Source organism: Argiope bruennichi, chromosome 4, assembly GCF_947563725.1.
Source record: "Argiope bruennichi chromosome 4, qqArgBrue1.1, whole genome shotgun sequence".
Taxonomy (NCBI): Eukaryota; Metazoa; Arthropoda; class Arachnida; order Araneae; family Araneidae; genus Argiope; species Argiope bruennichi.
Window position 1 is genome coordinate 67,837,981 of NC_079154.1, and position 72,089 is coordinate 67,910,069.

At 29.7% G+C, this 72,089-nt stretch overlaps 1 protein-coding gene across 1 annotated transcript; it reads right to left on the minus strand.

Moving 5' to 3' along the window:
* Positions 1-21,905: 21,905 nt before the first annotated feature.
* LOC129966827 (vitamin K-dependent protein C-like) lies at positions 21,906-51,137 on the minus strand. Its single transcript, XM_056081407.1, has 6 exons — positions 51,073-51,137; positions 44,612-44,694; positions 32,708-32,808; positions 25,411-25,685; positions 23,706-23,860; positions 21,906-22,289 (listed from the first exon to the last, which is right to left on the minus strand). The coding sequence occupies exons 1-6, from the start codon at positions 51,128-51,130 to the stop codon at positions 22,131-22,133; spliced, it is 831 nt and encodes a 276-aa protein (XP_055937382.1). The 5' UTR covers positions 51,131-51,137; the 3' UTR covers positions 21,906-22,130.
* Between the last annotated feature and the right edge of the window lie 20,952 nt (positions 51,138-72,089).

Sequence of the window (72,089 nt, forward strand, 5' to 3'; positions counted from 1 at the left end):
CTCACCTTTCTCTTCGTTATGCAACTTATGTTGAAATAAATAAAATACAGATATTTAATTATAATACTATATTTTATAATTTATATTAAAATAATAGCCAACAATTTCTGAAATGCTTTCTCAATATATTTTTCCATATGTTTATTCATCTATAACAACCAAAAACAAACTATTCGACTTATTTGTGATGAACTAAAGTTAAATTTTGCAATATCATTTTTTAAAGGACATTAGTTTTGGTACGCGAAATTTCTATACACTGAATTATTACATGGTGGTATCCATTTCACAATATCTTTATCGGTAAAATAAAGGTTCATTGGTAATTTCAGGGCATCGTTCTTTAAGAATTTAATGGATTAAGCACTTGTTCCAAGGCTAAGGCCTTGCAGCCAATGTCCTTTAATAAATCAATTAGATCCCGCATTCCCATATGAAGTGTGGACATATTATTTAAAGGGCATTCAAGATTGATGTCTTGGAGTTCGAACTGATTACACATGAAGGTCATTCACTCTCCTACACATTGCACCGGAATTCTTCATCAATCATTGCTTTACATTAATTAGGAAATTTTCCAAGCAGATTTTATGGAACAAATTTTTCCAGAATATTTTTACTAATAAAGTTTCAAATAATTCAAGTTCGAAGAAAAAATGTTAAAGGATATTCTTTTTCCTAGCCCAAATATCGTAGTTTGATGATGTTTTAAGCTCAATTCATCAGTTTTAGCTTTATTTTTTAAGGCCATCCATTATTGTTAATTATATAGCAACAATAACGTGCGTACACTAAAAAGAGTAGTTTTAATATCATAGCAACATGTATATGCATAAATACAATAACTAAAACAATGATATATATCGTTGTAAAATATACTTATATTTTTTTAATTTATTGGAACTAGAGCAAATATTTTAAGAAAATAAAATTGGTGCCATTAAAAAGATTAGTTTTTGAATGTCATCTAGTAGGTGATGTTTCAATGTAAAAATTACTCTTTCACTTGCAATCTCTTCCTATTTTCCGCGTATTTATCAATTTTACTTTATAAAAAAATTTCTTGGACTTTCAAGAATTCAAAATTGTTAATATAAATGTTTAGGCGTTTAATAAAAATTAGGATAACCAGAAACTTCAAAGCACTTTTTTTTCAATTCAATACATGAAAATTGGATGGAGATTGCAATATTTTCAATGTGATGGATTGAAAAATTATGAAATAGATATATCATATAAGAGGAGCAATCCATTTTCAACAGATAAAGACCAAATCCTCCTCGTTGATCCGATTTAAAATCCATTGTTCATCTTATAATTTAGGAGAATTAAAATTACATGTAGTTCGTTTTACAACAACAACTGCGCATTTACAATAATACATTGCCAGATGTTAAATGGCATACGCAGTTATATTTGTTGATATATTAGTTATATTTGTTGATAATGAGGCTACAAGAACTAAATTTTAGTTTGAACTAAATACTTTCTAAAGTTTTAATCTTAGTATAAAACTGAATTGCAAAAATTATATATTATACTGATGCAGTCTGAACTATTATGTTTAGAAAAAGTTCATTTTCTGTTCCATCATATTTAATTGATTAGAATATAAAAAATATTTAACATATTTTAAGTACAATCTGAATTGAAAAATATTAATGCTACTATGCAGGCAACCTTTTCTGATAGGGAACAATAGCTATTTTCTCAAGTTTTAAGGGTAAGCATATGTTGCCAATTAAAAAAATTGCTCTAAATAAAAATAAATAAATAATTGCTGTAATAAAATAAAAAAATGGATATAATGTAGTTTGAAACTACAAATTCATTTCTGAACCAAATTAAAGCAAAATATTCTTGACGCCTTGATATTTTAAATAGCCCTATTAGTAAAACTTTCTTGACACACTAACGTTTAACAGAATAATTTATTTGCATAAAAAAAACAGTTATATGATTAAAACTGAGTGAGTTATGAAGCTTTGAATATCACTAGTTCTGAGATTTTAGATATTTCAATGGAAATATCCTGAAAAGTCCGTTAATCAATGAACAGTGCTTTCTCGAACTGGGCATTGATGATTGAAATAATTAAATTGAAGTTTTCAATATTTCAAAAAAAAAAAAAAAACTTCGTTTGAAATGTTACAGTGTCAAGAATATTTTATTAAATATAACTTACACATAAAATATTTAGCTTCGATATTTATATTAGTAATATATTAATTGGTTCAAATAATGTTAAATAAGATTTATTAATTCATTGAAGGCATTTTACCTATATTTTAATATACCTATATCTTAAAATTTAAAAATTGCGTATTAAATTACGATTAGAGGGCATGAGTGTGCCCTCTAATCGTAATTTAATACACAATTTTATATAAATATTTTATTCATAATATATTATGAATAAAAAATATACAATGTTATATTTATTATTTCATGAGTTTTCATGAAATTTTAAGTTATTTTTTTAATAACTTCTCTTTGCTTCTATTTATTGTTATACTTTTTGCAACTTCCCGTTTACTTTCCGAGATTGTTGGGGAAAAATATGATATATATATTCAAATTTCATTTAATATTTCTTAATATTTCGGTAGGATCGCAGACTCATAACTATATCAAATAGGAATAAAAAAGCATTTTTTTCTAACTCTTTTTTTTTAATAATTTTTTTACTCTTATAAGCAGTACAGAAGTTGAGATAACTTTTTATGCTTCAAGAGTGGGTTAGAAGATTTTCAAGACCTACTTTATATTTCAGTCTAGCGCCTTAACTTGAGTTTAACGTCATCAACCTTTTAATATATGTCTTATATACAGTTATTCTTCGGCGAAACCTCTTTTGCCAAGAAATAAAATTTTATTTTCCTAGACAGTATGAATGCGGTTCCAAAATAGTGTCTGTAATCTGATTTAGTGGCTTTAAACAGTTGGAGATAAACCTAATTTATTAAACATATGAAATATTTTTAAAAATCTTTTTGCATTTTTTAAGTCGTAAACTAGAAGATAATCGAATCTAATTATTTAAAATATATCAATTAGTAAACTGTATCATCAGTGTTTTTTAGCTTTTAATTTTTTAGTATCATAGAAGCTGTCGATCATTTCAAAAAGTATTATCCAATAATTCTTAGTTTATGTCTTTCTCTCCTATATGCTCATGTGTGTAGAGCAGAAGTAAAAAAAATCAATATTTGATTTCATTCTGTATCCATCTTAATAATGTTATAAATTCCTTCATAATACTATTTAAAGCTTCCGAAAAAAAAGCATAAGTCGTTTGCAAAAAACACCAATTTACTTATATGACAATAATGAATCATTTTCAAAAGTTTGTGTATTATAAAAATTTATATTCCCTCGAAATGATTTATTGGTTTCCATAAAACGAATCAATAGATTGGGAGATATATAACGAAGTGAAATGAGATCAAATAAATGGCTATGAAGAATAAAGAAATTAAAATTAAACTGGCAAGAGGACTTACTCATAAGTTAATATATTTGACAAGTTTATAATGTGTTCAAATTTTTGCCAAAAGTCAAAGAAGAATCCAATTAATTTCTTAAAAGTTCTTCTAAGTGTGCATTTTTATATGTTAAAAAATGTTTTTTGCAAATTATTCAAATCGTTACATTTTATAAAAAGGCCATTTTTAAGAACTCGGATGCAACCGAGAAATAGACTTCTAATGAAAAAATAATAACCTTACATTAATACCGACACAAAATATATTAAATGTTTTAACTTCGCTTGCAAATAATATGTTTTTGGACTTCTTTAAATCTGAACTTCAGACTCTAGTGAAATTTCAGTCACAAAATATTAGAACCTTGTGAAGCAGTATACAAATTAATAATCAATCTAGTAAAACGGCAATGGGATTTTAGAGCGAAAATTCGTGGATATTTTAAAAAATTAGAAGCCATTTATTCAATAAATTACGAATGATTCCATTGGCCCTAAAAATATAGGGGCCAAAAAATGTATTGTTTCCATTATAAATAAGTCTATTTAAAATGAACGATATAAAGTAGAATGTGAAAATTATAAAATAGAGCGCCAAAACTATGGAATATGCGTAATATAATAATTCAGTTTATTATATCAGGATAATTAATCCGCTTCTAAATCTCCACCATAAACAAATTCCAGTCAATTAAATGGAAAAATATTTAAAAATAAGAGTGAAATTAAAAAATTATAAGTTAATTTATTCACAAGTTAAAAAGGAGAAAAGACAATGCTGATATGCGTGAAGTAATTCTGCAAAAGCAAAAACTCGTAAAAATGAGAATCGATAAATATATGCATTAATGTACAGTAAAATTAAGTGTATTATCCAGTAAATGTAAGCTATTCTACGATCATAAGTCAGAATGGATAAATATATGCATTTATTATTATAAAATTAAATATTTTACCAAGTAAACAAAAAACTCTTCTGCGATCACATTTTGTCTATTAATATAATAATGACTCCATAACAAGCTACTCGGATTTTCCATTATATCTTACTATAAATAGGATCACAATAAATGTCGTTACCACTAAAGTCAAATGAGTAGAGTGGTAGTGGTGTTAAATCTGCCGTCAATTTTGTAACTTAATTTTTAAAACAATTTTGTGGCTTTGTTTTTAAACTTTATTAATTTTTTTCTCAATTTTTTTTTATTTTACATTTTACAAAATCTCAATCTTTAATGCAGATATTTATGAATATATTTTTCACTCTATGAAAAAAAACAAAAAAAACTACATTCGTTTATACTTTTAAATTGCTTCATTTTTATCTTAATCATATCCTGTTCCATTTTCGTAAGAATATTCAAAAGCAACTTTTGCAATTACAAACTTCTATCCAATGTTCTTCACTGTTGCTGACGAACTTGGCATCATTTCACTATTTTTCAAGAAATTCTTAGACAGAAATAATGGAGTAGAAAATCCTCGAAACTGATTCTATCCAACTTCTTTAAATGTTTCCTGAAAATTCTTCGCTGACTGTGCTGTTTAAAAGATAAATAGTAGAGTCTGAAAATCAGTTGCGATTTCAAGTGGTACAAAGTAACGATCAACTGTTAATATTTACATTTAAACTGAAGTTAACTTTCTGGAATAAAATTGATGAAATATTTTAATATAGTTAATTTCTAATTTTAACTCAACAAATTAATAATTTATTCATATTTCATTCATTTGCTTATGAATTCATCGCATTTAACCATATTATTAAATGTAATATTATGACGCAATATACATATGTGTGTTAATCGCATTTAATCCTATATTTAAATTTCATGCAAACGATTTGAATATATAGAGTAAGTATTAAAAAATATAATTGGTCTATAAATATGGTTCTTTTAAAACTAGAAAAGGATTTAAATCAACCGTGACTATTTTACAACTGACTTGATCAAATTTATTTATTACTAGCCGCCTTTGGCGACCAGCCGGTTCGCGAATCTTAATGTTCATTAAAATTTTAATAATTAAATATTTTATGCAATTCCTACTTTAATAGATCCTTCATCAAAATATTTTAAAACTTCAAATTTTGATTGTCATATAATTCACTCATAATATTATAAAGGCCTTCAGTCATAACGTAATATGTATCTCTCTAATTTTCTGTTAGTTCCCGTAGAATTTATGTCTTAAATTAAAGTGTAAATGATTAATCTGCAATTAATATAATAATATTTTTTACTGAAACAAAGCATTTTTTTTTATAATCTGATTACTGAAAATAGAGTCACTCAGCGTTTAAACTTTATGGGCACTAAAGAATATCTTTTTTTAATTTATGTAATATCTCTAGAATTTGTCAACAAAATTTTCTTAGATTCATCATGAGCAGATCGATTAATACACAATGTTTAATTTTAAATGCATCAAACACTAAGAAAATAAAACGAATCTTTTAAAATAATCGGTTGAAAACAGGTTTAAAAAGAACTACTTAAAAAACGATGTACTTAAAACTATAAGCATATACAAAAAATATATAACTAACATAAATGCATTTTAATTACAAAATCATACAACTAACCTAAAAATAATTTAAATCGTCCGCATCCGTTGATTTAAATTAAATTCAATCAGAACACAATGCGCATGCGTGAATTTTCAACGCCAATTATGGTAACGCAAATGCGTGAATTTTCTACTCCAGTTGGGGTAACGCTATGCAGATTAGACATTTTTAATTTCCTTTATTCTGTGTTATTTTAATTCAAAAGTACTTCAGAATGAATCTGAAAGATCGATTAATTAACAATGTTTAATTTTAAATGCATTAAACATTAAGAAAATAAATAGAATCGTTTGAAATAATCGGCCGAAAAATGTTAACCCTAGCCTCATTACTGTTGGGAAAAAAACCCAAAGCCTTACTCATTTGGCGTTGGGGAAAATGAAGATTTTTTTTGGCGGGAAGTTAATTTTTAATTAATAATTAAAACTATAATTAAAAATTCAGAAAAGGGGACCCCAGGTGCACATTCCCGATCTCTAAGGTATGCATGTGCCAAATTTGGTAGCTGTAGGTTGAACGGTCTGGCCTGTAGAGCGCCAAACACACACACACACACACACACACACACACACACACACACACACACACACACACACACACACACACACACATTGAGCTTTATATAAGTATAGATTATGGAATAAAAAGATAATTTAATTTGATATTAGGCGTGAATCACAATTTTGAGTAAAATATCATTGTGCTATTTTGTTTATATTAAATATTTAGGAATATTAAATATATAAAATTATGTAAAAATATATAGATAATTACTATTAAATATATAAAATATGTTTTATTAAACCTTTTTATTTCTTAGTATATTCATCAGCATTTTATATCTTTCTTGTTTATTTGCTTCTCCGCACACATTCACAGTTTTTGTTTCTAACTCCAGATTTTTAATCAAAAAAAAAACTTTTTTTTTCTTCTAAATACAGTAATAAAAATATATTTTTTTAATACAGTAAATACAGTAATAAAAATATATTTTTTTAATACAGTAAATACAGTAATAAAAAAATATTTTTTTAATAGATTCACTGAGAAATAATCACCAACGCTGGTAACGCCTTCCTTCATTTGGGTTTTCTATGGATATCTAACAAAATCTTGCCAATTATTTTAACAAAACTCACCGATCTCATCCGGGATTCGAACCTGTTATCTGGCATTACTATGCCGTGTGCATTTAGCAAATTGGGTGACTTTCTCCACGATTATATCCATATTCTAAACAATTATGTAAAATTTAATTTGGATGGAAATTGTAAATATATCTTGATTTCTACAAATAAATGCTCTAATTCGTACATTCGTAGAGTTTCCATTAACTTAATGAAAACACGGGTAGTAAAAATTTGAAAGAAAGTTTTAATTTTGCTTCAAACTATGTTTTCTCTAGGTTCGTTCTCCTCTAACGCAAATTGCTCAATTAATTATAAAATGTTAATTATAAAAACCCTAATACAACTTTTAAAGGCTTCTATAATAATCCAAACAAACACGAATGACTTTTATGTAAATCGAAATCAGTCGAACTTTAATACAAAATAAGCAAAAAAGTCGTACAAATATCTAGCATTAATAGCATATCCTTCAAAATAAGAAAAATCGTATTAAAACTTTAATATGAATATTACAGTATTATTACTATGAAAATTAAAAAGCACAAGTTGAACAGTTATTCCACGAAATATATACATATTCTGAACATTTATTCCATGAAGTTAAAAATATGAATACAGCAAATATTCAAATATCAAGGGAATTATTCTTAATATTGAGAGTAACAGTAGAATGATACAAAATAGATTCGAATTTCTACGAACCGAATTCTAGATTCGATTTCTAGATTCGAATTTCTAGTCTTATACCACAAGCGTCAACTGCACTTTCGAGATCATTTATTATTTGGGAAAATGACGTCATTCTCTTCGCGAACGTCACCACATGTGACATTTTCAAATGAAGAATTTTTCAAATACTATTCACAAACTCGGCATGCTATTTTTATTTGCGGTTTGATAACCAATCTACTTTTAAAGTGGCACAGAATCGTACAATAGTGTCAATTTATGATGACGTGGTATAGATAATATGCACCGCCAAATTAATTTTGCAATCCACCCAGCATCTTTAATTTGCTGTTTAGAATATTACATCATAGTGTAAGATAAAATAGTGTATATTTAGAGGATTTTTTTTTATGTAAATTTCTTTTAAAAAATACAGATCATTTGTATAGATCTGTAAAGCAGTTGCAATAATAAAAGTTGACCGAAGACGTATTTCTGTTATTAAAACTAAAATAAATTTTAAAATCATTATACATTTTAATTTATTTTAAAAGAATTATACATTATTTCTATAGCGAATTATAATTTTTTATAGCGGAGATTCTATTTTATATAATAATAATATAACTATAACCCTTTATAATACCATTAAATTCGAAATTACTGGATTTTTTACTGTCTACATTTGCACATAGATCGACTTCAGTTGATATGTCTCGGGAAGAAACTACCAAGAGCAACTATATATTTTTGCCATAATTCATGTGAATACAAATCACAAGCTTCCATTCGTTATCAACTCTAGTGTCTTTGTTGCTGCACTTCTTCGGATCTTGAGAATCGTTTTCTTTGAAAAAAGTGTCACATGGAACAAGACAAGAGAATAAGCTGATTAGAATTCCGAATGTAATGTTTCCTTAATCTTACTCTAGGATTTTTCTGTGAACCACCGTCTTTTCGTGAGGGAGCATCCACGTTGTATAGAATATAATCACGAAGTATGAAAATGCGCTTTGAATAGGTCAAATCTGTCCTGATTAATCACACGTTACCTTTCCTCTGTGCTAGGGAAAGTGATATAATTCAATTGAACTCGTAAAATACTTTATATGTTTTTAAACTTTTTGAATGTAGTTGCTTATATCAACCAAAAAGTCTTTATTTTCCAGTCTGGAGTATACAAATAATTTCATGCTTCATTTAAAATGCCTACTAAAATCATTTTTGTATTTGTAATTTAGATACATTTTTATACCATTTAAATTATTATTTAATGGTATAATTATTTTTTATACCATTTATTATTTTAATCCTTATTGTCTTTTTAACATGCATCGTTCCATCTTTGCTTCAGCGGATTTTACCAACGTTTAATATTTTTATTTAGAATCCGGTTTTTGGCATATGCTATTTTACACCTACACTAAACAATAAAAATTGCGTTCGCAAAATAATTCTACATCTGTGTTAAATTTTTTACTCATCATAAGTTTTAAGGAAAATATTCCATTGAATCTAGTGATTATGGCAAAAACTGACGCCAGTCAATGTTCCAGGAACCACAGAGACTTTAGTTAAAAGAAATGACGCCATTTTAAAGGGAAATTGAATGTAATCAGATTCCCGTAAAGAGAGGATGGTAAAAGCAAGAGTTTGATGTGTATATAATTGTGAAAAATGCAGATAATTTTGGAGAAAAGAAATAATGGACCTCACCATAGAAGCTCAGTTGTAGCGGTTTCCATGCAAAAAAACCCATGTAATTATTTTTATTAGAATAGATATTTTAGTAGTAAAGATATTTTTGTCTTTCGAATAATTCTTAATCCGGGTGAAGTCTGGGCAAGCTAAATCAATAAAAAATATCATGCAAAACAGGATGACTCTTCTTTTCTGTCAAGGTGTAAATATTGTAGAGGAGCTGGGGCCTAATTGTAACAATATTTAGAAAAATGTTTCTATTTTTAAAAATGTTAAAGACTTCTCACTTTTAACTGTTTTTTTTTTTAATAACAGAACTACTCATTCATCATATGTAAAAAAAGGAAGCATTCAACAATTTTAATGATTTTAGTATAACAAATATTTTTTTTAGAAAAACATTTGCCCTCACGTCTGTTACAACTTACCCATCCTGGGAAAAGTTGTAGCAATAAAAACAATATTTAAAATAGTTTTTTGTTAATATTTTTTTTATTAATTGAAATATACTAATTATTATTATTTGGCATATTTACATCGAATGATATTACGTGGCTTATAGTAAAAAAAAATATAAAATTAGTAAACAGTTTATTTATACAAAATACAATATTTAAACAAAATACAATTCAAACAAACAACTGAATGCCATTACTTAAAGCACTCTCTTACTTCCAGTGGAAACATTCCTAAGTAAATATCCGCTCATGTGAGCAAATAAGAAAATATTTTCTCTTCTTCCGCAGTTGTAAATACTAACCTTGGTTTCGTATATCCAACAAAAAGAGCAACATTTTTTTCCTTTTCCTTTTTTTAATATATTTATGCAGAGACAAGTGATGTATATATTTAAGATTATAGCTAGTTCATATACATGTCGACTAGGGTTTATACAAAAACCGACTTTTTGAAAAACCGATTTTCGAATTCAATATTTCCAAAAAATCGGTTTTAGCCGGTTTTCAATTTTTTTGTCAAAAAAAAAGAATGGGGAAAAATATTTAATTTATATAAAATATCGAAAAACAAAATCGTTATCAAAGTCAAAATAAAAAAAAAATTCAGGATTCATATACATATTACTTACACAAAATAACGAAAACTCAAACAAAAATTTCAAATAAATATAAAATTATTCACTCATTTTAATTTCTCCTAAGAAAATAGGATTTTAAAAAATATAAAATATCCACTGAACGGTGGATAAATCTTGTGCTTATTCTGGAGACAATATTGCCTGAAATTGAAAATACTCGTTCACTAGCTACTGAGCTTGATTTTATAGTTTTTATGGCATCAAATAACAAATCTAAGTTTTTTGTTCTTTTATTCCTTGCCTCAAATAATGAAATAAGAATCGTTTGCTTTCAGTGTCTCTGGATTTGTAAGTTTTCCTTCATGGTTTTGAAGAAACTTTTCAATTGATTTTTCCATGGCTTCCTTTAAAAACGCATTACTCTGATGATTAGTTTCTCGGTTTGCTCTTCATAAGAATAGGTTTCTACATAAGAATTTGGAAATATTCTAGACAGTATCTTTCCAGATAACTTGATAATTTTGGTTTTAGAAGCTAAAGAAAGTACACTAGATTTCTTCGCTGAACTAGAAATGTTTTGTGGATTTTCCAAATACAGCAAAATAGTTGCTAATTCTATTTGTCTTCTTTTCTGAATTCGTTCTTCTAAAGCAGAGGTTCCCAAACTTTTTTTTCTCGTGGACCACTTTCAAAGTTTTACTATTTTCGGTAGACCCCCTGCTTCTACATTTCTACTGTATTCCCAAAACTCCTAAAAAATATCCCCCTAAATTGGAGGTTTTAAGAAGAAAAAAAAAGTTTCACATTTTCTTGTGTCCTATTTATTAAAATAATACTTGTGGTTATACAAAATTATAAACATTTATTATTACAAACAATCAACAATTGACAAAAAATCAACAATGAACTCTGAATTGTAAATCAACAATAAAAAATAGTCATACTTCTAATGAGACGGATGTACTTGATGAATTGACAGCAAATTATCAATATTTGGCTTCAGTTTTGTAAGAAGTAATCTCAAATCTCCCCGTTCTGTGATGTTCAATCTGTTCTTTTTTTTTTTTTTTTTTTTTTTTTGTTAACTGGTTGGTAACGGCACTAAAACTTCTTTCGACAAGATATGACGAGGGAAACGCTATCAAAAGTTTTCTCGCAATTTCCCACAGCCCAGGATATTTTTCGGGGATTTCTGCCTACAGCCAAAATGTTTGACAGCCTTTTTTAAATTTCACCTTCAGTTCCTCGTTGGTGCTGAGCTCAAGTAGCTCCTCTTGTAATACCACATTCGCCTCTTCCGTTTCATCAAATGGGGTTATGATCCATGGAGGTATTTCCATCGTCAGAATATCTTAAAATATATTTTTGAAGTTATCATGCAGGGTATTTAAATGTTGAGCGTATGTCTGAATATCCTCATCAAGACATTCTATCTGTGGCAAGTGAGGAAACTGGGAAAATTCGTGCCGACTAATATTTTGCTTCATTAATTTCAATTTATAAAGAAAAGCCGAAATTACACACTTTGTTTTTATTAAATTAAGGCTGTCCGCTTGCAACTGCAAGTTAACGTCATTGAATTTTATAAACAAATCTGTTAACGCAATGTCCGCTCTATATTTGATCAGATTTTCTTTTAAATCTGGTGCTTTAGTTTCCAGACACTCTATCACTGATACGAAAAGTGAGTAAAATCTCGATAAGCATGCACCTTTCGACAACTAGCGTACTTCAGTATGCAAGAGCAGTCGTTGGAAATCCAAGCCAAAATTTTTGTTCTTTATTATGAAAACCAGAAAATTTTTCGTGGACCCCCACTTACAACTTGTGAACCCCTGTTCTCTTTTCACGTCTACGTGCACCTCCGTGTGGTCTTCTATGGACCACTTTGGGAACCTATGTTCTAAAGCATATAATAATTTGAATCTTATTTCAGTGTTTAAATTTTTTTGTTCATTTAACAGAAATTCAAATATACCTTCACTTGTTTATTAACAAGTGAAGCATCTCGTCACACTAAGCCTTCAACTGCTAGACGAATCGGTCCCGACCGATAAAATTCAAAACATTTGTTTGTTTTTATTGAAGAAGAGGACTATCATGGCGCTCCGTAAAACCAGTTTTCTTAATTTAAAAACCGGTTTTCAAACGTAACAAATTTACTTTAAAAAACGGGTTTGAAAAACCGTCAAACCCCAATGTCGACTTTTTGAAGCCCATTCAAATTTCCTTTTATAGTATTCTAAAGCAAGAAAATGACTATATGGTATCGTTCAGATTTTTAATACATATTGTAATCACTTTCATTTCCTCTGTTACTTTTTCAGATGTATGATACAATTACGTACTTTAGTTTGGCACATTTTAAAATGATTGGATAATATCTGCATGATATGTGATACATGACATACATATGTCTGCATGACATGATATTACATGTGATTCCTTTCACTCTCACTACACATTTCGGCAGTGCACACTGTGCTTATTTAATAGGTTCAATCGTAAAAATTATGTTTAGTAAAAGTTTTGATAAAAATTATTCAAATCATGTCAAGATTTTTTTAAAGTATATGTTACAACTTACTGTTCAGCGAGTTTTTAAGTGCATGTTGCAGCTTACTCCTGTTACAACTAGCCCCTAGCTCCAATACGTTAAATCTTAAATAAAGTACATTTTTCATAAAATCGGAGAAACATTACATTCCATTAAAAAATAAATTACTGCATTTACTACATTACAGAAACAATAGAAAATAAATCATTGTACTAATAAGCTTGTGCTATTTTTTGATAAATATTCAGTTATCATACAGTTAATTTTGTTAAAAACAGCATAAAGATTTTACTGTGCGATAGCTCAACCTAGCCAGAGGCCATGCTGGAAACTCGATGGCGTCGCCGAAGAGCAACACCACCTAGCACGAAGGAAAAAACTACACTTGATGACACTAGGCATTTGCAAACGATCAGAGAGAAATGCAAACGACCTCTAGAGAAAATGCATATTGGTACAGAAAAGAATATAAAAAAATCATTACATTTTACATTATATATTAAATTGTGAAACATTAAACATACATAAAATACATCAAACGAGTGTTAACTTTTTACATTAGGAGAGAACTAAATGCAAATGATTTGACAAAATGTCCCTAATAGAAGATTTAATGACTGGAATTTTTATGAGTTCTCCGACTTCAAAGGCCGTCCAATTTCTTGGCCATCTGAGTGATATCTAGGAAATAAAGATCTCTTTCTAGTAGACATTTTAAAAGCTAAATTAAGAGTGTATAGCTTATCGTATTCTCAATTAGTCTGTTACATTATATATTAGTTTTACTAGTAGCAAATCTAAATTTACATGTATATTAAGACTAATTTTTTTAATTTATTTCAAATAGTTCCAATAAAAAGAACTTGTATCATGTTTCAAAGCAAGCTCCCTGAAATGTTTTCATTTCGTATATTTTAATATAGGATTGTGACGAAGAATATAAAATTAAATCCTATCCATTTTTCAAAGACGCTTATGAAACAGCTCAATTTTCAAAAGAATTTGTGAAAAGTGCAATTATATATCTTTAAAGAAAATAAAATTATAAGTTAATATCGTGTCTGAATATCATAATAAAACTTTTTTATCTTTTAAAATAACTGATTACAAAATCCTAAAACAAACTTTCAATAATTTTAGACTTCTACAAACTGCCATTTAATATCATATAAGCTAGAAATATTTCCTAAATTTCGAACTCTAATATATTAGAACTTAGATTCTCAGAACTTCGGTTAATGGACGTCATTAAGTAAACGTTACGGATGATGAATTAGAGGGCTTGATGGAGATGACATGCAGCGTTGCCAACTGGATTAATTATGCTTGATTGTTGACTAAATAGGGTTGCAAGCACTTACTAATATTTCATTTAGCCAGATAACGTGGCTGGCGTTGAAATTGCGTTAAAATTGCAGCTCAGAGCACATTTTCAGCGATAAGAAGTTTCAATTAAATGTTGATGGAATTTTGGAGGATAAGGATTATCCGTTTAGTAATTAATTTTTTTAATAGTAGAATAGTAGTTTTGAAAAAGAAATTATCTTATCACACTGCTCTACACAAAAAAGTTAATAATTAGCTAAAAACATTTTTAAAAAAAACTCTGTCTGAAAATTATCTTATTCTTTCAACTAAAGAAAGTAATTTGAAAAGCGCAATTTAATGAAATTTGTTGCCTCAGCATTTAGTATCAATAAAATATTATAAATAAAACTTCTCTAATTACCAAAATGTTGGAACATCAAATCCTTTTAATCCGTAGAATTGATATGGAACTAGGCAAATACACTTACTTGTGTGACAAAATAACGCTTACAGTTGTAAGAAAAGAACTTTAATTAGTCTAATATTTACACAAAAAAAAGTGTTCTGAAAGAATTTGTTTAAATTATCGTTTGCGTTTTTTACAAGAAATTATTAAGTTGAGAGGTTTAAACTAAATTGTGTTCGTGACAAAATTTATCTACTTTCTGAAAAATATTCAATTGAATAGATTTTTCAAACAGTATGTTTCGATAGTTGAATTAATATGCATTAAAACGAAATCATTCTCAATTTAAAAAATGTTGGTGAATTCTATTGTACTTATTTTTGATGCCAATTCTTGTGAAATAACATTCTTAATTATCAAATCAGAAAATTAAAACGTGGAACTTTGTAGATAGTGCCAAAATAAAATTACATTTGTATCCTAGTAATTAACTACTGATGAAAATCACGAAATTAAATATTGCAGTCTTGAAACTGCATATTACTGTGAAATTTAAACAGAAATCCACACATTTTAATTCACTGTAGTTAAAAGGTGGAAAATCATAGCTTTAAAATAATCTATGCATTGAAAATCATTCTCAATTTAGAAATATTGATGAATTCTATTGTACTTATTTTTGATGCCAATTCTTGTGAAATAAAATTCTTAATTATCAAATCAGAAAAAAAAAATGTGAAACTTTGTAGATACTGCCAAAATAAAATCAAATTTGTATCCTAATAAGTAACTACTGATGAAAATCGTGAAATTAAACTTTGCAGCCTTGAACCCCTATTTTACAGAGAAATTTAAGTAAAAATCCCTACAATTTAATTCACTGCAGTTTAAAACTAGAAAATCATGGCTTTAAAATAATTTGTGTATAGAATAAATGTACCAAATTCATTCTTTGATTGTTAGATGGAATCAAATTGTCATTTTGTAGTATTTCTGAAATGACACTTTGTAGTGTTCTGAAATGAGCTCTATGAACTTAAAGATTCTGTTGTACTCACAGCATATGTAGTCAAAACTCAATATGAATTTAATAGATGGCATGAGCTGTTAAGTTTCAAACATCATGTGAACTTACACCATTGCCGAAATCGGTAGTTCACATCCCGTGAATAATCACCAAAGTTATATTTTAAATTCATCTTGTACACACTGAACTTTCCTACTGAAATATATTTTATTTATTATCCATTTTCACAATCAGTCATTGAACAGTCAATAATAACTCTATTTTGATTTGATGTAAATTTTTTAAACTTTATTTCCGAATTTGCTAATTTATTATGTACAGAAAAAGGCATATTAGCAGTTTGAAATGGAATTACTTATTAACATACCATTTCAAGGAATTTTTTGATTTGTGACGCATAAAATTATAATTTAAGAATTTACAATTAATGATTGAATTTCAGTATTTAAAATTCCTAATGACTTGGTGTGAAAATAGTATGCAAAATAAAATAGGAATAACTAATAAAAATGAGATCAATTGGTTTACGAATAAAACATCACCGTAGATTAAATACGCTTTTATTTAAGCATATTAACTTCCGAAGTAATCTTCAAGAATGATTTATATAAAAATCATTTATTTATAGGCTGGTGTACTATTTGGAAGTTATATAATGTAGTATGCATGATTTAATATTTTATGAAATACTCTGCATTAAGATCGTTGAACTTAAAATTACCGAATTGATCACGTAATTACTTCTTGTATGGTAGTAATTAATAAAAATTTTAATAAAATTTTGAATTAAAAATCAATCAAAATATCAAAGTTTCCTTCAACTTTTGAACATAATATTGCACAAATCTCTTTTTATTTCATTTTAAAATATTTCATTATTTAATTTTAAAATTAATTTTTAAGTGATATTAGTTTTATTTCTAAATAATTTAATTACCAATTTTTTCGAATTTTTAAAAATATTCTTCAGTATATTTTGCAATAATACCTTCCATTGTGTTAATAACTGTGTTTATATTACATGTGCAATGGTAGCAAATACATTTTCTTATATTGACGTTACTCTTTAGGCAATGAAAAGCTAATTTTTTTAAAATACATTTGAATTTTGAGAACAATTTAGATAGACGAAATCATCATCAAGCTACGACTAGAAGTTTTACTTTCCTTAAATATTTTCTTCTTCTTTTTTTTACTTTTAGAAAACAAAATAATAATTATTTTATGTCTTATCGTTAATAACAAGAAAATAGATCCAAATAAAATTTCTAATATTGATTGTTGTAATTTATTTTTCTTTCCTTTCTTGAGAAATGCAACTTTACTATGCCATTATAAAAAATTACTAGAAATATTCTAATCCTCCGAATTAATAATAATACGGACAATTCTACTTTAGTGATTTATTTTCCCATTAGGATTATCATTTATACATGCATTAGCACTAAGTGAGAAAATTCTTTCAATAACCAGTAATAGATTTGATAATATTCTAATTAAAAATGAAAAAAGAAAATTATTTGAGACATCTCCAGAATCTGCAAAGGAAGTTTTAATTAGATCTCTGTGATTTAAGCAGAATTTACTTTCTGTATAAAAAATTTACTCAATTAGTTCTAACAATTTATATATCGAAAATATCTTCACCATTTTCTTTGTTCACCAGCTTTTTTAATTTTTTTGTTTCAAAAACCGTGTTCTTAATAACTTCTCTGAAGTGTTCCAATGCTCTAATTACTTCAGACATATTTCAATATGTTTGCCCTTTTGACATTTTCCCGAGCCTTACAAAGGATGATTTTCATTAAAATGAGCCTCACAAGAAGCTGAGATATCCGAATAAATACGCTTGGAGGGTTTTTTAATAACACCTTCATTAAAATGAGCTTTTGAATAAGATCTTCTAACAACGGATTCCAAAAATGGCTGCTGAAATTAAAAACTTGCCACTTTTCATGAGAAAAGATGTTCTGTTAGTTGAGTTTTGGAAAGATATTTGCTTATTTTAAATGAAATTAAATCGATTTAGGGTTAGAAGAGGGAAATAAAATCCCGAAATGCCAAATTCCGGAGATGGCGTCGGCTTTTGAGTGCCGGAATTCCTTACCCAGCCGGAAAATTAAACCCGGTTTCCAAGGAGATTGCCTAAGTACATTCCAGACGATTTTCCGACAGATCCCCCTCCTTCCTGTTCCGCATCTTATCCCCCTCCAAAGTGTGTTAAATTGTTCGAACAAGTGGACCCCATATTATTTGGGAATCTTGAAACTTCTACTAATAATGTTTTTATGGTGTTCTTAAAAGTTCGTATAGGATAAAAGAATTTCGCAGTTTAATGTTCAGCTTTAAATTGCTTTGGTAGCAATTTTTTTGCCAAGAGATAAACTTAATGGAAGTCTTAAAGTAATAACCTTTGCATCCGTTATTATTTATTTGAAGAAAAATTCAAGAAAGAAATTGAGAAGCGCTTGAATTAATTTTTTGGGAAGAATGCTTATAAATAAATTTTAAAAGAAAATATGTCCTTGGTGAAGAAATGACGATTTGAATTTAGATCTATTGAATTTGAAATAATCTAAACTCTTATTGTTATGAAGATGAGAATTGATTCATATCTCTGCGAACCTTAATGAGAACATAATGTGGCGATGGGCTAGAGTTAAAATCTTGTTTTCATATTTGATTCGGTTATTATTCCATTAGTATAACGAAACCTTAATATATGTATAATGCAAAGTTATGCTTAGTATATACACCAGTTATTACGAATATGATGTATGGTGTGTGATCAAAATTAAAGAAGGGAAGAAGGGATTGCCAGCTAAATTGTCGTTATAAGACCACAGCTCAAAATTACCAGTTCTGTTCAAAAATAGCCATCGTGCAGATACCAAAAAAAAAAAAAAAAAATCTAACGGGTATAGGCATAACAGAACTGCAATATCCCCAACTTTTTTCTGTATATATTTTACTTATACTTTCATTTATTTGTTTAATTTTACACGTGTTCTCTAAATACATCAAAAATCTAGTATTATTTCTTTCATAATTTTTAACCAATAAATGAAATCTAAAGAGAAACAATTTGCCTGTTCTCTAAGTGTGACAAAACGTTTTAAACGGTATATTATATTTCCAAACATTACTGAGATTTTTCTTCTGTTGCGCAAGCGCAATAACAAATCATATTCTTTCATTCCTCTGCTATAAAGAAAAGAAACGACATCAAAATGCAGCGCTTTTTTTCCAGAGATGTTAGAAACGGAATTTTAAACATGTTTCTGTTCCAGAAAAGTATTTCACTAGCTTGAAATTATAAAATATAAAAATGAAGAACTATAAATGAAAAAGAAAAATAAATTAATTCTTTTAAACTTTTGAATAAATAAATATGAAAGCAACAATTATACATATTTATTTACTTTGATCTTATGTTTTCATGTTCTTTTATGGATCAACCGCAGATAAGCAATTTTATAAATTAGATTAAAGAATATAAAAAGTTACAAAAACAGTTACAGCAAATTTCTTTGAATATTATTTCTGGATAAAAATAATTAAATATTAGTAATTACTTAATTGCAATTTATTTATTAATTTAGCTACCAAAAGTTAACTATTTTCAAAATTACAATAAAAATTTAAAATATAAAAATGAATTTTTTTATTGTCTACTAAATAATCCATTCAAAATTAATTTGAGCAGATTAAATTTAAGTTATTAAGAAAGGCTTCAATGTTAAATGTAATATTGGTTGCAATTTTCCTATATCTACAATGCACTAGTCACCATTAATTAAATCTAATTGCAGCTAACTATTCTGATTTGGGAAAATGAGTAAGTTCGCTTAGATAATTAAGAAAACATTTAAATTTGAGTAAAAGGATTTCTGTAGGATATTTAAATTCAATGAACTGTGAAACTTTTATTGAACACTATAAAAAGAAGTTTGGGAAGACAATATGAATGAATGCAACGCATTTAATTCATTTATAGATCAAAGATTATGAAAGAATTATGCATCAGTTGAATAAGGAATAAATAAAATTCATTGTTTTTTTTTTCTTCTTTATTTTCAACAAAATGAATACAAGCATTTACATATTTTAATTGAAATCATATTCTTACATTCATTTTTTTTACATAAATGACTAGGGTTAAATGAAACACATGAAACAGATCTTTTCATTTATGTAACATATAACTAATTATGCATAGAATGGAAATCTGACTATACATAGAAATATTCAGCTATTCAAATTCTTTTAATGGAAAAAGATAAATATCACAAGACACAGAAATTCAAAAATCAAGAAACTATACTAAACCTACTATACTTACGGGGCTTTTATTCTCATTTTTAACGATAATTGTCTTTTATAATAATTAATCTGTTGTGTATGTTTCTTTAATTTGTTGCATTTATTTAGTTTTTCTTACTTTTGTGGCACACTTTTTTTGTGATATTTATTAAATTGCATCCTTCGAAGAATAATTGAACAATTTTAATTTCAAGTAATTTTACAAAGATAGTCTAACTGAGCAATTATAAAAATTATTTGACAAGTAAAACTTTTGTTAATATAAAGATTTCACTTGTCAAATAATTTTTGAGTAAATTTCTACAGTTATGCTACGTATTAATTCACTTTTGAGTACCATGATCATAAAAAAATTGGGAGCATGGCATTATAGAACTTTAAAACGTAGTAAATGTTTTTAGTGGGCATAAACATGTTACCATTTAAGGGATTAATGAATTTTAAATCTGTGTATGCTTTCATTTCATAGAGAAGCTATTGATAATTATTTGGAAATTATTACTTTATTTAGCAAACAATATCTTTGATTCCAATTATATATTTTTTTCATTTTCATGCAAAAGTTTAAAGAAGCTTTATTTAAAATAAAGAATAAACAGCAGTAATGAACAACGATTGAAAAATAGATGGCTGGATACTATATTTCTTTTTAAATAAAGGATAGAAAAGGATAACTAATTGATTGTAAATATTAGAACTTTCTCTAAGACACTTTAACAAACAGCTTCATCGATTTCAATTCCACATCATTACGATTCTTTTTTATAAATTGCTGATGTTATGCAGATTTGAGAAATTTATATTTTGAATAATAATATCTAAATTAAAATTTCTTGCAAAAGAAATATTTTACACAGGCCATTTTATATCCTTTTCAAAGGAATTGGATAATAATTCTAGAATAATGTTGGAAAATACTGTTGTTTTAGAAGTCTCTATTTGTTTCAGACGTATAAGAATATATGTTTTTATGTCCAAACGTCTTTTAATTCTTACGTATGAATAAAAACTAATTAATAGAAATGAGATTAAATATATTTTTGAAGCATCAGATGACAGTCACAAAAAGGAATTTGAGATAAAAATTAATTTATAGAAATGGGATTAAATATATTTGTGAAGCGTCAAATGACAGTCACAAAAAGGATTTTGTATCATATTTGTTTTAAATGCGTAGTTAAATTATAATAAAAAAATACATTCATACTGTCAAGAAAATAGAAGTTAAATAAGCTTAAGATTATGAATTGATGGGATTAGGGATTTAAAATACCGCCATCCGATATTTGAAAGGATTTCTCTGTCACACCGACTTTGCGGATAAATCACTTTTGATAAACAACTTTATTATCTTAAAAATGAGATTAAAACGTTTATTCAGTAATACATAGTTTTGTAGTAAAAAATAAACTATTAGATTTCTGCTCATGTATTAAAAAATGCGAATAAAATTCTTCTAGAAAATAATAAAAGCCCCGATATATAACTGTTAGTACTATATATTTACATTTGAATGAAATAAAAAGATTTAAATGCTAATTTTCTTCATAAAGTTGATTTTCCCTGTTCTCTTATATCTGTAATGTAAGATATAACAAAGAGGTATCACAAGCAAAAAGAAATGTGCAAGATAAATGAAATCTTTCCAGAATACAGTAACTAAATTTCGAAGTTCGATGAAAATGGCTTCTTATCAATAACAAGGAACTGATCCCGTACACTTTCTTGAAACAGATATTTTTATCTCAGTTCTTCGTCTTCAAAACTGACACATTTTTTTTCCCACAAAAGAACAAAATCGTCCATGCTGAGGACAGTTCTTTTCAGTTAATGTTAACCACTTTGCGCCGACTAGATGGGAATGCAAAGAGCGAAGTAAAATATTCTAAAATGTTGATGTTTGTGGAGTCCAGGTTATCAAGATTCTATTGTTTCAGTTATCCAGGACATATGGGATGGGACGTGGGTGTATATGCCGGGTAGCAAGGGGCGGGCGCATCCAATACCAGCTGATACAACCCCTATGACAGTGAACCGGCCGTTTTGACGTACCACCAAAGGACCACCAGAATCGCCCTAGAATAGTAACAAAAAAAGTATTCAAGTTTAGGATTTTTCAAATAAACATAATAAATTTTTTTTTATGGAGTTTGGATATCATTAATGATTTGATTCGGCAAATAAATTCCAACGTAAATTCAGAAACGTTACTAAAAAATTTTATTATTATAAAAATTTTTGAATTAATATTCGTCAGCAAAATATGCATTTGTCATTTTATTTTTAATTGTATTTTATACACATTTATGTATTATTATCATTATTGAAATTTTAGATTTCGTTCTTTTTCGAAGATATTTTGTCGCTTTGAGTATTGTTAATTAAATTAAAAATCAATTCTAAAAATAAAATATTTTAAGATAATATATATAAAAGCCAAACGATTTTTGCTTATTAAACAATAATTGATTAATCGGAGCCGATTGTAACCATTACTTGAATAATATAATTATATTTTGTTAAAGTTGCATTTTGGAATTATGGCTGCAATTAATAAAATCATAATTTCGTGCATTTTTTGAAATTTTGTAATAAAAATATTTCACGATTCCAAATAATCAACAGTTAGAGTACAGTATGATGTTAAATTAATTCTAATCCATTGTTTTGAAAATCTTAATCAACCAAACGATTTAGAAATTCTTTCAAAGATTCGATTCCATTGCTTCTGAGTTTTTAATTATTTAGCTCTTACTAAAATATAGCCATTAGGTGATATTTAAAAAAATGAAAAAAATTATTTTGAATTTAATTCGCAAAAAAATATGAGAAAAACAAGAAATTATTTCTGAAAGATCGATTTTCTCAAAATGGTGACCTGTCCCTTTTTAAACAAAATAGGTACTGGAGAAGATGAGGAGGAAGGTTAAAGATTGATCTGGGGGTCACCGCCTCGAAAAGGATCCCAGTTCGAATAATTGATCAGTGATATGGATGGGTTATGGTAAAGGCAGCAATCGGCCAAAACAAATCCTTTCGATACAGCTCCGTTCAGTAGCGGCGGGGTGGTTGGATGTACGCAAGAAGAAGTGATAACAGAAGACTATTTGACATATATTTGCTTCCAGAGGCGACCCAAAAGTACTGACCGACTTACCGACTGAAAAGTCTTCAATAATTTTTGGTAGACTGAAAGATTTTTTTATGGCACGAGGCATTTGCGCAAAGTAATTTCAAAATCCTTTATTGATAAACAAAAATTTAAAGTGTTGTTTGAATGAAGCTGTTATATTTCTAAATTCTTAAAAAATTTTCCTTAGTTTCAACAGTGCTCTGAAAAAAATTAAAATTAGAGAAACATGTCAAATTTAATTTATTTGTTTACGAAGACATTATTGTGTCGAAATTTCTATCATTGTTGGCCAGATTCTCCAAAATTTTAAATAAGATACATTTTTATTGTCTTCGTATTGTAAGAATTATAAATATTACCTGACAAGAATCTGTTTTTCCCTCTCTGTAACCGGCACATATTTGCCCTTTTTCAAATCTTATTTTCTTTTTGGCTTCATTGTAAAGTTCTTGACACTGAGTTCGGTTCATTACTGGAACTTGGGCTTTTTGCAGGATACTGGCGCGACTTTTACCTAGTTAAAAGCAAAACAATTTAAATAAATTTCATTTTAAAAATGTGTATTTTTTTATAGGGAGATATTATCAAGTTTACAATAGCGATGAAATCCGGAAAGATAAATATTTTACCACTGTATAATATAACTACTAAAATGAAGAAAAATTCTGAAAACAACCTCACATATTCCTAAGATATTAGAGTTCCAATTAGTAAAAAAAATGGAGCTGCTCCTTGTTTATTTTGGAACTAACCCACACCAATTCCTGTAGCTCACTGAGCTTCTAAGCCGGGGCGTCGCCACTTTTCCCCACTTCTGGCTTGGCACCAAGAATACAAATCTCGGCACATTTGACGAATACACACATAAGGGATAAAACAATACAGATGAATTCCAAAGTTTCCAAGGGAACTAAATTTACGAAATTCATGATCTATTTAGGTCGATCAAATGAAAACTAAGAACTTTGCAAAATTTTTATTTTGCAAAGTTGCCATTTTAAAGTCAAGGTATCATCCGGAATTTTTAATTAAAAATTCTTTAAACAAAATGGGTTGATACATTGGCGGTAGCATTTGTCATTTATACGTTGAATGACTTCAGAACCTTCATGGCAACATATGACTTTGTTACATATTGTAATATAACTATTGAATACAAATCAGTAATAAAAGTTTCCATATCCAATTATTTTTATTTGATCAAGTGAAAGTTATATATAATTTTGTATTGCTGAAAGCCCCTTTGCGTACAAATATGATTGAAGAATTGTCTATTTCCCTTAAATATGAGAATGTCGCATTTAATTTTTAAAGATTATTCGTCAAGATCTATGGAGTTTGATAGATTTTGGTATAAATAAATATTAATTATTATTAATATTTTAAAAACATTTTAAAGCATGTATCTTAAGATTTTATTTTTGTAAAAATATCGGATTTTTATCAAAATTAAGATTATGAATTTCCAAAAAAAATTTACGCTTCAAAACTTTTGATTTTTTGATAGATGGGAAAGATTTTCAGAATTGTGTACAAAATTACTATCTTCTAAGAATTTCATTAAAATGTGCTAGTAACGTATTTTTAAATCCGTATTCTAAAAAATCTTTTTAAGATTGTATTGTTGTAAAAATATCTACTGTTTATCAAAAGTATGATTATGAATTCCTGAAAAAAATTTACAATTCAAAATTTTTGATCTTTTAATAGAAGGGAAAAATGTTCAGAAAAATGTATCAGAATTCTAATTTATATTCTAAGAATTTCATTATAATGTGTTAGAATGTGTAAATATTCTAAAAGAACTTAGATGAATAACTTAGGACATAATAGCTTTTACCTTGTAAAGTAAATTAGATTTAACCTCCCTTTCGTAATTAAATTATACTATCCAAGCTAACTCAATTTTCCTTTATGCAACAAATGCGTATCAAAGCTTTCAAGATTGCCATAGCTTATTTCAAAATGAATAATATTAATGGAAACCAAATTTATGCTTGATCTTTTAGTTGCATTTTTCATTCGTTGCAAGGTGAGAAACAGAAAACAACCACTCTCACTCACCGTTCTCTTTGACGAAACCCCAACCCATAACTATCCCCTCCTGTCCAGAAAAGTCATCTTCGCTCTCAGGCAAACAGGTGGGCCAGACGTAACTGTCGTACTCGATGGGTTTGTGGAGCTTGAGCAGAGCGATGTCGTTGTTGTAACGCTTCGGACGGTACAGGTTCGGGTGCAGGGTGATCTTCTCCACTGAGTAGTCAGTCTCCGTGTGGCCCGTCTCTGGTTTGGTGAGATCGTATTCACCCACTCGTACAGTGAAATGCCTGGCCGAATAGCTAGAAAGAAGCAAAGATATTGATGCTCGGAGATGCCCTCAGTTATACGAATAGCAAGTAAAAAAAAAAAAAGGCAAAATTAGAATTGAAAGCCAAAAATGAGTAGCCATGCACATGGCTCTGTTCAAGTGAAAACTACAGGAAAATTTCTATGAATCCGGGTAACTCGGATGCCGGTTTAGATGAAATCTACATCTTTTAATCGTTGTTCAGAATAAAGAAATTTATCCCTTAAGACTAAAAAGAAGATGCATTGGAATTCAAAATTATGAAACATTTTTACTTTTAGAGATACCAAACATGTAATTAGATATCAGTCTATTTTCCATTTTGTGAACCTGTAATTGGATAGTAATTCACCCATTAGTACGCTTTTGATCTTATGTCATGTTCTACTACTCACAGTTGTCATAGATCATTAAGTTGTTAGGTTATAACAAACTATTATAACTTCAAACATTTTGCAATTTTAATTTCAAACATGAGAATGTCTTTTGACTAGCGTATTATTATCTGTAAATTATGATTGGAAAAATTGTTCAAAACACTTTGCAGAGTAAAAGCTGGACCTAGAACTACTAAATTTGGTGTGTAATTACTTCTTAAGTTATAGGTGTTTACTGAGAAATATTACTTTCAAAATATTGAATATATTTTTAATAAAAAATTGTAATGACGCTTTTCTATGGTAAATTCGAAGCATATTATTGTAAAAATTATTTTGCCCTAATTTGAAATAAAAAAAAATAAGCGTTTCATTAATACGATTTTATTACTGTACAGTTTTGTGTAAATTTAAATCTTTTTTTGAGCGCCTTATCTTTGCTGTACAATAAAGAATAATTTTATTATATTATTATTCTATGTCAATATCTTTTCATAAGACTTCGAGTAAAGTTTCGTATATATATATATATATATATATATATATATAGCCCATAGTAACTTCATTCTAAAATATTCTCTTATTTCGTGATCTAATTCCACTTTCGGCTTAATTAATCCCTTTGTAAAAATAATACGCCATCAGTACTACGTATCAAATGAAAGTGATACTTTTGCCCTTGTCTAAGGTCACTCCAGCGGCGCGTGGCCGAAAATCCTATGTTATATAAGGCAAGTCATCATCTGTTCGTCCCTTTTTTCGCTCTTTTTACTTCTGCTTTGTGCCACACTGCGTTTTCTAGTATATAATCATGCCTGCCACTCGGAATAGAATAAAACGTAATTAAAAATACCAAGACTCTTCACTGTTTCGAACCTGCATTCTACTTCAATCAAAATATGTTACATATATATATATATATCATGAGTAGGTAGAAAAGTTTTTCAAAGAATCAAAAATTTTAATTAATAATAGTCTTATAAGCACATGTAACCACGATTCGGTTTGCTAGATATTCTTTCATTATTTACCATGATGGTAAATCATCCATGCTGAAATCTCCAAATAATTTGTATCAAGTAATAGGTAACTTTTACTGTTTAAGACTGTAGAAAATTTAACATCTTCACTGAATGTTTATTTCCTTTGAAACGTAAAGAAGAAAGTCTGGAGACTCAACTACAATAAAGTTAGCTAGAATGAAAGATATTTCATTTTTCAGCTTTCTGTGCGAGAATAAATGCTATGCTTCTTGAGAAATAAATTCAAAGTTTAAATAAAATTAATCATGCTTAATCCTTAATGATATGTTTTGAGACATCAGAATAAATGGAAAAAAATTCACAGAAATCCTGTTCCCCCAAAAAGTACATTATTGGGGATCGCTTTACAATTCTACAAGGAGAAATTCCACTTCCACTTTATCTGCATCAAAAATAAACTTGGAATTGAATAGCCTCTGATGTGTAGTTGCATTATTTTACTAGAAGAATTCGTAAATAAAAGGAGTATTGCTTCGGAAACACCGTGTTCGTTTATTTTTCTGTGAATGGCCCTGATGGAATGCTTGAAGTTTAAACTAAACGAGGGAAATGGAATTTGTTAGAACTGTTGGCCTGATTATACTGTTTGGGAAAAATCTTTGAGAAACAATATTTATAGTTGCTTTAAGCTAGAAAAGATTTTTAGTCCTTTTAAGGTTTAACGTGTAAATTTAAACTACAAAATTGCTGGTGAATTTTGTATTTCAAAGACTTGTAATGCAGTAATTTTTTTACAAGATTGATAGATATATTCAGTCAAATAACAAAAATGTTCATTTTAAAGATCCTTTTTTTCATCCACACTTTTTCATTCGCTAATCTGTATTTTTAAAAACTGCATTTTTATTATTATTACGGGAAAATTGAAGTTGGAAAACAAAGGCAATAATATATAAAGTAATTATAGAACTTATATAAAGATATGATAGATAGAAATTGTGCTGTTAGAATTATATTAAAAACTAAAAACAAAAATAAAGAAATTTATAAAAATGCTCAAACTTTATAAAAATATATGCGTTTAATGTTGCATTGAATTTAATTAAAACGAATTTAACGACACATACAGAGAGAGAAATGGAGAAATGCGACTCGTTTCTAAATTGAAACGCCATAAAGTGTTTCATTTCATTTAAAAAAAGTTGCCTTTTTGTAACGAATTCTACATATTAATTTATAAAGACATGTATTTCAGTAACTAAACAGATGATTTTTATGTATCTTTTAGAATTATGATTCCTTTATTATAGAAATTAGTATATTTTTAAACAACAAAAATGTTAATCTTAAGATTAATAATTAGAATCATTAATCATTAGAATTACAAAAAAGCATTTTATACAACTTTAAAATTATAAAGCAAGAAAGAATTAAGGAGTAGAAAACTTATAATAGTAAGAATATTTCTGAATTCTTGAGTAATTATAATCAATTATTCGTAAAAGCAGGAAGGCAGAATTACTAAAACAATTACAATAAAAATAATAATAATAAAATAAAAAAATAAATAAAATAATAAATTAAAAATTAAAATAAAATAATAAAAAAACTAATAAAATAATAATTTTCAAATGTTCGATGTGTTATTCCCCATTCAGGAACCTTACAATAAGAAGGTACATTGTTAATTAATCAGTAACACAACTTTCAGGTAGCAATGTTTAACGTTCTTAATTATTAGACGAGCAATCATACATTGTCGTAGAAATTAGAAAATTTATATTGTTAGTGATCTGTCATCTATACTTATAATAAAGCTCAATGTGTGTGTGTGTGTGTGTGTGTGTGTGTGTGTGTGTGTGTGTGTGTGTGTGTGTGTGTGTGTGTATTGGCGCTGTCTACAGGCCAGACCGTTTGACCTACAGCTACCAAATTTGGTACATGTATACCTTGGAGGTTGGGAATGTGCACCTGGCGTTCCTTTTTTCGAATTTTTAATTAGAATTTTAATTATTAATTAAAAACTAACTTTCCCGCCAAAAAAATCTTCCATTTCCCCACTGCCAAATGAGTAAGGCTTCAGTTTTTTTTTCTCCCAACAGTAATGAGGCTAGGGTTAACATTTTTCGGCGGATTATTTCAAACGATTCTGTTTATTTTCTTAATGTTTGAAGCATTTAAAATTAAACATTGTTAATTAATCGATCTGCTCATAATGAATCTAAGAAAATTTTGTTGACAAATTCTTGAGATATTAAATAAATTAAAAAAGATATTCTTTAGTGCCCCTAAAGTTTAAACGCTGAGTGACTCTATTTTTAGTAATCAGATTATTAAAAAAATGCGTTGTTTCAGTAAAAAATATTATTATATTAATTGGAGATTAATTCTTTCCTCTTTAATTTAAAGTATAAATTCTACGGGTGCTAACTGAAAATTAGAGAGATACATATTACGTTATGACTGAAGGCCTTTATAATATTATGAATGAATTATATGACAATCAAAATTTGAAATTTTAAAATATTTTGATGAAGAAGCTATTAAAGTAAGAATTGCATAAAATATTTAATTATTAAAATTTTAACGAACATTAAGATGGGCGAACCGGCTGGTCGCCAAAGGCGGCTATACTATATAAAATGATGCTCAGTGCTATGATGAACGTGGTCCATCATTTGACAGCTTCTGCTATTGAATAAAGAACTATGCATTGTGTATTTGTTAATTGTTTTTAGAAACAAGATCTCATGCTATATAACATATTGCAAAACTAATAATTGAGTGCCTATGATGTAATTTAATCAACTGATAAATTCTGATTTCATTTTCTTCTTTTCTAGGCAAATGGCATTTTTCTACTTTCATTCTTTTGTAATTTTATTATTTTTAAAATTCCTTCAGTCTTATGAATCGTATAATATTTTAAATATATTTTCATTGGATGAATTAATCTATTCTCAAACAAAAAGATATTTCCGAATTGAAATAAGAAACTTTTCCTAGTTTACTGCTCATTAAAATGTGAAAAACTAGAGTTGGCAGGTGTTTTATCGAAAAATAATTAAGAAATTAGACCATCAGAATTTGTTTCATATTTTTCTTGTGAAGAGACACATTATCGTAAATAGAACAGTTAAGAATGCTCATTCAATTATTTAATTTCTTGTTTATTACTTAATAGAAATCACATAATTACTCTCTTGGGTTAATTAAAGGGAGTTAAAATAATCTTTTAGAAATAAGTGAATTTTTCTAGCGATAATGATATTATTTTTTTTCTCTCCTGAATTGGCAAATAAAAAAAAAAAACATTTTTTATTCTCCTTTGTGCTAGAAAAAATTTCGTTCAACAAGACGACTATGACAGCCTAATTAACCTTACACCACACCTCCTTTATACTAGAGAGTATTTGGATGTCAAAAACTAGGAAAGTGGGGGTGATGACGTAAATAAAATGAAAATGAGATTGTTTGTGAGGTAACTGGTGGATTTTTTTAAAAGTAATTTTTTAAAATGCTGCAATTTTTTTCTTTACAGCTACTTTAAAAGTTGGTTTCACCTTGCATAAAGTGCTTCCAAAAAGTTTTGACATCTTTTGAAAAAACTATTTTTAGACTAGCAGCTGTCTTATGGGAAAAGTTTTACTCGTGTATAAAGAATTAGTTTTATATTAGAGGATGATTAATATTTTGGAGTAAACATCATAGTATTGATATCAATAATTTAAATCGCGTGTACATTTATTTGGGAGTTAAAATTTTTTTCAAGATTTAAAGTTATATTAGGTGTATTTTAAAGTATCATTTAGCTAATTTTAATATAATAAAAATCATGATATACTTCTTTTTGGAAACTATATTTGTCTAATTTCCAGTTTTCATACAGTGAGTATAGGCATTGATAATAATTATTAACGATTTAAAACGATTGAAACGATTATTAACGATTTAAAACGATCACGAAAATTAAAATATGATAGGGGAACGGTTGATTAGGATATATTTACAAAATACTAAAAAAATCTAGTCCTCACAACAAAATAATCTTCCGAAAATATTCTGAGAGTCAAATTTAAAGTTAGATGATGGGATATATATAACTTATTGTATCAAAGATCTTGATATTGCTATGCAGTAACTACAAAGTTTACATCTTTCGTTTATTTTGGCTGAATATATGGAATCATTTAAATTTAAATTATTTTAAAAGTCAATGAAGTAAGCTTTCAATGGAAATTTTATTTTCATTTTAAAATATGTGTTTTGGCGTAAAAGATTTTGAAAGCAAAATATTTATTTTGTTATGATGAAAAAAATTTTCTTAGCTAAATATAGTATTTTAGATATCATAAGATATTTATTCTTACAATATTATCTTATATTTATTCTAATTATAAAAGATTTAGATTCAAATTATGAGCTCTCGAAAGTAAGTTGACAAGTTTAAAAATTTAAATAAATGTTATTTATATCCTTTTACTAATAGAGTTCAAATGCTTAAGTGAATTATTTTTGAAGCATTGTTACACATGAGGAACATTTAAAATATTAAATTTATAATAATTCTTTCGGAAATTAAAAAAATACTTAAATAACAGATTATTATTCGACATTCAAACTAAAAAAATCTATTTTGAAATTTTGGTTTAAAATCGCGAAAAATTCACAAAGTGTTCGAACACTTTTAAGACTAAGAAGCATTAAATAAAAAAAAAAATTCCAAATTTGTGGTTATGCATTGCAGAGAAATTTGCGAAATTTAATAGTTTGAATTAATTACACTCCTTTCATTTAATAGTTAGGAGATAATTAACAATGGAATTCCAAAGGAATTGTATGCTTTAACAAAATATTCATTTCTAAACATCCATTAAACTATCGAAATCAGATTCATTTAAACAATATCTAGCCATAAATCTGATTTATGATAACAAGCATCTGCCGAGGGAGAGTTATTCTATGAGATCTCAAATACAGTAAATATCTGTAGTAATTAATTCTCTTACTCTGTTATTATATATTTATTCAAAACTAGTTAACACAAAGTGAAACTAGAGACAATAATAGATAACTAATAGATAATGATGTCGATGATCGGCAATTTTAGGTTTAATGGATTTTTGCTCATTAAATTTAACTACTTATCTCCGTTGTTGAATCTATACAATTTTAAGTTTTTATTAAAAGTCGAATTAAATTTAAATTTTAGACGTAAATTTAAGCTTTATAATTGAAAAAAAAAACTTTTTAAGCTGATAATTTCCTTAAAAAATTCTAAAATATATGTAAGGAAAATTTCGCCTTCAGGAATTTTGATAATATCGAACTTTTTTTTATAAAAAAAGTATTGTTTTAAGTTTTAAATTTATTGATATTTTAATATTTTCCTTATAAAAAATAATTAGATAGTAATACTTCGCGTGATATCATATTCAGGTGTACAAATATTACATCGTATGCTATGCGACTGCATATTGTCTTGCACTGTACAATGCCGTCAAGCCGTTTTCATTTTGCAAAGAGTGCAGTGTATTCCAGAATTGGTGAGGCATGTTAGACATGCAATAAATTTGACCTATTTCAATATTCTATCAATATAAAATTAACGATCAAGGAATTTTAATTCACATTTATAAAGAATTGATACTTACCTGGTAACGCAGTGAGCGGCCGTCAGTACCCATAACTTTTTGAGGATGACCCCTCCACAATGATGCTGACCGAACATGCTACCTCCTAGGCGAATGGATACCTGGAATCAAAGAAATCAGAACTTTTATAGTTTAACAGAAACTTTTATAGTATAAACAGAAAATTAAGACATATCTCCAAAGAACACAAAATGTAACGAAGCGAAACACTAGTCTTAATAGGAGACACCTTTTTAAAAAATTATATTTAAACATTGTTGTCATTTGTGTGGAGAAACTTGATATTGACAGGCATCATATTTTGAGTTCTCGTAAAGAAAACGGTGCAACTTGTAGAGTACCATGGTCGCGACATTTTCATTTCATAACATTGTCATCACTTATTCACTTTCCAGAAAAGAATACTCTTTTGATTTGAAGAAATGTATGAGCTAATGTCAAATTGGTTAGAGAAATTGGATGCGACCATATTTCTTCGTTCTATGGCTAATCCATAGCATTTCTATTGCCAATATTCAAAATTCTGTTGTCAACTCTTTGGGTTTCTATGGTCAAATATTCAAAATTCTATGGCCAATTCATTGTTTTCCTACCGCCAAATATACAAAATTCTATAGCCAATTTATTGCGTCTCTACCGCGAAACATACAAAATTCTATGGCCAATTCATTGCGTTTCTATCTCCAAATATACAAAATTCTATGGCCAATTCATTGCGTTTCTATCTCCAAATATACAAAATTTTGCAGCCAATTCATTGCGTTTCTATCTCCAAATATACAAAATTTTGCAGCCAATTCATTGCGTTTCTATTGCTATATAATAACACGGTGGGCATATAAATATTCTTAAATATTCTCTTCACAGTCTAATACTAAATAACAACTCACCGTTGTCTTGCCTAGTAATGAAGTCTGAAATGTATTTGAAGTAATTGATGCACACACACTTTTTTGCGATTATTTTCTTGTATATGTTTATTTTAAATTAGTGTAATTATGATATTATACTATTATAATTAATAATGTACTTACAGTATAATATTACAAAAATAGTATTTATATATGGATATCCTATATAATAAGAAGAATTCAGACCAGTCTTCGATGGAGAACTTGCATATTCATATTCATATTCAGTTTTGAATATTTTCTTCCCCATTAATAAACATGTAATAAAGAAAGAAATTATAATAGCTGTTTCGCCATATGGAGGAGACGCCTAGACAATTATTAATTATAATTAATAATGATTTTATTTCCCATATAATTATACCACATCTTTTTAATAGAAGATCTAGGAAAATTTCCTGATGAAGAAAGAGAGAAAATTAAATTACCATTATAAGGCATTCTGAACATTCCACAGTGGAAATTATGGAAAAGCAACATTTAAGAATATCAACATACAGTAGTATCTTTCTTTTTTGATAAAAATGGGATCTCAATGATACCAGATTAGAAAATTTTTTCCGCATTTCAAGTATTTGCTTGTTCATATTTTGTGAAAACATCTGGAGTAATTGTAATATGCCAGGTTCGTTGTTCATGGTTTTTTATGTATCAGCATCAAAAATCTAACAAATTATTTAAAATTTAAATACATACACGTAAATGACATTTAAATTAAGAATAATTTAAGTTATTGAAGTATTTTAAAACTTCAGCAGAGACTGGAAAAAAATTTTTAAGTTGAAAAGCCAAACCAATTTGAATTGAATTTGTTTCCCATAATATTAAACTAATAAGCAATAAGATAAAGACAAAATAAAAAGCAAATCCCTTTTAGAATAAGTCTCTTAAATAAGAAATATTTTTAAATACAAATAAAAGTATACATTTTAAAACATTTAGAAAGATTCTCAAAACAGGAAAGATATTTGTTTTAAATTTTGGAAGCAACAATGTCGAAAATGAACGACATATTTACAACATTCCAAAGGACCCTCTTATATTCTCTTTTTAATGAGTAAAATCTCTTCAAAAATTTGAACACTCTAGAAAACTAGCTTTTAAACAAAACCCCCGAAAATTTGAAAATAATGAAATTCTTCTGCTTTTATACAGGAGAAGAATGTTATTAAGGCTTATAAAAAATTAAATTCTTCAAATGACTAAAGGTTCAGAAACTTTATGATAAAGCTAGATTTATTGGAAAAAATATCAAATTCTTAAAATGATTTTTAGAAAAATACAACGAAACAAATCAAATTTTTGATTAAAACCGCTGCCTTGTCATATAAGCGAATAAAATGTTTGCTACTGTGTTCAATAAAACGTTTCCCATTCAACAAAAATTGCAAATCACTTTTAAGTAATTTCCACCATTCCATTGTGATTTCATAAATTATTTGACAAGAAGTTGCTACAAACTAAAGAAAAGTCTCTTTAATGATCACTAATGAATTTATCTACGAGGGGAATTTATAGAAATGTATTCCAAATTCCAAGAAGATTCTTTTTGTTCATTTGAATAACAGAGATGATAGCGAAATTACATTTTTCCTGAAATGGAAAAGAAATAAAGAACAACAAATAAAAAAACTAAATAATTTGGGAAAAGTGGAATTACACGACCTGCTACTCGCTTTTAATTATTTTGCGTTTTCTCTCAGGATCTCACATCTCATTAAGACAATCTTTTTCTTTTATCTCTTGCATATAAGATAAAAATAAGTAAACATAACTTTCTTTTTAACTTAGAACTAAAGGTATTTTGTCTCGTTATTTGGTTAGATTTCTTTTTAAAACCTCTTTATGTTTTTGTAGATTCCAGATCGAAAAATATGCTTAAATAACACTGAATGGAAAATGTGAAGCTTTTTAAAACAATTTGTTGGGACCAAATCACATGACCCTGTAATCTAAAGAATAATATGTCGTTTATGTTCATATGAAGAATTTTGCATTAAAGATTTTGACAAATGTCATAATAGTACGAATCAATGCTATGTTTTATTTCGCTTATTATAATCATCAAATTAATCAACACTTTAAATCTCGCAATGTGCGTACTTAAGATTCAATTATTCCTCGCAATGTGCGTACTTAAGATTCAATTATTCGTTTATTCATTATCAACTTGTACTATATCAAGGAAGTAAGATATAAAAGTTAGTAAATTGAAACAAGCTGATTTTATATTTTTCCTTGTTTGCTGTCTCATATTAGTCATATTGTACTAGTTAAACTCAGGTTTTTTTTTCTTTTTGAGGAGTTGATAAATAAGAATTTTTTTAAACTAAAATTTAAACTTTGAATCCAATAGAAACTATAACCTACAGTTAAGTAACGATTTAAAATAAGTGAGGATTTTTGGTAGTAAGACTGAAATTGAATGTGATCTACATTTTTCTGTTATTGATTTTGAAATTAATATTTCCCTTTTTAGAATTAATAGTAACACTTACTGAAAGTTAGATTCGTTGATTAGGAATTTCATTTTTGAAAATGAAGTTTCCATAAAGAAATAGAATTTTGCGATTTTGTTTCGATGATTCAGAGTTAGAAGTTTCTCCTGGCATCGAAGTGATTTCTTATCAATGCGGCGTATGCTTCATCATCACTTGGATATCTAATTTTTTTTAAACAAATTACAGAGTTCCTCTATAAAGAAAGGTAGATCTAAAACCGATAATGTACAATCAGTTCAAGTTATAATCTGTATGTGAATAAACGTCCTGTTCTTAAACTACTCTCTCCAAATTATCTCTTTTTTTTACTCTCCTTTCTTCAGCTGGTTATATAGGATAGCGGAAAATTAATGTAATTCAATTTCGCTTTATAGAGAATGATTAAAAACATGAAGATTTTGACTATTGCCATAATATGAGTCGATATTCTGCTTCACTTATTATCACTAAATCAACGCTTTATAATCACTTCAATTATAATCCCTTATAATTAACGCTTTAACCCTCCCACTGTGCATGTCTAAAATGCAATCATTCATTTATTTCTCATTAACATATTATTTCAAAGAAAAGAGAATATAAAGACTATTTATCGATTTGAGAGGAGTCACGGAGTGCTTGAACTCAAGGTTCTTAACCACCGAACATAACAAATGAATAGAGTAATGGCACAATGAGATTCCTTAATAAGTGGTTGGGCAAGGAAATTTAAGGATTGGCTTAAGATATATCAATTGGAAATAACGCATGAGAGATATAAAGATTAGTCAATTTTAAAAAAGGAGATGCACGTATGAAAGTAAATAAAGATAGAAACTCATTTAATGAGTAATTGTACTCTAAGAATGCCTTTACAAATCCTTATACATACAAACGCCAGAAACTGGAGAGAGAAAAAAAAAACTTTGTTTCAGCAATCATCCGCAACAACAAATCAGGCTTCACAAATTTGGACATTCCTCGTAAAGCATAAATTATTCGGTCAAATTATTTTGATAGAGTTAAGCGTTTTAATTCTTCTTAGACGGTTTCAATATAGCATAGGAAGTATTAACTATACTATAAGAGTTTCTATAAACTCAGGCTGACCCAGCCAACCCTGAAGATATGTAAGGTCACCATTCTGTGAGGCATATGGAGATTTGTAAAAACCATGTGACTTAGTCACTTTTCGAATAGAATAATTTCATCTTCACTAGTGGCCTAGTGAATTAAGGCATAATTCTGCATAATAGAAGAATTTTATGGGTTTTATTTTAGACTGTGCTCTAACCATTATTATTTAGAAACTGATGGACTTATTTATGATTAGCAATGAATAGGGCTAATTGCTAAAATTACACCTGATTTTCCCCAAAGAACATAGATGTAGCCAAATTTCTACCGGAAAGCCTCAGTAAGGCAATCCGACTCAATATCTGACTCATTATCATTAAATCAGATTTTGCTTTGTTCACTTACGATGCTTTATCAAGAATTGATGATTCTGTGGTGGATGAGATGTTATATAAGGAGAATCACTTTAAATCTAAAACAAAAGTTTTTACTCATGTCGGCATGAGGAATTTTACTGAAGGTTATTTTCAATATATATATATATATATATATATCACGACTCATTCGGTAATTGTCCAGACATGTTCAATAGTCGGAAATAGAACACCACCAGTATATTATCATTCTTTGACAAAAAAAAAAAAGATCCAGAAGTTATGCCCATTTAAAAGAAGTATTTTCAACTAGCAAACCAATGGAATAAACTTTAAAAATATAATTTGTTTCAAAAAAAATGATTTGTCTAGAAAACTTCATAAGGAAATGGGAATGAGTATGCAAAGTTTAAATATCGGAATTGGAAAATAAAAATTGAATTAAAACTTAAAATAGAAAAAATTAAAAAACTCTAATAATAATTTAAAGCAATGATAACGTTGAAATTTATCTCTTCAAAATAAGGATGATTTATTGCTCCGACCATGATGCGGAGTGCTCTTGGCATTTCGCAAAATTCAAATAAATTTCAATTACCTTCAGATAAATTTCATTAAATGTCATCTTCCGATATTAATATTTGCTGTTAAAATGAAATGAGTAATGTTAAATATTTAATCTGTACAAGTGAACTGTTTAATCTAATAGAATTCCACATAACTTTATTCGTTAGTTGACTTCGAGCCCAACAGTCCATATATCTGTTTTAATTGAATTTTAAAGTGGAAATCTTTTTCTCACAGATGTGCATCTCAATCCATCATCCGTATCTCAGATGAAAATATATATAAGATAAAAAAAATTTCTCTGTAGGCGAGAGTTATAGATATTTATTTAGCGATAGTTACTATTCTTGAATTTCCCTTTTTTTTTAAAAATAAAAACACAATGAATAAGTTTAATACTCTGCCTAAGAAAAATGTAAAAATGGAAACAATCATTTTTCTTGCTTTTCATTCAGTATAATTTTCTGTTCATACATAAATTATTATTACAAAAATTTTAAACATAATTATTGTATAATGAACACCTATTATTAAATTATTAATTAGTGAATCTTTAGTACCTAAGGCGGTTACTGTAAAAAAGCACAAATATTTGAGGTTGAAATACATAGAAGATACTAATTAGTGACCACATTTGAATAATCAGGGATGAAGAATTTATGGTAATTGTCAAGAAATATATATTAGAGCTTAGAAAAGATATATTGAATAGCTTCTAATAATTAATAGTGATTAGTTTTCTAATATGTTTAGGATATCTATGTAATCTCAACAATAGAATAATAAGCATTATTACATGTCACTGAGAAATAATGGAAGTAATAAGAATTATAAATCTTTTTTCTAAACTATTAATTTAATCTTTAAAAATGCATTTTTCAATAAATAAATAAATAAATTATATAAATATTATAATTACTCAGTTGCCGATGGGATAACCAAATTAGAAATCTTGTACATCTGTATATATAAAACTCTAATGCATAAAAATCAATGATATTGCTTACTATCGAATGGCAACAATCAAATATAAACAAGCTTTCATATTAATTTCAGATTGCTTAATTGAACGTTTCTTTAATTACATGTAATTTAATGCTTCGCTTAGCTAACTAATGGAGCTGCAAAATATTATTAGAAATACTCGGATGAGGGTTCGTCCGTGCTCGAACATTTACAATCCATTCTTTCAGAAGAAATAAGATGGAAAAAAACCCCAAGAATGTCGAAATAAGCGTCAAACAGAAAGTCTAATCGAGCACGTAAAAAGGCTTAACAGTCGCTGGATAGATAATTGCTAAGACTTACATACAGAAACTGATGTTGATATCTTCCAAAAACATTAGCTCACTAAAAACATTTTTCATCGTCTTAAAATTCAAAAGATTACTTTTCTAATTATATCAATTTCATCTCCAGACATTTTGTTTTCTTTAATTTTAAAGTTTAATTTAATACACAAATACTTTTAATGTCATCATGAAATTCTAATTTATCCTATATTCAATCGCACTCTTTTGCTAATAATCAATTCTGAAGTAAGATTTTCACTTTCGCTTTTATTTCATAGTATATGCACTTTTTAATTTGCACGTGATGTAATTTGTAGCCGATTGATTAAATTATATTAATGTTTTTCCGTCATATAAAATAAAAATGCATTTAATTTTGATTTTTAACAGCCTAAAAAGTCAATAAAAATTCAAATCAAAATGTCAAAAGTCAAACCCCTAGTCAATAATCTAGGTGAATAAACTGGTCGCTAATGGTGGCAAATATAAAATATTTTGGAATAGAACAATATCATCTATTATAAATGTCTGGGACTTTCTTGAAAGCAAAGATAAAAAAAAAGGATTACAAAACAAAATAAAGCTTAAATTTTTGCTTGCGCTACGTAGTAATTATCCGACATGATTTCCCTTGGTGTCACTGGCAACAACCATTCTGTAACTATTTCTCTATTATGTGAAATTATTCTCTATACGCAACTTCAATTCTTACACTCTTGTTCATAAAAAAAAAATCGCATTTCCTAATGAAATGAAAACCAGTTTCAGAATATTTAGCTATATGCAATTATACATGCAATATTAGCTATATGCAACTACACATACGGCTATCGCACGCGTCTCAATGACTGACTTCACAATGTCTGACATGAAATATGAAGGTGGTTCAAAAACTATGGCAACAAGTCCTCTGAGAGAAGAAAAATTATGCACACATCCAAGGAGATCGACAAAGGTAAAAAGGTATTGGTGCATATTATTTTTCCACATAGTCATCATGGTTGTTGAAGTATTTGTGTCATCGGTAAATTAATCTATTGAAACCGAAGTACTAGAAATCATGATCCAGGTTGTGAATCCGTATAACGATGACTGTGTGAGCTTCGGTATCAATTCTGGAACAGCGACCCGTCAAGTGCTTCCTCAACAGTCCGAAAAGAGTGAAAATCACTAGGTTCGAGATCCGGGCCGTAGATAAAGAGTTCCAATAGATTCCCTCAAAAAGGTTGTCTAAATTCTGTTAATCGAGGCCATGTGTGGCCGGGTATTGTCACAATGACACTTTTCAAGAAAAATCCTCAATGCGTTTTCAAATTCCCTTTTTACACTTCGCACTTTAATCACTGACCATGTATCCGTCAACATCGTTATCTTTTAACAAAAATTTCGGAGCTCTAGGACCGAAATAAGCTCTATTTATCGATAGTGCTGATATCAACTGATTCTATTTCAGATATAGAATTTAATTTGCGCATAGAATAATTTGTGTACCCGTGTCCCAAAAATAGTGACCTTATTTTTTTGAGCTACGGACATATATTAGCTTATGAAGGTTATGTTATGATGAGAGAAAGCTAGAATATGGCTATTAGTATGTACTAAATAAATCCTTAAGCCTCCATTGCATTAATTTTTTTTACCTGTAATTGTTTACCAAAAAATTATAGCCATTTTTAATAGATGCAATTGTTCTGAATATTCCTAAAAATATATCTGGAAGAAATGTAATGAAATTGAATAAAATATTTTTCGTTCTCTGTGGATGGGTAAACAAAAAATATCTACAGTAGCAGGGGAATTTCATTTCTAAATAGAGTCGCTTCTATGACGTTAAGAGCTATTTTTGTTCATTCCAGGAATGTTCTGAATATTCCAGAAGAGATAAAAGGGTGTGCTGCGTATTGATTTATGCCTTTCGAGCTGGAAGTGGGAATTCGAAAATACGAGAAGATTTTTCGTCGGAAATTCAAAACAACCTTTTTCCAGTATTCTTCGAAATGTTGATATCAATATAAAAGAAGACGAATGAGCGCTGAAAGTCGGAATCTCAAAATATTGTTATATTATTTCAAGATTTTTTTTATGCTTTGAGAATAGCTTTTGCAGAATTCGTTTTACATTAATTGCATTTTGCATCATAAAAATAGGGATATCAAAAACTCAAAATTTCTGAAGGCATTTTTTTGTTGAAGTTGTAGTTTACCAACATAATGTTGAAGTAATAATATAATAATTCTGAATTTCAATACAGGAGTTCTTATTTAGTTCGAAAAAATTCTACTTAATTTTTAAACTGCAGAAATTATAGCAGTTTAATAATATTGGCTTTATAAGACTACTGAAAACAATCTCGGTTTTTTTAAATATGTTTTAAAAGCAAGTTTTCAGTAAAATACAAATATTGATGAAAATGACACTCAATGGATAATTTACTTTTTGATTTACCTTTAAAATATTTATAAGTAAGTATTTACTTTTTATGCTTACAGTTCATGACAGAATTATGAGAGAACTACAAACGGGTGTAATTCATCTTATCCAATTTCAACGGCTTTTAATTCTTGAATTAAATGTAACTTATTTTGATGCAAATTAATTTGAAAGATGAGGGAGTTTGTTAATTAGACTCCTGACGATATTTTCTTAGTTGCTTTATCACTTCACCCCACCCCTTCAGACAGTGGTTGCCATAGAAGTGACTTTTGTATAAGGCTCGCCCAAAAGATGTGTTGAGGCGTCTTAGTGATAAGATTTTACTTTAATATCGCAGGTCAGAGAGTCCGATACTGAATTTCTTTCATGACCTCTTATGCATGTAGACTTGGTGTACATGGTGCATGTAGATATATTTACCGTAGAGTGTACATTGTCCTGATGTTGACGTGGTGTTGATGTCTAGATTCAAAATAACAAGGTTTATCCCAAAATGATTCTTTACATTGAAGATACTTATATAATTTGAATAAATAATCAATAGAAGAGAATTATACTATTGTAGACGTGGTTATCATATAGTGTATATTGTTCTGATGTTGGCTTAATGTTTAGATTCAAAACTACAACGCTCATACCAAAATGGTCCTTCACATTGAGATAGTAATATAAGTTGAATAAATAACCAATTGGAAATGGCTATATTGCTGCCTTATCCTGAAACTGAATCTGTGCTTAACAATTCCTTTTGCCAAGCATTCAAGATGCCAAAATACTATTCAAGAGATTCTTAATATATAGGATCATCACATAATATAACTTTTTCTTTGACTGGAATGCCATCTAGAGTACGAGGATGTGAAGTTGTTGTATCAATGAGTTGATTGTAGATTCCTTGATTGCATCATACTGGTATTTATAGCTGTGAGGCCTCATCACCGATAACGAATATGTACCTCTTTATGCATAGTCTCTTGTAATAGGAATTAATTTGCATGATTCTCTGCACTCATGATTGTTTAGTTATCCAGTTGCTTGTATATCATTGGAATATTTAAATTTTTTGAAATCTAAAAAATCTATTAGTTTTTATCACGAAAGTAACTGAGAAATCGGGAATAGGAAATCCACTCTATACATTTGATACATTCATATATATCAAGGGATAATGCATTTTTCTCATATTTAAGACTATTTCATTCTGAAATGGCATCTTTCCGCATGACATCGAATGTCTTTATATATTAAATTACTAAAATATAAATTTCATATATTTGCTTTGAAGATTTAAATTTGAAAATAATACTGATTATTTATCAATATTTTTCTTGCGAATAAACGAATAAGCAGCCATCAAACCTATGTGAAAAACATGAATATAGCATTTAGATTAACTTTTTCCACAAATATATTTTCCTGTTTTACAGTTTTTCTAAGAATATAATGGTTTACAGCACAATTCATCTTCGATGTAAACATTTCAAGAAAGGGACTCAATACTGGAATGACTGATTTCTATACATTTTGGTCCAATAAACTATTCGGAAACCATTTTTTCGAACATAGAACGCCACTCTGATATCGATTCCCGCGATACAGAACTTTCCATTGACGACAACTCCACTTTTTTTATTGTATTGACTCCGCTTTGCGTTGTGCATTATCTAATGATGCATTGCGAAAGCCGCTTGATTTCGATGTCACATTGCGAAACATGATGAAAAAGATCATGGTGGTGAGCCATTTGTCTCCGTTCTTCTTACCGTGATTAATGATCAGCCGCTCATTATCGATCACGTGAATGACTTACTTTGTCTGTTGAAAGAACTGATGTGAACGTTCTGAATGGAATGCGTTATTTATGATTTGTTTTCATTCACTTCAACTAAGACTTATTATTTTCTCGCGCGCAAAGTGAACGAACAGAAAATACTGTAATCGCCAAAGTATTCGAAGCTCGAGATTTTGACGAATATACTCGTTTTAGTTCCTTTTTCAATTTAAAAAGAACAATTTTGGAATTAATGTCTGTCTGTCTGTCTGTCTGTAAACACGATAATTCAAGAAAGGAACTTTCTACAATTTTATGTCTAAAAATGACTAAAATTTTGGTTTCATTTGTTAGGTGAAAAAGTATTTAAAAAACACAGTCGCTAGTTACATAGTTTAGTAAAAACGTTAGATTCATGCCAAAGATTTATATTTCGTAAATATTGTTAGCTAATGTTATGAAAGGCATTGTGAATATGTGATCTTGCCCAAGATCCATAATTTTATACAGTGCGGGGGGGGGGGGTAAGACCTTAATTGGAGAGTATGCGAAAAAGTTTCGAAAAAACCATTCTCGCTAGTTTGGTCTATTTGGTCTATTAGTAGTTTTGGACTTCATACAAATAGCGCCCTCTGGAAGCGAATTTAAAAAAAAAATTTCAAAATAGTCATTATATTTATAATTATAATTAATAAGACCTGAAAAATATAAAAATTTTCAACTTTTTAGCGCATTAATTAGTGTGTTTTAAAAGTTTGTTTTATTGAACTTATTCACTTTTTTTATTTTCTTACACATATAGAATAGAATTTCGTAATCGTTAAAAAAATTCGGCCCGGAAATTTTGACTAATTATCGCATTATGTTTATTTGAGCAATGATTATATTATATAACTTTATATTATCTTTTATTCCAAAAGTATAATCCGGATAGACTTTTCTAAGAATATTGTACTGAAACAGCATGCCTTTCATTTTATTAAAGGAATGAAGACTCACCAAAAAGGGAAATTCACCGTCAAAGGCTTCGTCTCCTCCTACAATACGCCCGTTTCGTATCGTTTGTTTCCCGCATTCCAGGGCTGAAAGAAAGGGAGAAAAAGGGTTGATTAATTTTGGTCGAATATAGTGGAATTAAATCACATACAGATTGGTACTGAAAATCCGATAAGCAAAACATTAAATGACATCATTTATAATAGTAAAAAATAAGTCATTGCATCTTAATGTGAAATGTAAATCCTTTGGTAATTATACATACATATCCAATTTTGTATAAAAGTTGTTCAATAATTTTTTTGCATATACAAGTAATTAATACAGTGATCTAGATGAGCGTCAGTCGCCTCAATATATTCATTCAGAAAAATGCAGTTATTATTTAATATTAAATAGCTAATATAAGTTTAATGATCACAACAAAGACTTAAATATTGTTGATTAAATTTCTAACAAAAATCACACATGATTGAAATTAAAAGAATTAATTTATGTACACTTTATATTCATTAAATTCATGGGACACTTTCATTTTGGTATCCATTATTCATATTGTCGGAGGAAAAATGACGCGTTGTCACATTATAACAGGATTTGTTATGAATCATGAAATATTTATTCCCAGCACCACCACTACTTTAAATACTTGATTTGGTTGAATGATCGCCACAATAGCAGATTCAGAAAGAGATAGTGAAATCTTAAAGGCCATTACCGGCTACGGCTCATATCCTCCTGTGGGAAGTATGTTCTGCCTTCAATGGAGGTATTCAGCCCCATTCCATTACTCTACCCGTCAAGAAAGCAAGAACTTACTTATTTAACCAGTAACTTCTTATCCATGCTTTCATGTACTCCCTTGCTTTAGGGATTGAAGTTTAATCAAAGCCGGAAATAAATCGCCCACATCCTGTCTAAGAATACGGGATAACTTGAATTACGTTTGTCATGGTAATGGCAGTAGAAATTGAGGATGGTGTCTTAAAGGTCACAATTGAAAGGTCATATTCACATCCCTTTATTAGAGTGGAGGTAACTCATCTTATAACAGTACTATATTCACCAATGAAAATGCATAGATTAAGATTGTTTATACAGCTATTATGTTTCATGCTTGTTGAAGTTTATGGCCTGATTGTAGCGTGACGTCGTTTCTGTCTCTAACAGAACCACCGGCATTCTCCCTTAAAAGATACATCCCTTCATTGGAGTAAAGGTAGCTCATCTTATAACATTACTATATTTACCAGGAAAAATTCACATTTTAAGAATGTTTGTACAGCTGTTAGATTTCATGTATGGCGAATTTTATCAGCTGATTGTGGCATCACATCGCTACTGTCTCAAATAGGAGCCCCAGCACTCTTGCTTAAAAGATACTCCCTTTCATTGGAGTGAAGGTAATTCACCTTATAACATTACTACATTCACCATGGAAAATGCGCAGCCTAAGATTGTTTGTATAACTATTAGATTTCACGCATGGTGAAATTTATCGCCTGATTGTGGTGTCATGTCACTATTGTCTCAAATCGAACCATCAGCACTCTCGCTTTGGAGATACGTCCCTTCGTTGGAGTGGAAGTAACTCATAACATTACTATACTCACCAGGGAAAATGCATGGCATAAGAATGTTTAACAGCTCTTAGATTTCATGCCTGATGAAGTTTATGCCTGATTGTGGTTACTGTCTCAAACAGATGACCCACTCGGAATAAGCAATAAAAATATTCAGTATTATTCTCACCATCTAAGTGTCCTTTATACCAATACGTTAAATAAGAAAATGGTGATATGAAGCGATAGATTCCCGCCCAATCTATTACCATCCGGAAATCATAAATACATCGTAATGAATCGTTCCGGACGTCTCTCTCATCTAATCTAGCTGGAAGCCGAATGAATAATTCAGGAGCTCTGCTTCTCCATTCAGTCTACTTGTCAAACGGATTACGCTTTTCTCTGAACTCCGGTGAAAGTTGGATATGTGTGAGAGCAGGGATAACTACGATTTCGTCCTCAATTGCGTCGCGTACAATAAAAGAGTTTATTCTGAAATAAAAGAATTATTTTCACTTTGAGACGCTTTTGAAAACATAAATTAGCATTTGCATGATTAGGAAAACAACTTTCATTTTATTTCGCAAGTAGAAATTAGATTTTTCTAATTGTGAACTGTTTGAGGAATTCTGTTGTGAGGAATTTGCCACAATATAAACAATCATGTGGAAAGAAATTTTATCGATAGTAGTCTATGATTTTTTTTTCTAAATTGTAATGCATTTAACAAAATAGATTTATTAGATTAGAAATTATATGATAGTTTGTGCATACGCATACAAACACAAATTTTTTTAAATGTAGTAGTAGATATGCACTTAATCACGAATACTTTTTATAAATCAAAATAAAATAGTGCAAAAAATAACTTGGACAAGTTGGCGTAAAAAGAACTTAAATCAGGAATTCTGATATATGTTAATAAAAAGAACACTTTCAAACCATTTCTTAATACAAATAAATTATAATATACAAAAAAAATAAAGAAGAAAAAAACAGTATTTAGTAAAGGTAGATTTTGAATTTAAGAGAATAACGTTTAATCAACAATCATATTTTATAGACGTTAAAGTTGATAAGAAGTTATTTTATTTAAAAAATTATTTATGGCGAAAAATACAGAAAAGTACATTGAACTTTTCCTGTAAATGCATTTCCAAGAGTGTTTTTTTTTTTTTTTTTTTTTTTTTTTTTTTCATAACTGAATTATGCTTTTTCACAGTTCAGCTAGACATATTTTTTCAACTTGATATAAAAGTTATTTTCTGTATTTATATATTTTGACGACAATAAGTTTGTTATTTTTATTCCAGTTATAAATTGGTCAGAGCATAAAATTAATTTCAAACAACAAAGAAAGCAAAATTAATGAAATTATTTATTTTATTAAAGATGATTTGAAGAATAGTGTATATTCTGTCACACAATCATATTTCCATTTTCTACAATAATTATAATTAGTTTAACCCATCCGATTTAAGGAGTATATAATTTTATATTTGATCAGAATTTTTTTTAATCAAACGCCAGGGGATCAACAGGAAAAAAAATGACACGGTGAATTAGACATCATCTAGCACTATTTGTAAAAAATGAATAGTTTTGAAATTTGCTAAAAATAAAGCGGTGTGTAAGTGGGCGTCTGTGTTTATGTATATCTTTCATTTGGTACTACGCAGACGAAACCGTTTGACTTAGTAATGCAATTTTGCAAAAATGAAATTTTAAGGATAGGAATGTGCACCCCAAAGCAATTTCTTTGAAATTTTTAATATAGTTTTAGTTAGTAAAAATAAAACTAGATTTCGATATTGTTTTTTTTTTTGCCATAACTTCCGAAAATACTAATTAAGAAAAATAACTTTTATATTATTTTAAGATTTTTTAAAAAAAATTTAATTATGCCATTTTAGATATCTTGGAAGTTTTCCTGTGCTATTTTTCCCTGAATTTTCATAAATTTTTAAAATTTTCCTTTTATTAAAAATTTTTAATAATACTTTCATTGTTGCAACGAAATTGAAATCGATTTTTATTGTTTGATCAAATATATACTGGAGTAATTATTTTCCACTGATGAAAGCAAAAGAAGGTAGAATTTTGTTTGTTATTAGCGGTGTATGTTTGGAATGGAAAAAAGAAGTAAGGAAAATGAAGGAATAAAACAATTTTTTGGATATATAAATACGAAACCGTCCTTTTTTAAGGCAAAAAAAGACAATTGCTTATAACATTCATAAAAACTCAAGATCGATTGATTTAAAATATTTACCCTCAGAAACTACAACATTTGTTTCATCTTTTGGACAATAAGTGAATTCCTCGAAGAAAAAAAGTCTATTGTTCAGATGCAATTCAGTTCTCCAGCCAATTTTCGATATCTGCATGGGAATTAAACATCTATCTAGAAAGGGCCCCTTCTGCATGTAAAAAAAAAGTAGTAGTCTGAAAGAGCACCATCAGGTGAATATAGCGGATGGAACAACATATCCTAATGAAGTGATTCTAAAGTTTCTTTCAATGCTTCGGCAGCATAACCGCGACAGTTGTAGTGTTGAAAAGCAACCTTGTCACGTCTTTCGCCATATTCTGGACAATTCTCATAATGCTTCGTTGAAACCTATTAACTATTGCTTGTAGTACTCACCACTGATGGTTTGATTGGGTTGCAGTAATTTACTATAAACTATTGCTTCATTTTCAAATTGCCTAAATTGTTCTTTGCAGGTTGTATTCGATGAGACATGTTCACCACGAATGTCCAACGGCAACTGATGTACATGTGTTGTAGTTTTAATTGCAATTAAATAATTATGCAACATAACTTTCCACAAAGGCTGTTCGTTTGATTTAAAAATTAACATATCTTTTAAGCTAAAAAATATTTATTTAAAAAAATATTAGCCAGAGGTTACACAAAATTGTTTAAAGGCTGTTGTTAAATCTTTCAAATAAAACTTTCCCTATTTATGTGAAAGCAAGCAGATATTAATTAAAACTGGATGGAGTCCTTTTTAAACATAATCAAAATTAAATAGTCCCTCCCTGAAATAATCGTTGCAAACCAATTGCCAAATGCGGCCAATATTAGTGATATTTAATATTAGTCATATTAGTGAAAGCAAATTGTAAAGGTGGTATGAAACTTATTATTAAGGTTTTGTCTTTATTACATAGATATACAGCCATGTCATTTAAAAATGATTGTTTTTTGAATTCGTTTTCCTAGATTTTTAGAAAAACTTGAATAAAATATATTCAGATGTAGATTACGTGCTAGTTAATCAAAATGTCATTACTTTCATGTTGCTCCTTAGCAGTTTTCCATTCCCTCTTGCAAAGGTTTCTAGGGTTTGAGACGATCCATTTGGGAGAGTGGATTTCTTTACATTTGATTTTTAGGCTTTATGTTATTTAATTGATAATAAATTTACGCATTTTCCTTGTTGAATTAATAATGATTTTAAAAAATTATTTCATTCTTTTTAACACTCGAAAACAGTGAATTTCCTTGAATAGGTGATCTTCTGATTTGGGTGATAGTATTAATTCAAATTATTACTAATACTAATTCATAATTTTTTTGATGAAGAATTTATAAATAAAAATGAAATAATTTTATATACCCATTAATAATATAATAATATAATATACCCATTATTTCAAAATTATTACAAAAAATAGCTTGCAAATTATAAAAAACTCTCTTGCAGTTTTCATCCATAATATTTATATCATTAAAAATCTTTCATCTTACAAATAATGTGCATTATAAAGTGCAAAGTCAAAATTGCACTCAAGGAAAGGTGTGTATAAGAAATATATAAACATCACTCGATTTCGATTTTAATCTTATTTATATATGAAAAAAATATTTATTTTTCATTTCCTGTGGTAGGAAAACAAACTCAATACAAAGCGAAAGTATTGCAATTGCGAAATTATTAAAACATGACTAAATTGTTAACGTTTTAGGCCTTCTAGAATTTTTTTGAAAATATGTCCGTTTGTCTTGTATAAAAGAAAACTAACAAAATTAGCTAACTAAGAAAATGTAATTAACCAATTGGAAAAATTCTTCATGTGGTTCTTATACGAAAAGTCTATACCTGAATCAAATTTTGGACCAAACCATAATCGGGAAAAAGTAATTTGCAAAGTATATATTTATATTTTATAAGTACATATTTAATTATTCTCAAAAATGGTATCTTTATCTTTTTGCAGTGGTATCTTTTTAACAAGCACGTTGCCATTCACGTCCAAGAAAAATATTACGGACAATTTTTAATTATTCTTTTTATTTAGTTGAGATTTACTTTTCTTCCACGAGAAAAGTATTATACAAACTTTTAACTTACGCTTCTATCTGTAAGTGCATTACCTCTTTGTCTAGTGAAGATATCTAACTCGTTTGATTACCTAGTAAATATCAAAATGAAGTTAATAAAAGTTTTTTTCCTTCAAATAACGAATTTAAGAATGGAAAAAATGGTAAAGGCAATTAAATTAAGTTAATTGAATTTTAAAATAGAATAACAGTTATTATTAATAAGGATAAAAGACATCCAAATTAACGATGAAAAGCATCAACACTATGTTGTCAAAAGGAACCAGGAAAAATAGAATATTTTGAATAAATTTCGAGAATTTTTCTGCTGGCGGCGTATAATAGTTGTATAAATTCAACAACAACAAAACTATTGCTGTTTTTATTTTCATTATATGAGGCATCTTCATGTAAACGCAGGAAAAGGTAAATATTTCCAAATTTTTATTTAAAATTTTTCTAGTGCTCTCATCATACTAAAATTGGATAATTTACAGTAAATTATCCTCGTTTAAAAAAAAATAACATTTTTTTTTTCTCAAAATTGATTTATAATATTTTCCACTCACCTGGTGGAGCTGCCACCGCCACCATCGCCATCCATGTCGAAAGGACGATTCCCAACATTGCCTGCATCAAGCAACTCATGGTTGTCAACTGTCACCAGAGAGAGATTCCCTCACACCAGACGAGGCGAAAAAGTGAGAGTTTTATAGGTTTCGCAGGTCCAAGGATGTGCGTAACCTAGTGACCCCTGGGGGATGCGGGATTGGTTAACGCCCTTGACACGGTGCGAAGGGAGACCTTGCGCACTTTTGCCAGACTATCGAAACAACTGATTTATTTGCTGCTGCTTCGGATTGTTTGGAGACTGCGGCGGATTTCCGATTTCTGGATCTTCGATCCCATGTGTGTCAATGCCAATTATTCCGGATTCGATAACAGGAAATTTGAAATTAATCAAATGCATTACGATCTGAGGACGCTGGCCATTAAGGCTTGACAATGGCAGCGTTTTGTTTGGGTCGGATTATTTCCTGGTGACTGCTGGAGATTAAATGCTTTTGCATCATTTGAATCCCACCGGATGGAGATTTAATTGTTTTAATGTCAGATTCAGTTTCGTTTCATATTTATTTCTTGGCGTTAAGGTAGAAAAGGACTCTACACAATGTAATGGTTTTTATTGGGATATTTGGTTATTTGGGTTTTTATTGGGAATGTAGTTTTTATTGGGTTCCTGCCCTTCACTTTCTACCAAACAATTAAATTGTCATGGTCACGGAAAAATTATATATTGTATTCGAATGCTGAATAACTGATTGTGCTATTTCGTATTTTTAATTGGTTTCCTGGTCTTATTTGTTGACAAATAAAAATTATTGAAGAATCAAAAGCTTTTGAAATCATTAGTTGTATAACACAATGGTTAAATAAACCTGTTATTTTTTATACGACTTGTATAATACACAGGTTGTAATATTTGTCAATGAAAATAGCACTAAAACATCATCAATTTTTAATTTAGCGAACTAAAAATTATTTTCTATCACTTGAATTAATAAACGATAAAAATACATCTGGATTCTACTATGATATATATTTGCTGAGCTAAAAATAAATTTATGAGGTTTCTTAAAAAGTTGATAATTATTAGTAAATAAAAAATAATGAGATTTTTTTCAGCGATAAATTTTCTATTATCTATGTTTGGGATTTATAATCTGATAACTACATTTCTTAACTAATTTTTTCCTATTTGTAAAAGTTTCTCATTAAATTATTATTTTTTTTTTAATTTTAGAAAAATTTTTACCCTGACGTTCTATTTCTCACTAAGGAACTTATTTAAAGATTTTTTTTTAAATGTTATAATTTTATACTTCTAATTTTTATATTCTACTACTGTATATTCAGCTTTAATCTTAAGCCTTTAGCACATAACTGTAAAATATATAAAATGAATAAAAGTTCCAAATACATGATAAATCGTAATAAAAATTCAATAAATTACTAAAACTGGTTCTAGTTTCCCTTGTGAAAATGGATGACAGTAATAATTCGACATTAAATTTCTAGTCTTATATTTTATATTTTCAATTTAAATGACAAAAACTCATCGCAATATATAAATATATTTATTTGATCCCTTAGTTTGAAAATCTCAGAATGTCAAAATATTTTTGAAAATGCATATACACATTTCAGTAAAATGTTTGAATGCATTTCATCATTTTCGCATATTTGAATCACAGCTTCATAGGAAATTTTAACTCAGAAAGTATTTATATATTCAATGAATATATTTCTTAAATAATACCCAATGATATCAAAAACTATTCTATAGATACGGTATGAAGTTCTATATAATTATTTATATCCCACAGAAATACATAATGGTGATCTAAAATAATAGGATTTATAGGATATATATATTAAAATTTCAAATTATATAATATACCTTCTACAGTTCAAAAAAATGTTTGATATATCCTATTGATTATATTTCTTAAGAAAAATAATCATTAGTTCTTAGTTTTTATTATAGGCAAATAATAAGAAATAGTTTACTATGAAACTCGTTGCTTTATTAAAATATTCATCCACAACATAATGCTAAATACGTATTTAATTTTATTTTACATTTTATTTATATAAAAAATAATCTTGGAAACAAAATTACCTTAATAATGATCGTACAAACTTATAGCAATAAGCAGTAAAAGAATTATCTATTTCAAAAAAATTAACCAGCACGTTGAAATTGTTTAAAGATTAATTCATTGGTCAGTTGTAAATTTCGGAGAAGAATTTTAATCTTTTCAAAATGCTGAAAGTATTCAAATCACAGATGAAGCTAGAAGTATTTTTTGATAAGAAAAAGATTATAATAGATGGATAAGCTTCTGTTTGGAACTTATTCATAATTTAGAAAGAAACTATATATGTAAGAAAAAGTATTAATTTTGTAAAAGATTTTTATTGAAAACTAAAGAAATATGATAAACTATCACAATGGCATATGATGAACACCACCGTTCTATATAGTAGCATTTGAAACTATTTTATCATCACATCATCACTTATGAAATGTTTTGTTCTTTGAATTACCGAAATGAGATTTTGATCGAAAAGAATGATGTCACTAGATTAAGATTCTCTCGAGAAAGAATGTTCAGCAAATATGACTTCAAAGGCAATGTTCCGCCTGCATAAATTTATTACATTGTAAATTCCAAGCTGTAATTTACAACATCTTTGACGAAAAGCGGAATGATAAATGACTGCTGTGCGATAACCATTATGTTCTTCCTATTTCCATTATATTTTCTGTCTCTGCTATGATTTATTTAATGATAACTTAGTTCAAAGATTGATGGACGTCCGAAAATAAAAACTCCAAAAGATATTTAGTCTGATAATGATTCTTTTTAAGCCATCAACTAGAACCAATTGAAACCATTGAAATTAATATATACATACTGATTTAAAACATAATCTTTTGGGAGCAAAATCTTTAAAAGACAAGAAATTTTATCACATTAAAATCTGGAAGATTCGATTGTGATTAATTTAACCAGATGAATATCCTACTGACTTCGAATTTGCTTATGTGAATGTTCATATATTTATTAAATGATTAATTCTGACGATAATTGTAATGTTTTGTGATTCATTTTTGCTCGATTATGCCCCCATTCATTAGATATGTTGTTAAAATTATTCCACATGAGTTTTCTTAATCGATCCGATAGCTCATGATTTTTCAATAATAATATATGATTTAAAATATAATCTCTTGAAGCAAAATCTTTAAAATTATCAATAATTTCTCCATTTTATCGTATTAAAACCTGACAAATTCAATTCACTTTGTGATTAATTTAGCCAGATGAATGTCCAATTGACTTCAAAGTTGTTCATGTATTTGTTAATATATTTATTAAATGATTAATTCTGAATTAGAATATAATATTTGGTGATTCATTTTTGCTCGATTCTACCTGCATTATTTTTTAATGTTTTTGCTTCTACACATTAGATATTCAGTTAAAATTATTTCACGTGAATTCTCTTATTCCGAAAACTCATTTTTGTTCCTATAATTTTTCAATGATAAAATATACAATAAAGAGTCCTATTTTGTAAAAATAAATACGTTCATTGTTCCTAAATACCAAACTTAAATTTTATTTTTGTTTGTTATTTGATGTAAACGAAAGATTAACGCCATGTTCTGGATTTATTTATATGTCTGTGTTGAGTGCTTTTTTAAAAAATTACATTTAAATCTACATGGAAGATGTTTCGGCCGGATGAATTGTCGAACACGACTCCGAGGAGTTTCAACAAGTCCTATGAAACTTTAATCGATGAGGTGTTGTCTCTGGCTAAAATTATGTGGCAACAGGTGATAGACACGACGTGGATGGGAAGGTGGAAGAACACAGACAGAACTGGCGAAGAACTTACGGAGCTCCATTCAGCGTGACAGCAAAAGGCTACATAAGAGATATGGTCAGGTATGGAGGGAATAGTAGACTGAGCAAAGCAATATTTTTCCAGCGCTATATAGGAGATTCTAAAAGCATGAAAATTTATTACATCCTACGTTAAAATTAAGACAGTCGCTATACGCGCTACGAATTCATTTAAGGATGATGCTGAGTTTAATTTTCTGCAAATTTTGAAGTGTAGCCAAATTCAAAAATCTTCAGATAGCTTTCGCGTAAAAAAAAAAATGCATTATAAATAATAAATTACTTCGCTTACTTCTCATTAAATTTATTTCAGCTTTTTTTTAATGGAACACATTGTCTTGTCTTACATGGATTCTTCTAAAAAAATCGCTTAGATTTGGAAGTGTTTTAGCCCATATTAACTTCATACTAAAATGTTCTCTTATTTCCTTATCCAATTTCTACTTTTTATTTAATTATCTTTAACACTGTCTCTTGTAAACTGACGACTTCAACATTTTCTCAAGCTCCGAATAAAGGGATAAAAATCCCTAATGGTGACAACATTCTTTTAAAGTTAACTAAGATTCCCTTTCCTAAGTGTACACGAGTCAAAGAAATACCTATCAATATATATATATTATATAAATCCATTCTCAGCCACCATTTTCTCTACATTCAGTTTGTTATTTTGAAGATAAATTCTAAAATGTTTCAAAATATTGCCGCATAGTGTACTACTGATATCAATTCCTGTGGCTTGGTTGGCAAGACACGAGACTGTAGACCTTCACGACCCAGGTTCGAATACCAGCCAAGTCAGTTTTATCCAAAGACTGGAATTTTAATTTAAAATGTTATTTATTATTTCTCTAGTTTCTAGTTGATTCTAGATCTTTCTTTAAATGTTCTATCTGGATGTTTCTCGAACATTCTGAGAGTGTATATAAAGTCAAGTGTCACCAGTTGTGGTCGAGTTATCGGTCCTGTACGCTTGAGAGTTACTTTGCTTGAATAAATCTGATTACTTGTTCAACCTAACAGCCTTGTTATTTCCAATCTTCGTGACAAGTTTGGTGGAGGTGCCGGGTACTTATTCCTGCAACCGTGGACGATAGCGAAAACCTACGGAGGAGCCTTCGATTGAGAGGATTATCTCCCGAATTTGGATTTTACTCTCCAGAAAGCAGAAAAAGGACAAAAATGTCGGTAGAAGCCAAGCCCGTAGTAGTGACTGTTCCTACGCCCCAACAACTGAGGAGCCCATCGACATTCTCCGGAACGCCTGGAGAGGACCCTCTTAAATGGCTAAAGGAGTATGATCGAGTTGCCCATTTCAACAAGTGGGATGACATGGTGTGTCTCGCCAATGTATATTTCTTCCTAGATGGCACTGCTAAGCAGTGGTTTGAAAACAACGAAGACAACTTGAAATCCTGGGAAGCGTTTAAAAATGGATTACTAGGACTTTTTGGTGACCGTCAAAAACACACCAAGAAAGCCGAAGAACAACTTAAATACAGAGCCCAGCGCCCAGGGGAGAGTACGCAGTCCTATATTCAGAGCGTATTAGGTCTCTGCCTAGAGGTTAATCCATCGATGTCTGACTGCGAAAAAGTGTCACACCTAAAGAAAGGTATTGCCGAAGACATTTATCAGGCCCTTTTAATGAAAGAAATCACCACTATAGCTGATTTCACAAAATGGTGCAACTATATAGAGGATATGAAGCAAAAGAGAGTAAAACGACAGAGATTTGAGAGGCTACCAAACGTCGTACCTGTAGCATCCATGGAGGACGAGCCAGATTTGACGTCCCTCATTCGCAGAATAGTGCAGGAGGAAGTTCAGCGGTTGGTTATCGAACTTAAAGCACCTTCGGAACCATATTCCCAGTCGTTAGAGGACCTGGTGCAAGACGAAGTCGTAAAAGCTTTGGCACCGGTTTCAGCAAAACCAACCGAACCTCGACCAAGACCATCTTATGCAGCTGTGGCCAGACGAACCAGAGCCCCTGCTCAGAGGTTGCCCGTACAGTCAAGAAAAACTGATATTTGGAGAACTGCCGACAATAGACCAGTTTGTTTCCACTGTGGCCGTCCAGGACATGTTGTGCGCTATTGCAGAGAACGGAAAGCTGTATTTGACAATTATCGACGCCGCCAACAGAACTTCGAAACTGACGCTGAAGAAGAAGAATACCGCCGACCAAATACCATCCGCCGTTCCACACCCAGTCCATCTAGAGGCCGATCCCCTACACGCCGTTTCAGATCACCGTCACCGTATCGTCGATCCAGTCAGTCGCCAAGCCGCAGAAATGAGGAAAACTGAACGGAGCGACCTTCCTAGGAGGTGAGGCCGCATGCAACGGAAATCCTCCATCGGCCGCCAAGATGACGGGAAATCAACTGGACGTCATTATAGATAAGAAACCTATACGTGCTCTAGTCGATTCTGGAGCCTCATTTTCGATCATTTCCGATAAGTATCGACGGTCGTTAAAGAAGGTTTTGTTTTCTGACACCAAAAACCTTGTACTGAAAGTCGCTGATGGAAGTTTCATCCGACCGATCGGAAAATGTATCCTGCGTGTTCGGATAAACAGCCGAGAACTGCCGTTTGAATTTATTGTTGTGCCGCATTGTAGTCACGAAATAATCCTTGGATGGGACTTTTTAAAAGCTTCGCAAGCCGTGACCGACTGTGGTCAAAGTGAACTATACGTAGAAGACATTTGCCAAGACGTTGCCACACTAGACACATGGAAATTGTATGCCACAAAAGACTACACACTTAAACCCCATTCTGTGACAAAAGTAGCAGTATCAGGATACCATGTTCAAGGAGACCTAAACGTAGTCATTGATGGTAATAAGCAGCTGCTCTTTGAGAGAAACATCGCCGTGCCATCCATGGTATCCTTATACCATAACAGGAAAAGTGAAATTTGGGTTGCCAACTTGCAGTCCACGAACAGAGTAATCCCTAGAGGAATGTGCATAGGCCAAGCCGAACCACTGGATGGGGGACATTTATGTGTAATTTCTAGCAAGTCAGATGACATCGATGCACAGCAAGAGACACCAAACGTCGAAATGGATTGTTCACCGATGTTGTCACCAGAGTTGAACAATGAACAGAAAAACAAACTAGCTCAACTGCTACGACGTTTTACTGCAATCTTGACGAAGACTGACAAGCAGACAGCTGCACGAACGAATGTGAGACACCGGATTCACACGGGTGATCATACTCCAATCAGCCAACGAGCCTACCGAGTCTCATCGACCGAAAGACGCATCATTCGTGAAGAAGTTCAAAAGATGCTCGATAACGATATCGTCCAGCCGTCTGTAAGTCCCTGGTCTTCACCCGTTGTACTCGTGAGGAAAAAAGATGGAAGCTGGCGTTTTTGCGTTGATTATCGCAAGCTCAATGCGATCACGAAGAAAGATGTGTATCCTCTTCCTCGTATCGATGATACATTAGACTGTCTGAAGGGCGCCAAGTTCTTTTCTTCCATGGACCTTCGCTCTGGATACTGGCAGATAGAAGTAGACGAGGCTGATCGTGAAAAGACGGCATTTATAACACCCGAAGGATTATACGAGTTTAAAGTCATGCCGTTCGGACTTTGTAATGCCCCCGCGACATTCGAGAGAATGATGGACAATTTGTTGCGCCATTTCAAATGGATTATGTGTCTCTGTTATCTAGACGATATAATAGTGTTCTCGGAAACTTTTGATGACCATCTCACTCGATTAAGACTTGTTTTAAAAAGCCTTCAAGATGCTGGTCTTAAACTCAACCCGAAGAAGTGTCTTTTCGCGGCCAGAGAAGTAAAAATACTGGGCCATCTTGTATCTAGTAGTGGCGTTCGTCCTGATCCTGACAAAGTGAAAGCCGTTAGCAATTTTCCTACCCCCAAAAACGAACATGATGTACGGAGTTTTCTTGGCCTTTGCTCATACTTCCGGCGATTTATCAAGAACTTTTGTTATCTCGCTGAACCCTTGCAGATGCTGCTAAAAGGTGGTGCGGAGTTTCATTGGGGTCATGAAGAAATGAAAGCTTTTAACAGTCTGAAGAAAGCGCTTACGTCTGATCCTGTATTAGGAATGTACGACGAAAATGCCCCTACAGAAATTCATACGGATGCCAGTGGTTATGGTATTGGAGCTGTCTTGGTGCAAATCCAGAATAAAGCTGAAAAAGTAATCGCATACGCCTCCAGAACTTTGACAAAAGCCGAAAGAAATTATTCCACTACCGAACGGGAATGCCTCGCCATTGTGTGGGCAATCAACAAATTTAGGCCATATATATTCGGAAAACATTTTACAGTTAAAACCGACCATCATTCGTTGTGCTGGCTTATGAGTTTAAAGGATCCTTCAGGAAGGCTTGCAAGATGGGCCCTTCGACTTCAAGAACATGATTTTTCCATTCAATATAAAACCGGTAAGAAGCATAGGGATGCCGACACTCTCTCGAGAAATCCAGTGGAAGATGAGACTCATACAACAGACAAATCCCTAGCCGTTACCACGAGTATGAACCTTGCAATAGAACAGAAAAAAGATCCAGACCTTGTAAAAATTAACATTGACAACAACAGCCGATCCATAGAAAAGAAAGGATTTGAATTAATTGACGGGGTTCTATACAGAAAGAATTTTGATCCAGCTGGACAAAAGTGGCTGCCAGTCATTCCGAAACATCTACGAGTCGACATACTTCGACACTTCCATGACGCTCCTACGGCAGGCCACCTTGGTTTCGCAAAAACTTACGACCGAATCCGCAAAAGATTTTGGTGGCCAGGGATGTACCGAAATGTTGTCCGATATGTCATGCATTGTCGGGATTGCCAAAGACGAAAACCTATTCCTCAACGACCACCTGGACGATTAGTTTCCATCCCTCCAGCTATAGCACCTTTCCATCGCATTGGGGTTGATCTCCTCGGAAGATTTCCAAAATCTGGTCGGGGAAACAAATGGATCATAGTCTGCACAGATTATTTGACACGATATGCCATAACAAAAGCCTTGCCGACCGCCGAAGTCGAAGAAGTAGCAAAGTTCTTGCTCGAAGAAATTATTCTAAAGCATGGAGCTCCACGAGTAATTATTTCGGATCGGGGAGCCGTTTTCCGAGCAAGACTTGTTTCCACCCTTGTTGACCTGTGCAATATCGATCATCGTTTCACGACGGCGTATCACCCTCAAACAAATGGACTGACAGAACGCTTTAATAAAACTTTGACCGACATGCTGTCCATGTATGTGGATACAGAGCAGAAAAATTGGGACGAAATTTTACCGTTTGTGTCCTTTGCTTATAATACCGCTAAACAGGAGACGACAGGTTTTACGCCTTTCTTTTTACTTCATGGACGCGACGCCGAAACGACGTTAGATACAATGTTGCCATTCTCTCCCAATGATGTAGATGATGATTACGTCGCTAAGATGGTTGCCAGGGCTGAAGAATCAAGACAGTTAGCCCGAGTGCGAACCCTGAGTGCCCAAGATAAAGACCGTCGACGTTACAACGCCAAACACCGAATGGTATCTTATGCTCCTGGAGATCTCGTATGGATTTATACTCCAGTCCGAAAAGTTGGACTCTCCGAGAAGCTCTTAAGGAGGTACTTTGGGCCTTACCAGGTTTTACGCCGTTTATCAGACGTAACATACGAGGTGCAAGATTTTGACCCTGAATCCCGAAGAAGACGACCAAGAGACGTTGTCCATGTACTGCGAATGAAACCATACCATGATCCCGACAAGCAAATTGAAATTGAGGACAGTCAAAATGAAAATGTCGTACCTGCCGAAAATCAAGAAATTTACAAGGGTCCCATGACACGTTCCAGAGTAAAAACCCTTAACCTGATTGACAGCGGGGCGCTGTCTTTCTTTGGAGGGGAGTAATGCCGCATAATGTACTACTGATATCAATTCCTGTGGCTTGGTTGACAAGACACGAGACTGTAGACCTTCACGACCCAGGTTCGAATACCAGCCAAGTCAGTTTTATCTAAAGACTGGAATTTTAATTTAAAATGTTATTTATTATTTCTCTAGTTTCTAGTTGATTCTAGATCTTTCTTTAAATGTTCTATCTGGATGTTTCTCGAACATTCTGAGAGTGTATATAAAGTCAAGTGTCACCAGTTGTGGTCGAGTTATCGGTCCTGTACGCTTGAGAGTTACTTTGCTTGAATAAATCTGATTACTTGTTCAACCTAACAGCCTTGTTATTTCCAATCTTCGTGACAATATGTTTCGCTATAGTAAACGTAAATTTGAAATTTATAGTGATCCAAATGAATAACTTTTTTGAAATCTTTCGTAGAGGAGATATCGAAGCAAAATTTAAAAATCTATTTCTTTTACTTAATGTTTTTTAAAAAATGTATCCTTTAACTGTCATCATGGAATAACAAAAATAAACATTTTTTTAAAAAATTTATTGTAATAGGTAATAAATTTTAGAACAAAAAAAATATAAATATTTTAGAACAATCTATATTTCAAAGATAAAATTTAATACACTTTAATGGACTTTTAACATGATGCATATAAATACGTATCATATTAAAATGAAGCCGATTCCACAAAAATATTTATTTTTAGGAAGTGAAACAGGTTTATGGAGACATTCTGGTAAACAGCATTTATTTCTATCTCTATCTCCAGAAATAATAAAGATGAATTTTTGTCAAGGTTTGAAATATAAAATAATCTTTTTGCAATAGTAATAATGTTCTTACAGCAAAACAAGGTTTAACCTTCATTCCCTCTTAACGTTTTTTCCCAAGTTAATATAAGCCCAATTTCCATCTTAATACTTTTTTTTTCTGTTTTAATCAATCAATTTGGATATGCAGCTCAATTGTTATAAAGTGGAAATGTTTCGCAAGATTCCATTAATGGTTGAGATAGAAATAGCTTTATATCCGGACTCTAAGTGAAAAAAAATGGCATGTTTTTCACCTTCTAAAACAAGATGAAAAAATGGTCTACGATTGCAATATCTCTTAAGTAAAAAGGCATTAGTTTCATTTCTTTTTCTGTAGCAAGAGCTTAATAGATTCGAAAGTAAATCCCATTTCCATTTTAGCGGATGTAGAAAATGGTTAACTGGATCAATGTCGCAAAGCTTCATTTTTTAAGAATTTCTTATTTTCTACAGTTTATTCGCCATATCTATGCATAATTTTGTAAGAAGCTTAGTTCCATTATAATGGCACAAAATCTATTGCAAAGTAATATGATAGACTAATGCTTTGCTAAATAACAGTTTAGAAAGACTTGTGGATTAGCAAATTATGTTTTCTAGTCTAGACATAAGACATTTTCTTTTGAAAAGAATTTCTAACACGCTTATGTACTTAAAGTTCCTAAATGGGATAATCTTCTTCTTTCTGTTGACAATACTATAGATCTTTTGTATTATCTAAGAATAAAAATGACGATTTCATTCGATATCTTTTATATATATATATTTTCATAGAAATATAATTCGCATTTCAAGGGTATTAAAATTTTCTTTCTAGAAGCATTTATGCGCTAAAATACCGATTTTATTAGATCAACGTTAGTTAGAATTTAATGTACGACTGCATGAAATTTTTTTAAACTCGGTTGATGATTTTTTTTAAAATTATTGATATATTTATGAATCATTCAAGCAGTTGGATTGAAGAACATAAAGGAAAGACTTGTAATAAATATATTTAAAAGTAAATTAAATATGTAAAAATCTCTCTTCTACTTACATCATAAATATATAATGATCTAATAAGTACACTTTTGATTCTTATATATATACAAGGTGGCCATAAAATAACGATGCAGTAACAGATGTTGCTACAGCGGTGTTCTACGACACAGAGACTAACAGTAGTCCAAGTGCTTGTGCAACAAATGCTGCAAACTTTTATAATTCCGCTATTGTAGCAAAGATGCAAGATGGAGCACGGAGAACATATTCATCGTTCAGTACAGAGACTTTAACGACAACATTTCGGTACTAACAGAGTTAACAGTCTATATTTTCAAACGGAATGGCCGTCCCGTTCCAGTGTACGTGGAAGTGCAGTGGCTTAAAATAAAACTTAATGGGCTCTTATGAACATCGAAACTGACAGTTTACAGACAGCAGTAGAGAACGTGATACACCGCATCCAGTATGTTGTACACAGGGAAGGTCAAAATATTGAAAATGTTGAACGGCATCCAGGTGACTTTAATGTTGATTAATAAAAGATTATTTTCAGTGAGTTTCATGAATTCACTCATAACTGTTCTTCCACAGCGTCAGTATTTCTTCTAACGACTACCTTTGGTATAATTTTTTTTTCTGCGGAATTTATCTCCCCATGCCTTCCACAGTCTGTACATGAGATATGGATTCATTTCTTTAATTCGTTTTAGTTGCAGATACCACCAAACAGGAAAAGTCATTTTATGATCTCCCTGTATTTTGTATTCCTTTGTACAAAGTAAGGAAATTAGATGCTATATAAAGTGTAACTTGTGCGTAGCATATGTTTAATCTACTTATATTACGTAAGTTAATGATAGGGTCGAATGTTTAGAATTATGAATACCGTAAATCACGTAATATAAGCAGTTCTATCTAAAAATAACTATCTTAAAAATAACAAGCATTTTTTTTATTCATAAAAAACTCTTTCTTTATAATATTTTTACTCTGTCTCGTTATTTTAAAATTAGCTGATAAAAAAAACAGCTTTTATACTCTTTTTCCAAAAAAATTACTCATTGTAGACTTGCGGAATCATTTTCATTGTAGAGCTCAGCGAATTTTATGAATAATTGGAAAGATAACATAAATGCAATCATTATGCAATATTTTACAATATTGCATAATGATTTTACATTTACCAAGAATTATCTTATTGGATAAAATATTACAATATTATCTATGGAAAGACTTTCTAAATGAATTTTCTTTTATTTCTCATTGCTCGCTAAATGTAGGTTTTTTTATTTTGCGTGGGAAGATGAAGGACAGAATACATCTAGAACAACTCGAAGATAAGATGCGAAATTAATATAAAGCTGCGAAATTAAAGAAGCTGAAAATGAAAGCAAAATTCGCGCAAGATTGATTCCACCTTTTTTTCTTTAATTAATTCCTGCCTACTAGCTTACGTAGTCATGAAAATTATAAACATTTTTTTTATCTAATCCTATTAACCATCATGTTTATTATTACTTTTTTTTTTCGATAAACTAACACCGGACGGCGAGAGTTCCGTCGTTCCATGTTAATTGGACATTATCATTGTTTATACAGCGAACAAATAAAATTATCTTCATTCAGAACCAGTTATGCGGAAGAAAGAGCGGAAAGGGCGAACTTTAAGAGAGAATTTTAGCTATTTTTTTCGCTGCATAGTTTTAGTTAATTTTCCTCCGGTCTGTTAGCGAACTCAAAAGCTCATTATGAAATTTGTTCAAATACCGATTATTGACTCTCAGATAATTTTTTTATAAGGAAAAACGTTTTCACTGTCAAGTAATTTTTTAATTACGTAAAACGTTTTCACAACTAAAAATAGAGAAATGAAGAGTTGCTTTTTATTATTATTTATAAAGAGTGTCCCAAAATTAATGCAAGATTTGAATTTGCTCCCATTTGTGCAGTCAAGTAATGGCAACCCTATTAAAAATAACCATTTGACAGCTGATAGTTTAGGGTGAGTAAAAATGGAGTGTTACACGATAGAATAACGTGTTAACGCAAAATTTGAATTAAATAATAATAAAAAAAAAGAACACCGGTTTTTTTTTTTCTTTTAGTTGTTATATTTTTATTGAATTGTAAAGTACACAGGATAGAGTTATGTATGAAATAACACATAAGGAAAATGTCCTCCACGGCAATGCTGGCATATACGCAGTCTTTTGTGGAAATTTTCAATGACTCTTTTGCAAAAATGTGGCTAAATTTCGTTTTTGCAGTGTTGAATTTTCTCCTTCAATTCACGCGTGCTTGTGGGCTTGTTGGCATAGTTCATTGACTCCAAATAACCCCATAAAAAGAAATCCAATGGGGCTAAATCACACAATCTGGGGGGGGAGCATTTATCAAGTTTTTGAACTATGAACCAGACTTTCATTATTTTTGAAATATTTTTCAATAATGAAAACACGTTGTTCTATCGTGTAATGTTCTATTTTTACTAACCCTAAACTATCAGTTGTCAAATGGGTTTTTTAATACGGTTTCCAACATTTTAATGCACGAATGGTGAAAAATTCAAATCTTGCGTTAATTTTGGGACACCCTTTATTAATTTGAATGTTTTCATTCAATTTTACTTAAGAGTTTGTCACAACTAGGAGAAATAATAATTTTTTTTAAACTTAAAATCTTTACAAAAAGATCATAATATTTCTTTATATAAACATAACATAAAAGTTTATGAAAAATATCCTTTATGTTCAAGTTCTTCTGAATGGAAATGAAAATAAATAAACAGTTTTTGAAAAGCTGTTATTTCAAATTTCTAGAATTGAAACTACTGTTTAGGAAAATAATATAAAATAACATAGTTAATAGATTTATTCTCATATTCCTTATGAAAACTTGTACAGTGATTACAAATCACAGAAACACCTTCTGGAAGTATTTACTTTCTATAAGATTCCTTAATCATGGATTGAATTCTAAAATCGGATTTCTTTCTATATCAAATTTTCTTACTTCTTTGAAGCTTAATGTTAATTTGAATGCCTTTGTAAATAAAAGAATGGTAGTTTTTAATGAGCCATTCTATCTTAAGTTGTCTGTTTATAAGTTATTTTTCACTCTCTCGTGTAAAGATCGACAAACTATCATCAAGTGATTTGGAAGTGCGAGCATATGGAACCATCATCTTCCCAATATTTATTGATGCAAAACATTTGTTTACATGAAGCCTCACACGTGAAATACATCATTTGTATACGTAAAACATCGATAAAATAAAACATCAAATGCATCAAACTGTTGAATGCGATCAACTGATGAAACTCACGCTGCAGAGCAAAAATAATATATCATAAGTGGTTCCATCAATTACATGAAAATGGAACTAAATATATGACGTCTAGAAGGTTTAGTAATCATTACTGTAAAATAGGAGAATACAAGTTTGAAACTGTCAACAGCTTCCCACATTTACGCTTTGAAATGAACGCACTGATTGCATAATGTTAGAGGTTAGAGTCACATATGCTAACAGATGGGGTGTTTTTTGAACTACAAAAATATATAAAATCTAATTTCATCAGCAGAAAAATTTTATTACTCATTTACAAAACTTTGATTAGGCACAGGAAATTTATGGACTATTTAAAGAGCTAGATCTTATTAGATTTTTAGCAATACACAGGATTAAAGGGGCAGGATACTTAATAAAATTGGCTGACAAACATTTAGCTAAACTATTTGGCATCCGAAAGTTAGGAAGACCAAATCTTAGGCGGATTGATTGCTTGGATAAAGACTTGAAAACTATTGAAGTGATAAACTAGAAAACCTTGGCCAAGGATAGGACTGCATGATATAGAATTCTGTGGAAAGCCATGGTCCATCCGGGTTGTCGAGTTCATGAAGAAAAAGATGAATAAATGGATATTTTACAGGAGATTTTAATATATCAGTAAATGTATACTATGCTGTTAAATATGGACTTAATATCTCTGAATTCCAGTCAATTTCTTGTAACTTCACTCTGAGGAATTAAATGATGTAATTAAACTAGTACTATTTTTGGTAAAAAGACAGAATTCATCGTTGTCATTTGTTACATTTAAAATTGACTGTAGTATTTCGGAGCTTTCATGTTTAGAGCCAGTCTTTTTTGTCAGTGGTTTAACATTTTCGATATCATCTCTGTATATTTTTCTCTTAAGATTTCTGTTTTGACCTTCTTATCTCAATCTTTTGAATGTAACACTGAAGATATAATAAAAAACTTACATATGACTCATGGTTTGTGCAGAACAAATCAGTTCAGTATCAGTTGATACGCGAAAAAAATAGTAATAAATGTTGCTAATACAACTGCGTACCTAGTCTAGGACGTAAAATGAATAAGTTTGCGTTATTCAGAGCTTTCTTAAATTTTTCCTGCCTTAGCATAAATTTAACACAGCAGATTTCACTGGTTGAAAATCATTAATATAGGATAATCTAAATGCCAAAAGTTCATAGAATTGATTAGCTTTTATCAGTTACTAGCTTTTATCCGTATACTGGCTTTGAGTCAGTATACATGATTAAAAATTAATTTATTTTGAGAATTTGAAAAATTATAAATATTTCTCCCTTGAGGAAAATATATGACTGATTAAAATTCAGAAAAAGATTTCATAGTTGTCTCAGAACATTAAAATGCAAACTAGATATATTTACGAAAAGAATATTAAATGGTTGCAATTAAAATTCGGTTTATTTTTAATGTGACACTTGTTTACCTGCTTATATTTTCTGATAGAAAAAGTAAATTTTCCTGTGGGATTAACATCAATTTTTAATTTTCTGCAGGGATACAAAACTATTCCGAAAAATTAATCCTTTTTGCGTTCCGAGAAACTTTCAGTATAAAAGAATAATTTCCCAAAATTGGATTATCATAAAAAGAAATGCAATATATTTCAAACTATTTCTACTCTTTGGTCTCCAGGGCATTAAAAATTGGCGACAGTTCTCTTTCATTAAAATTAATCCTTATTGCAGAAAAACGTGTATTTGTCCGATTTGTGTATTTTTTAAATTTGTGTTAATCCAGACAAATGTATAATTTCTCTGGCAGTCTTCGATTGCTATAATTGATGAAGAAAACATAACAATAAAAGGTCGAAGTATAATTTTTTCAAAATAATATAAACTACTTTTAAAAGCATACTTTTATGGGATTAGTAAAAGCTGTTGTCTTTCCTATTTTAATTATTTTCGACTTTTTAGTTTTTAATTTGCAATTTATAATTAGAAATAATAAAAATTCTCACAATTACTTTTTCAAATCCTTATTAAGAGGGTCACTTGTATAAAATTAAAATTGAATTAAATTAATGTACTAACTAGTATTTCAGTTTTGAAAGTGTATCGTAATAAAAACATACAAGTTTAAAATATTTGAAAAAATAGCATATAGGGAAGAGAATGAAAAATCAATTGCAAAACTCTATCTTTGTAAATTTCGTGTCTTTACAAACACGTTTAAAAATAGTGTTGCACACATTATTAATTTTAAACTCAGTTTTATCCTTTATTTTACCAACTCTGTTTCACAAATTGCGTAACAATTTTTACATTCGAACCCTAAGTACTAGAATTTGGAATCCTATTCATCCTTTTCAAAAAAACCATTTTTATTTGATTTTGATGGATTAACGTTCTGTTGTAAAAGTATTCGAAGGATATTTTAAGAATGGCTTCATAATTTCTAATGTCATCCTGATGATGAAGATATCCGAATCACAAAATTTAGAAGTGCGAAAGCATTTACCCTCTTTAGATCTAATATTCATTAGGTTCCAAGAATACGGAAGGGCTTACCATTAATAAAGACTTCTCCACTTGACAATTGCAAAACTTTAAAAATATGAGAAGAGAAGAATATACACAATAAGTTATTTTTCTATCTGTAATTTCAGTTGTTGACAATATCAGTCGAGTTAAATTCTCATAATAAGTCAGAGAAGAGTTCTAGAAAACCATATTTTTTCAGTTGCATAATCTACTTCATCTTTCGACTGCCTTTCCAAATTCATTTTTGAAATACTTAGATTGGGCTTAACACTTCCATGGCTGAAGTGGCCCAACCGGCCGTACAAATTCTATACTGACAGACTGGTTTCTATCTAAAAATACAAACGAGGGGTCCAGGATGTGAAAGAGTTATCACGAAGGGTTTATTGCTTTACATCCTGCACCCTTCATTTGAAACACAAACCAGCCAGTCAGTATAGAATTTTTTACATGCTTGATCCAGCTAAGTTAGTAATGAAAGGGTTAAATGAAAAGGAAACTGAAATTTTATAGATTTTATTTGACGGGGTGAAATTTTAATAATACTCTGATAAATGTCTATGCATATCAGGAAATTTGTAATACTAAACAGTTAATGATGGTATGTCTTTGAGTGAAACTAAAGAACAAATTAAGTAATACCGTGTCATAGATACTAACAGACTTAGTTGGCAATTCTGAGATTGTTCGTTAAATTATACCTATAGTCAAATGAAACATGATTATGAGATTGAGTATATGTCACATTCAAATATTTCCAATACAGTATGGTATATGTCACATACAAATATTTCCAATGCCATATGGCATAGATATGTCGGACAACTAACAAACTAAGAACAGGTCATTCGCGTTTATTAGTGTAAAAATTCTAAATGTCAATTCCATTAACGCTTTCTGCGGACAAAATTTGGATTATTGTCTATGAGCTTATTTGGAGGAATATATGACACTGCTACTTGTTTCTTCGCTTTTGAGTCACTGAACAATTACATTGGATTTCCTCTGACTTACACAGTCATTTACCAAAGAAATATCAAATTAGAGCTGGTAGCATACAATTCGCTAGAATCATAGTCTCTTTCTTATTTGGAGGCAGCATATAGAAACTAAATTTTACTTTACAATAAGTATTATTTTAGATCATTTTTCAGTATTTGACAATCTGCCATTATGATGGATATCACTATCATATTATTGTTTTCTTACTAGCTGGTTTCGGCGATTACATGGTCCACAACCAAATTAATGCCGTCAAGTTAATAATGTCAACCAATTTTGATAAACTACGTCTTATCACACCAAATGAGAGTACTATTTTCAATTTTACGTGTACAGTATAAATAAAGCATTCAATATATCTCAAAAATGGACAAGACGACAACGACTGATGATGTAGTTAGACATTGTGAGTCTCAAAAAATAAATTGAAAATCGAACCAATGCTTAGGGCTGAGAACTTTGCCGTCTGCTTTTTTTTCTTATTGAAAATGTTCAAATAAATAGTGTTTTAAAATTATCTCTCAGAAATTGGGTATGGTGAGAGATAGATGATTATTTATGACATATTAAGGGATCATGAGTTCTTATATGAAATAAAAATTGACTGTGGGGCTATGTGAGTAGTTTTTGAGTTTGCTTATTTATTTTAAATATATAGTATTAGAAAAGAGATATTACTTTCTGTCTAAAAATAATTTTTATCTGCTCGTTATTAAGATGCACATAAGGTTAGGGCATTTATAATTTTAAAAAAATCTATTCAGCCATTATTTTTCGTATGCCTCCGAAGTATTTTTGACAATTCAAACAGAAATCCAAATGAAGGAACATATAGAATTTAGCTTATTTTATTTTTACCGATATCACTTTTTTAAAGGATATAAGTGATATTTTAGAATAGGCTTCATAATTTTGAATCATGATAAGATGATAAGGACGATACCTGAGCTAGCAATCCTCCCACGCAAAATTTGTATATTTTGTCAAAGTGAGAATGGTTGAAAACGAACAGCTCTCGATCAAGAGTGAAAATAAAATTTGTGATAAAGCCAAGCTCATCTGAATATATTAATTAATACTAATATACCAATTATATATTAATTATACTTGGCATACTAATTTTTTTTTTTTTTTTTGAAAATCAAATAAATTTTATGTCGAAAATACATTTTTTTTCTAATATAAATCTTATCCGTAAAAAATACATTCATCTTCCATTAATTGGTATTTTAAAGATTTAATTCATTGAACATAATGGTTTATTTAGTTTTTCTTAAACACCATTTCTATAAAAGCAGATCTTAGATGAAAATAAATACCCAATACACAAAGAGGTAATCTTTAAATTTGTCCTGAGGATTCTTTTGTTTTGGCAACATAAAACTCTGAATCTATTTTATTCTTTTCGTCTGAGTTTCCATGTCCAAACATTTTAAATGATTGTCTAGAGAGCTCTGAACTTTTTCAATTTGTTGAAAAATGTTGTCTTAAAGAATTTTTTCCACTTTAAACAAAAGAATTTCATCAAAGTTCTTTGTTTTAATGAATTTATTATAAAACTGATTTAAGTTTATTACGTACTTTAGAAGATTGCTGTAATAAATTGATGCTGTTTATTTACTGTTTATATTCACTGATTAGGAACACGCTAGACAAAATCGTTCTGTCGAAAAAGATAATTCCAATTCAGTTTAAAATGTAATTTATGTTATTCCAAGCTTCAATTTAAAAATAAGGGATTTCAGATGTCACTAAATTTACGCAAAATATTACAGTGGGGGAAATAAAAAGGAGCTCAGAAGTTTATTTTGGTACCTTTGATATATTTTTAGGAGTCAGTTTTCTGTGATAACAGATATTTCTTGTGTAACTTGACAACTCCCCACTGGATAGCGATGTCAATGCAAATGCAAATTTACCATCTCAATGAAACCTCGAAAGAGGAGAGAAAGCTATTTTACGAAAGAGATGTCGCGGTATCCATTTACATTGATTTTTTTAGCTTTAAAATTTTCGGGCTCAAATCCATGTACTGCCATATGGGTTATTTAATCTAAATTTCTTTGTATTTTTAAAGCTAAAATGACAAATCCAAAGAAAGTCATATCTAAAATTTTATCTAAGTCTATAAACAAAATAATGCATTCTTTTCCTGGAAATGTGTAAAGTAAAAAAATAATAATTTCCTTTGATTGTGAGGATTTATACAGTAGATTTATTAAATTATATTAGTTCTTTTTATTTTAAAATGGGGCAGCAATGACGTTGATATACTTTGATCTGATGCACATCTAATATACTGCCCCAATTTCGCTTTAGACTAACAGGAAAAAAACTTCAAATTGCATAAAGTAATACAATAAACGATGCCAGATTTTATATGCAATTTATTACACGTCGGTTGTGCATGCGAATAGAATAATTCGTATTTTTAAAGCTAAAATTACTAGCCTTGAAAAAGTCATATGTACTTTTTAAAAATATTACTTCTTAGCATTAAAAATATTATTTCTTAGTATTATTTCTTAATAATTCTTATTATCTTCAAGCTATGA

Coding starts and splice junctions, on each gene's coding strand:
- LOC129966827 (XM_056081407.1), bottom strand. CDS start 51,130: ATGTTGGGAATCGTCCTTTCGACATGGATGGCGATGGTGGCGGTGGCA. Junction 32,809..44,611: donor ACGGTGAATTTCCCTTTTTG/GTGAGTCTTCAT, acceptor CTTTGATTCCAG/GTATCCATTCGCCTAGGAGG. Junction 22,290..23,705: donor GAAAAACAGATTCTTGTCAG/GTAATATTTATA, acceptor TTACTATTCTAG/GGCGATTCTGGTGGTCCTTT.